Source organism: Papaver somniferum, chromosome 1 (assembly GCF_003573695.1).
Source record: "Papaver somniferum cultivar HN1 chromosome 1, ASM357369v1, whole genome shotgun sequence".
Classification (NCBI taxonomy): domain Eukaryota; kingdom Viridiplantae; phylum Streptophyta; class Magnoliopsida; order Ranunculales; family Papaveraceae; genus Papaver; species Papaver somniferum.
In genome coordinates this window covers 22,434,956-22,507,044 of record NC_039358.1, presented here as the reverse complement: position 1 = coordinate 22,507,044, position 72,089 = coordinate 22,434,956, and the positions used below count along the sequence as shown (strand labels likewise).

Sequence of the window (72,089 nt, the reverse complement as noted above, 5' to 3'; positions counted from 1 at the left end):
AAAATGAACTCGTATAACAATTCATTTTATAGCTAAAAAATAATGCAAAAATTAAAAGCTCTGAAACATAGACAATGGTACTCGTTGGAAAGCTATCGTCGAGGGCTATCCGAATATATAAAATTTATCATTTTTGGACATATGGTTCAAAAGATATTTAAGTTTTAAGTTTTTATTTATTTATTTTTATTAAGAGAGAGAAAAAGGAGAAAAAATAGTATTTTTGCCACTATTAAAGAAACTGTGACATCATTGATGACGTCGTCCGCGTGGGTATTTTTCACCCTAGGACCAAACAATAATTTTTTGGAACAAATAACAATTTATATTTTTAAAAAGACCAAACAGAAAGTTGACTGGGTCAACTGGACCAAACTAACTCTAATATATTATTCTTAGGACCAATTGGTATTTCCTACATATAATACAGGTCGGGTCACATTTCAACATTTTTGATAGTAGAAATTGACGTTTGGCCCCAAAGTTATTGGGCTTTCGACTTACTAGTCCTACTATCTCAAGCCTAGTACTAGGGGATCCAAATTTACCAAATTTTGTACGGGTCAATCCTTTCATGGACGATTCAGTCCAAAACTAACTTTTTCCATGGGCAAAAATACCCTTCAGCTAAATTTCATATCACTTCTTCGTAATTCAGTTTCCATGTTATCATTTTCATTTCATGGAAACAGCTCTCTTGAGCGAAGAAAAAAATCATAAAACTGAATCTCGTCGTTTCAATGAAGTTTCAATCTTCAAACCTTATTATGATAATCGAACAAATACCAGATTCGTCTTTGAAAAACCTAAATTGTCGTTATCAGTTTCTTTTCTTGAAGATTAACTCAAAATTAGTAAATTTTAGCAAATCAATATGAAGATTTCATCATTTGGAAGCGATTTGAAAGATGTGAATACATTCTTATCATTTAATTTGAGTTAATCTCCCTCCCTCCCATATAAAAACAGAGAGAGAAACTCTTTATACAGATTTGAAGATTTGAGAAATAATTTTTGTTTTGGTTGATGGAAATTGGAGGTCATATAGAGATTGCCGAGCATGGATCAGATCTGCTCATAGGGCCATTTCTTATCTATGAGGTATTGGACTCCTTCAATTCAAAGATGTAAGTAGTAGGAATAATAACCTAATTTTTATATCATATCTCACTTTAATTTGATTTTTGGTTTGGATTTTTGTGCATCGGAATCGAAATCTGTTATGGTTTTCGTTGATTTGTATTAGCTGGTTAAAATTTTTGTAATTCATTTGGTGTTGTTTAATTGTGAATGTGTCTGTAGTAGCTTAGAAATTTATGGTATATTTGCTTATAAGAAACCATGAAAAATTTGTGTAAAATATTACTTTCCCATTCTTGTTTTTATTTTTCTTTTAGGTTCTGAAGTTGTGATGCTCACAAATCACATTTTTTATGTAACTTTTCTGAGTAGTTTTAATTACGTCATGCATTGAAATTGTGAAATCTGGTAGGAGACTAAAATGATACTACTGAATAATGAGAATGAGTCATCACTTATCAATGGAATTCTGGTTTTGCTTACAGATAACCTAGCCCGGAGATCTGACACACATACAAGCACATTTCCCTTATGATTTCACCCAATAAGAGATGGTTGTGGCGCAAGCACGAGCCCGTTGATAATCATTCTGAGATTTCTATTTCAATTTTTACTCATGTCATTGGTGGACTAATCTTTTCAAGGATTTTTTCATTAAAACCATAATATGGTTGTATTTATAACCCATCTCAGGTTCTTCTTATGCAGACAACTTGTATTTGTCGTGTCTAAGCAAACACAAATGGAGGAAGGAAGTCAAATGAATTAATTAACGCTTCCTTTGGTATGTCTATTACTTTGTCCCAGTAAAGACTTGTTTCACCTGAAGATCAGGTTCTCGTCTAATTAAAATAGAGACCCTCTTTCATTTATGTGTACCTATATATTTAATACAACCACAACTTAAATGATTGATGATGACTTACAATTAAGCATGTAACTGTTAATTCCGGTTCAAAATTTTCATGTATGTGCTCACTACGCATTTATGTACCAGCTATACGCCGTGTACATAGAAGTGCACTTTTTTTTGTCCTTGTTATAAGAGGTGTATATGCTTGTACACCACTTATATGACTTCTTGTACATTCCACATGGACTATTTTTAGTTTTACATATGAGAAACTTGGCCTTCCTCGTGATGAAATGGGTATCGTAACGATCTTATGACTTTTTGCAGATATATTACCTCATGTTATTGTATACTTGCATTATTTAATTGGGATAAATAAAGGTAGATTCATTTATTCATTTCTATTTTCTTTTTTTTTTCTTCTAGAAATGGCCGAGAACAAAGGTCATGACTACTCATCTGGATGGTGGGAATTCTTTTTTGGGTTCCACAATGCGAAGCTGAGACGCAAAACGAAATATTTAAAAGGTATTACTTAAGAATTTCCACCCTTCTATTTGTTTTTTTTATTTTGCATCCTGGTTATTCTATTTGTTTGTTGATAAGTACATAATTATATAAAAGCAATCCAGATTCCTGCACCTTTAGTATTATCGCGTTCCTATTTTAGTCAAACTAGAAGCTCTCAATGTGTGCTGCGATGTATACATAGTTGTACACATGTTGAAGATTAATGTGTACATAATTATACACCTGTTTATTGGGTGCGATTTCAAGGTGTTGATCGGCAATTCAGGAATAAGCTTTGGTTAATGTTTAATCCTTCTACTGGTAATTATTACTCGTATACTTTTGTTTTGATTTCCAAATCTCAATTCGGAATGCAAATTTGATAATGGTAGACTGGAATTTATATCAACAGGTGAAACACTATCGTTGGATTGCAATTCAAGATTTGTTATGAAGTCAGTACCATCTTGGCTTTTTTTCTTTTTAATCATTCACTTTGTTTTAGCTCTGGATAACTGAACTCGAGAACTTTTTATACGTATATGGTGCAAAGAAATATTTTTCCACTAAACACTCTACTTGCAACTCCCGTTGAGAAGTTTCATGTGAAATTACTTAGATTAACTGCTTGTTTAGGATATGCCCAATTTTGTGTTTTTATTTCTTTCTTTTTGTTATAGACTTTTTATGTGTAGATGATTCAAGTTGTATATGTGTATAAACTTCTGCATTTTGTTCCGTCTCATGAATATACGACATGTTTTGTGTATGCGGCTGTTAGATTTTCTAGATTTTGTACATGTGTACATGGTGTACACTACTGTCCTGTCTCATTTATATATGGCATGTTTTATGGGTATGGATGCTGGATTTTCATGATTTTTGTAGATGTGTACATGATGGTACACCACCATGTGTACATATTTGTACACCTGTAATATAAGTGTACATTGTCATACATATGTGACAGAAATTACATGTGTACATAGTATCCCATTTTAGGACTCTTAATCAAGTTTTAGTGAACAATCTTTTTTTCGTTTTTTGGATGTCGAATCAGTGATGCTATGGTTCACTGGATGTTGGTTACGATAGAAATGTTAGGGTTTTCTGAATGCTCCAATACTATCAATTGTATTAATACTTCTCCAGCAAGCAGCAATTCAAGCATCTTTCCACTATAACAACGTAGAGATTGTAAAATCAAAGCCAAGTGCAGCAGTAAGTTAAACTAAAATCTAAAGTTGTTGAGGAACTAGATCTGATTCACATAATATAAACACATGCTTGCTAATGTATCAATCCAGCCAAATAATCATATCTATTGTAGCTTTACAAATGTTGCTTCTATTTGACCACAAGAACTTCCATCAACGGATGCAACCCAAATTGGCAACAACCTCTCGAATCTCGGTCAGATATACAACAGAAAAGGTCATTCAACAAAAGTATTGATAAGCATATATTCTTAAAAGTACGTAATAATTAACCGGTGTATTTTCTTGTACACCAGTTATATGGGTGCATATAAAAAAGTGCACCCTTTTTTTGTGTGCTTGTTACAGGTGTATATGCTTGTACACCTTGCTTTTGCTCTTAGAGCTTCAATGGAGGAATAGAGGGCAGGAAAGGACGCTGCTGCAAGGGCTACAGAAGAAAAAGGAGGTGGACAGGCTTCAAGTTCACATGATACAACTATGACTGAAAACGCTGGCATTATGTCTGATGGAACTAATATAGGCGATTTGATGACATGTCTCATGCTTGTTACTGGTTGTCCTGGGGTTGAATCTATGGTTAGAAACACGATGCAGTTTATGATTGTACATGAATTAGAAGATGTGGTTTTCTGCAGTGAAGGAAAGATGTGTTTGGTTTGATTAGAGTTTATGCCTGCTCGAGTCTGAAAGAAGATGGTGTTACTGAAATTTCAAGGGTGTTAGAATTGTTGATTTCATAAATATGAGATGGAGATAGTGTTGTTACTTTATGTGATTTATAGTCTGCAGTGAGTTAGCTGATAACGAAATGAATAAGCGTTGTGTATTGTTGCTGGCTGAGCAATTACAGGGTATGGATGAGCTGCAGCTGGCTATGAAGTAATTGCAGGTGATGCTATGGGAAATTTGGAAGAATGAGTTTGCTTTTATATTGCAGTACAAAGAACGGTGCAGCTGAGTAACTGGTGCTATTGAGATGGTAGAACTCTGAAGTGGTGATCTGGTGAATAAATATGAAATGCCAATGGAATTGCAAAGATAAAATCTGAAATGTGTGATGTTGGTGGTACTGAGGAGCAAGAATTTATGTTGATGTTGGATGGGTAGTGTTGTTGTAGAGAAGTGCAGCTAAGATTGGAAAGCTACAGAAACAGATAAAAAATTGAGTTGAATGGTTGGGGTGTTGTAGTTGTTTGCAGCAGCAGGGTTAAGATTGGTTGAGTGTTGCAGCTGGTGTTGGTAATGAGTTTGGGTTGTAAACAGGTTGTATTTTTGTAGATGTGTACATGTTTGTACACCAATGTAAACTAAGTTTTTTTCAAAAAATGAGAATTATATAGTCATATGGGTACTCTTTTTGTAGCTCTCGGAAAGAGCTTTCAGAATGTATAAAATTTGCTAATTTTGGACAAACGGTTCGAAAGATAAATTGATTTTAATTTTTTTTATATACATTATTTAAAACTACTGACATCATCATGAGTAGAGCTGTCAATTTCTAACCCGGCCCGCGGGTTGGACCTAGCTTGGCTTGTTTTAACCCGGATCGGCTTGGCTTGTTGTCTAAACAAGCCGGGTTAGGGTTGTCATATCTAGCCCTAGTAAAAACAAGCCGGGTTAGGGTCAACCCGCGGGTTACCCGTCAAGCCGTCAATTTCATGTGAGTTACTAAATTTAGGAATTTTAAGTTACTAATTTAAGAATTTTAGGGTGTTGTGCTAGAAATCAAAGTTCATATTTCCTTAAATGATTTAATACAATCCAAATTTCATTTGATTTAGGATTACGGAGTAGTGATCCCTCTGCCCACTAAATTTTTTATACATTTAAGTGATTTTAGTTTCAACCACCCCATTTAACAAGCCAACCCGCAACCCGTTAGAGCCAACCCGTCTAGGGCTAGGGTTGGGGTTTTTGGCTTGTACATGAATAGTACTAGGGCTATGGCTGACCCTAACCCGTCCATGGCTTGTCAAGCTAGGGCCGGGTTGACCCTAACTTGTCCGTTTGACAGCTCTAATCATGAGTCACTTTGGACTAAACTGCAAATATTTGGACTAAATTGTAAACCAGGAAGGTTATTTGTGTACTTTCCATAAAAAAACTAATTTATACCTAGTTAAATGGGTTAGGACTAACTTATGTATTTGGTTGGGATTTTGGACTAAACCGTATTTTTCCCTTTTTGGTAAGGTCGGCCGGTGTCACTTTCCATTACACAAGTTTTAGTCGGGCACGTCTGAGGAGTCGTAGTGTTCAGCTCCTACCGTCAAGTTTCGCTACATACGTCAGGCATTTTTATCTCTGACCCCTATTGTAATCCAATTTTCTGTCTAAGTTGCTTTCATACTCGATTTGTACTTTTTTTCTTCTTTTGTTTTCGAATAGAATTTCCGCAGCATCCATAATTACAGTACAAAATGTGAAATCACAATAGAATTGAATGCCATATAAGGTATATAATATAGGCGGGGTTTTAAAACCCATCCTAAAGTGTAGGTGGTGACCGGTGTTTGAAACACCTTCTTGCTCTAGAAAGAGTTTTAAATCCCACCAAGCATATATATATAATATATTTTTTTTCTCCCGATAATTTAATCTTCTTTCAACAAAAATATAAAATTAAGTGGTGTTTCGAACAATGCACTATATTTCAAACGACATATGTCAAATTTGGTAATTGCTAAACTCGAGTGACGTATGTAATTGCAAACTCGAGTGATAAATATCATACGCAGTAAATATATGTGGTATATATATCTTTTGGGTTTAGCGTACATAGTAAATATCATATTTTATCATATTCATTATCGTACGGTAAAATTAGGCTAAGGCCCAACCCATGGATAACCTATAATATGAGGTCCCTAGTTAAAAGAGTTTTAAAACCAGGCCCTGAATTAAAAATAAATTTAATGAAAGCTGAAATGACTAAATTAGCCTCAGGTATATAAGAGACGTCACCTACCTTTCTCTCGTTGAGACACCATTATTTCATTTCCAAGAGAGAGAAAACAAATCTAGCTCACCTGAAACAGAAACCAGATCTAGAAAAACACCGAAAAAAATTAAGAAATCTTCCTGAAATCTGTTGCAAAACAAAGATCGAGATCAAAAACTATTCATCATCTGCTGAATCGGTAAACCCTAAATCACAGAAACAGATCGAAACAGTTTCTGATTCAAAACCTAAATCGTCGTTGTTACTGATTCCTGTTGATGAAATAGTCCGATGATGAAACAATAGGTATGTTTTAATTTGAATCTGTTAGTTTTGATTCCTGTTGTTACTGATTAATTTGTATGTCAAAAATTACTGAACTAGGGTTTGAAAAAAATTGTAATGAGATTACAACGAACATAACTCATTCTAACTGATGATTTTACAGATCGGAGAAGAAGAACAATTGTTTGTGCATAAAATTGAATAGAAGCAAAGGTAAGTCATTGATGTGTTTTAACTGATTACTTTATTGTAATTTGATTTCATGGATTTCATTTCTGATATGTTACTGTTTCAAAACCCTAGAAACTCTAAGTTGAATTGCAATCAACTAACTTGATTTTATTACTACATCAACCGCAGATTCAGAATCAATTTTGTTTTTGAACTAAAAATGGTGAGAGGAAAATTGAATCCCCCTGAAGAAGATCCTACCATAACATGTACTAAGATGTGAAAAACTATACAACAAATTGATTGTCATGGTCTCATGTTTATTTCTCATGTAATACTTGTGAATATGTAACTATACAAACAAGGACCTGTGTAACTATAAGTTACACAATCAGTCAGTGGTGAGATTTTGAGTGTGTAACTTATAGTTACACATACCAAATGAGCATGTGTAGCTATAAGATGCACATTAAAGTCTCACCACCGACCTAAATTCTTGACTGTGAAACCACTGATCTGGATTAATGGTAGATAAGCGCAAAAATAAAATGTTTAACTATACAAATAGGGACTGTGTAACTATAAGTTACACCACACATAAAAATCTCACCACTGACTTGCCTTAGGTTGTGTTTAGATTGTGTAACTGGTAGTTACATATCAAAAAATTGGTTGTGTAAACTGAAGTTACATCTTCATATGCATGTGTAAGTTAGAGTTACACCTTGTAAATGTTGTTAGAGATTATGTCACACAAAACATTATAGCATGATTCAGTCAGTTTGTGTACCTGGAAGATACACATTCTTTTGTACCATGCTTTTGTACCATGTTTTTGATGAGTACACAACTTACTGATTCTTGTTTTTTGTTGTGTGATGTGTACAGGAAAGTTAAGACACTCATTTAATGCAATTCAGGATTTGGTGAAAGAAATAAAACCAATAGGAATGTCTAAGAGAGCTGAAAGGTATCTTAGGAAAGCGCCTTACGGTGATCTTGTTATGATGTATTACGATGAATACGATGTTCCTAATCCAAAGAACATGAAGCAAATAACTACTAACAAACATGGGGTTGTGAAGCTTTTAAACTGCTTTGATAGAGATGGCGAAGTACCGTGTTCATTTAGATTTAGTGAAAACCTTATAGAGTCTACACCGGCAAAGTTTGCTGGTATAACTGGAATGAAATGGACTGGAATCAGAAAAGCTCAGAAGTTGATAAAATGGTTTGATCATAATGAAGTGGATGACAACGTATTATACAACAAGTACTTCTCTGATATCAAACAAACAACACATTCAATAGCAGTGAGCAAAAAGAAGATTATGGAGACAATAAAAGAAGTTATGAATAAGAAAAATAAAAGAACGCCACTTGATTATGAGCATGTAGTTTGTTTGATAGGGTTTTATTTGTGTTGTGTGCTCTTTTTTGGCGACAAAAATGCTAGCGCAGTGAATGTTAAGTATCTTTCCATTGTCGAAACTTATTAAACTGTTCTCAAGGTCTCCTGTCCAGATTTGGTCCACAAGCATTTGTTTGATGAAATACTAAAAAATTCAAACTGTACTTCAAACATAAAGGCTTATGTGCCATACTTACTGGTAAAGATTATATTTTTACTTGATTGTACTTCAAGTAGTTTTACTGCTGAGTTGTAGATATTTTTTGCTGATTGACTAATAAAATTGATTGATTGTTTATATGTTGCAGATATTGTTTGCTGAACACACACCAGTAGGAATAATCCAAAAAGTTGAAAACAGAGAACAAAAGCTCCCAAGGCTTGGAAGGTGGGACATGCAAGTAATATCATATTACATAGCTGGTACAAACATGACAGATTTTACCGTAAGCGTTTGCCATTACTTGGTTTATATCTTGTTTACTACTATATTCAAAAGAGCTTGTATAACTGATATTTACACATGTAAAATACCAGCAATGAATTATGTTATACTGTGTATATGGTGATTATATTTTTTGATTGTGTTGTAGTAATGAGGTTCAAACTCTCGGACTTGTGAAGATTAAATTTAAAGATTTAATAAAATTATATACAAAAATATTAACAAAGTGGGCGAGAGGTATGAGAAAATAACCAAGACACTGATTTCACTATTACACATGAATTAATGATGGTAAATAATTCAAAACTCTAATTATCTTCTAAGTCCTTTATATCTTAACTCACTAATAATCAAGCAAATTCTCAAACATCAATTGTATCCCTTAAGCATAGATTATCTAAACAAAGCATAACCTATCTAATTGAATCACAACTGATTAGAAAAATTACGCAAACAATTTAAAACTCTGCAAAAACAGCGATTGAGTGAATTATAATTAAATATTAGAGAAAATAAAATAGTTACCAATTATTCATGAGTAAATAGCTTCCTCACTGCCTTGGTTGTGGGAGAATTAGCCGCTCATCATGTTGGAAACACGCTCAAAAATCATTATTATTGCTCAAAGGGTGTTTACAAATGATGAAAATGGATAAATAATTCAAAACCGGGTTTGTAACAATTATATTTGTTACAAACCAGAGAACTACGACCCACAATATGTGTCACTGATACTGTTGCTCTAAGACCCACGACTCTGTGTCGCAAACGCTGGAAAATAAGTCTGCCTCTGATGTACGACCCACGACTGTGAGTCGTTGACACTGTTAAAAAACGACTGTCTTTGCAGGTCCGTTCTTCGTGTTCTTCATGTTCATCAGCAGCAGCAGCAGCAGCAGCAGAAACCGAGTTTGGGAAAACTCGAATTTCTTCTTCTCTGGCTCTCCTCAGCCCCCCAGACTCTCGACACCCCTTCTATATGATCCCATCCACCTATTTATACTCCTTAGACTCATTTAATCACGCCATGATTCTCAATATTCTTCATTGAACTCGGGTAGTAAAGAAAATATTTTGGGAATATTTTCTTCCCTGATTTAGCTTCTCACGCGTTTCTACAGCTTCAAAATCTCCTCATTTATCTTTTTCAAGGTCCAAAGTGTTGCTAGAGTCATCATACATGAGCAGAACACGTTTAAATTCTCAAAAACTCATGTAATCCCGTGAACTGTCCCTCTCATGCACGTGCTGCCCTGAATTCTTCTCACGGATTTTTCAGCCAAATTTGATAGACCAAAACACTTGTAATAGCTTTGTAAATGTCCCAGGAACAATCCCACAAAATTTCAGTCATTTAGTCTCCCTATAACACCTCCAAATCCTTGATTGAAATCTGACAGTTGAGAATAAAATTTTCCCGCCAAAACGAATTTTTGAAATGTTGAAGATGGTGTCCCCTAACCAAACTGGGGGTGCGAATAGCAGGTGCCCAACTGAGGTGCCCCTTATCCAAATTGAGGATGCCGTTAGTACTTTTCTTCGGGAGTCCAAATAGCACTTTTTGAGCAACTTTTTCCACACAAGTGTATTTCTCCAAAAACACCTACAAACACACAAAGCATCAAAATTAGTACAAAAATCGAGCACTAACAATAGAGACATTGAGTACAATTTAGACACAAAAATGTGTCTATCAAATACCCCCAAACTTATCATTTGCTAGTCCTCGAGCAAAACTAATAAAAAATAAAACCGAGTTAATCTCGGGAGGGTTTATCAGAGGTGTACCCACAAAACCATTACTTCTAATTGGTCACAATTATCCAAAGAGCTATGAGGACATACATATTCTCAACCTATCTCCAAGTAACTAGAATGCCAGAGAAATTAAAGGTGTCAGCTCTAAAGCAGACTGAAGAAAAGGGGAGACACATCCGCAACACTGCTAGATAAAGAGATATCCTCTACACAGCTAGATAAACATTGTGAGATGCGTCCGCTGCTTTACAGCTGGATAAGATTAGGAGAGAGATAAAGATGAGAGGGACATCTGCTACACAGCTGGACTAATTACGTGTGATGAGTTAAACCAGTGCTAGAAAGATCTTGTGCCAGATTGAAAGCGGACTAACAAAGCCACCAAATGTATCTTTTTTTTTCGACTCTCTCATAGTGCTCAGTAGAAACAACGTCTTCTTCGGTCTTCAACTGTTGATGATAAACTATCGAACCTCATAGAACCTTGACAATTAACTCTTCTCTTCGATTTCTTGCTTGACTTATAAATTTCTACTTCCCTTTGGCCTTATTGAACAAAACGTAACGATGATTTTTTTTAATTTTTCGTTTTCTTCAATTTTTTTTTTTGTTCGAAACAAAAATTACAAGACAACAATTTACATGGCCATGAGAGAAGGACTTTCAAAACTTGGATCTTCCCAACTTGTGATGTCTTGGTATCATGGATTCTAACAACTTATATCATTTTCTCTTATAACTTCAACTTTGATTTTTGAATTATTCTTTTCTATTGTTGCTGCTAAACCAAAAACGTCTTCAAATTTCTTCATAGATTTTGATGTCGCTCTGCTTGTTGATGATGATAAGTTTCTACTGAGAGAGAGTCATAATCCAGTAACTAAGACTACATTGTGAGGTTGCTTTGTCTTTCTGGCATTTCCTGACCTACTTGCCTTTTCATCATGTATGGTTAGGTCCATCACGGTTACCCTCTAAAAGGAACAAGTTCTCTCCTGAATTTCAAGGATCTCAATGTCTTTTTCTCTAATGTCTCAAAAGGTTGTTATCCCTAGCATTCCAATTTCTATCTTTTCGGTGAGAAACAATATGTAAACTTAGATAACCGGATACCATGTGACGCTAGAATTTTCAAAAGTGCAACTAAAAAGTTCTTCCCCACCCCCAAACTTAAATCTAACATTGTCCTCGATGTTCTAAAGATAAAATTAAAAGCATGAACAAGGAGAAACTGTTACCACTTGAAGAAAAAGAGTTAAGGAAAGATATTACCATGTTGCATGAGCATGGGTTACCTCCCAAGAAGTGCTAAGTTTAAAGTCTTCAGCCAGACTTAGGAAAGGATTAGTCAACTCGAACCGTATAACAGTAGCCGGAATAACTGTGGGTCTTCAAAACCAAATAGAGCTGACCAAAGGAAACTGCAGTAAACCAAGAAAATGAACAAGACTAGCATGCCCTTATCTAGTTTCCTGATTAAGACAACTACATCTAATTGTGGTTCAGGTTCAGGTTCTATAAAAGGGTCTAAATATATTTCTTTAGGATGCAACTCCTCAAAAGTGAGATCCGAATTATTAGGTCCTAGAGTATGTAAAAACTCAAATAAAAATTTAGAAGCACATAATAATAACCTAAATAATTGAGGATCCTCTAAGTCAATCAGGTTTGACTTACAAAATTGACCACAGTGAGGGTAGTAGTCATTCTTAAGAAAATGTGTTGATTCTAATTTTCTAAAGCATTTAGGTTTAGTCTCACAACTAAATATTCGACACATTTGAAATATAAACGTTCCCACATTTGGAAGAAAACTATTTGGTGGGAAAACAAAGTCAATAAGGGTATCATAGCCTGGGCAAACCACATCAACCAGAGGATGGGTTTCTAATGACTGAACTTCTTTCTGGACATTATTAGGTTCGGGAAAACGTGTATGTAGATAATCTTGTACGATGGTTGAGGCACAAATGTCAAGCCCTACACGAGGGAACTTTCTAAGAGTTAAAGGTAAAGCACAGGGAGAATGATAATCACCCCCAAACTTAGAGTTTTGTGTGTCTCTAGGTAGACTAACTACAATTTTCCTAATTTCTAGATCATCGGAATCCTGAAAATGGTCAATTGCTTCTGTTAAGTTATACTCAGGTGATGCATCCTCACTCATATTTAAAAGCTCTACGAGTTCATCTTCTTCGTCTAAGACTATTGTTTCTAAATCGCTAGACTCTAAAACATTATTCTCAGAATAAACTCGTTCCTCTAAATCATTATCGGCTTTGTAAACAGGAAATACTACATCGTCTAAAACGAAGGTATCTCTAGTCAAATCCCCGTCCTTTTGAATAGGTGAATAATTATTAAAATTATTTGGATTTGGATTTGAAATAGAAATAATATTATCATTGTAAAGCTCAATTGGAGTAACCATTTCCTGATCACTATTCCTACATAAGTATGATTCTCCATCAACACTATCCTCATCATAATAACATGAAAAAGATCGAACCTCATCAAAACAAGTAATGCTACCAATTCTAACATTGTTATCTTGATTATGTAAATAACTATCTTCATTCTCAAGGGTATTACACGATATTGGCAATTCAAGTAATTTCGAGCAATTGTTTCGTTCGTCTCAGCTATCCGCTTGAGGTGGTCTTCTAAAGAAGATTCACTCATTATTGTAGTTCTTTCGTCTATAATTATACTATTCATCTCAGCTAACTTACGCTTCGACTCAGCTAACTTCCTGAGGGACTCTTCTAAAGGAGGAATAGGAACAGAGGGATCATAAAAAGGACTACTTTTCAATAGTTTGATTGTATCCTTTAGAGACGAAGAACTAGTACTATAATATTCTTGCTCGTAATATTGATGCATGTGTGGATAGTAATTGGGCTTACCAGGGTATGACCCATATCCTTTCAAAGGATGGCGTTCCCAACCACTATTCCCAACATGGTCATAAAAAGGATGATGTCCATATTCAAATTCAGGTCGTAATCATTGTATTGGCTTCTATCATACCAGTTCGACATTCTTAATTGCAAGGGAATTCTACAAAATCACAAACAAGGCTGACTCAACCAAATCAAACCTATAAAATCTATCAAACAACAAGCATGATGGCTCCACTTAGATTGTTTCTAGACCAGCTTCTAATCTTTCGAAAAGGAATTCGTTACAATCTGAGCGAACCTCTCTGGAATCAATCCGAGTTTAAGTAAGTTGAATTGAGACGAGGGAAGCTGCGAGGAGCTTTGATACCCAAGGTCTCACCGGTATTATAAGGCGGCGCAGTCACGCATTCAACTCGTAGAAACCATCATGAACTTCAAAGTATGCTCAAAAGAGTAACCAATATTTTTCGAACGACTTTCCTATTAAGCTCGCTACCCTATAGGTCTCGTTCTAGTCAAAATTTTAAGCTTAGGTTCGCGTTTGGTTTCGTTTTCCTAAGGCGGGAAAGAAGGAAACGGTGATGAAATCCGAGTCCTTATCTTAATTTGGCCAGGCCTTGCCCTTTACTAGGAAATTAAAACAACCATATTCAAATCCTCAGCATATATTCACCTTAAGGCATACAATAAACCCGCTGACAGGGGATTCGCGGGTGTTTCGAAAGCTTACCTCCCGTACCAGACGGGCGCAGAACCGCTGAAGTTGACTCGGGACACAACTCCTATGTCATGTGCGAACCCGAGGGGCCGAGACGATATTGTAATCGTCGTCCTTCCCTACAAACAGTTTTATATTTAATGTACCCTTCCTTAGGATTTTTAAAAAAAAATTGTCCAAGTCCAAAGTCCAAATAAAGTGCAAAAGAAAAGAAATAAAAAATAATAATTACAAAAAATGGAAGGTCTCTAAAAAAAATAAAATAAATTTTCTCCTTTTTTTTAATTTTTCTTTCACTCTTTTTTTTTTTGCTTTGTCTTTTTCCTTCTCTTTTGGCTTTAAGCTTTGATTCCAAGTCTTTAGTATCCAACTTCAAACCTGTAATACAAAGACACACCCAAAGAAACGTAAAAAGAACAAATGAAATAAAAAAAACCTAAAAATTCTACCTAAGCACAAATCCGCATCGGCGGCGCCAAAATGATTATATTTTTTGATTGTGTTGTAGTAATGAGGTTCAAACTCTCTGACTTGTGAAGATTAAATTTAAAGATTTAATAAAATTATATACAAAAATATTAACAAAGTGGGCGAGAGGTATGAGAAAATAACCAAGACACTGATTCCACTATCACACATGAATTAATGATGGTAAATAATCCAAAACTCTAATTATCTTTTAAGTCCTTTATATCTTAACTCACTAATAATCAAGCAAATTCTCAAACATCAATTGTATCCCTTAAGCATAGATTATCTAAACAAAGCATAAAATATCTAATTGAATCACAACTGATTAGGAAAATTACGCAAACAATTTAAAACTCTGCAAAAGCAGTGATTGAGTGAATTATAATTAAATATTAGAGAAAATAAAATAGTTACCAATTATTCATGCGTAAATAGCTTCCTCATTGCCTTGGTTGTGGGAGAATTAGCCGCTCATCATGTTGGAAACACGCTCAAAAATCATTATTATTGCTCAAAGGGTGTTTACAAATGATGAAAATGGAGAAATAATTCAAAACCGGGTTTGTAACAATTATATTTGTTACAAACCAGAGAACTACGACCCACAATATGTTTCACTGATACTGTTGCTCTAAGACCCACGACTTTGTGTCGCAAACGCTGGAAAATAAGTCTGCCTCTGATGTACGACCCACGGATGTGAGTCGTTGGCACTGTTAAAAAACGACTGTCTTTGCAGGTCCGTTCTTCGTGTTCTTCATGTTCATCAGCAGCAGCAGCATCAGCAGAAACCGAGTTTGGGAAAACTCGAATTTCTTCTTCTATGGATCTCCTCAGCCCCCCAGACTCTCGACACCCCTTCTATATGATCCCATCCACCTATTTATACTCCTTAGACTCATTTAATCACGCCATGATTCTCAATATTCTTCATTGAACTCGGGTAGTAAAGAAAATATTTTGGGAATACTTTCTTCCCTGATTTAGCTTCTCACGCGTTTCTACAGCTGCAAAATCTCCTCATTTATCTTTTTCAAGGTCCAAAGTGTTGCTAGAGTCATCATACATGAGCAGAACACGTTTAAATTCTCAAAAACTCATGTAATCCCGTGAACTGTCCCTCTCATGCACGTGCTGCCCTGATTTCTTCTCACGGATTTTTCAGCCAAATTTGATAGACCAAAACACTTGTAATAGCTTTGTATATGTCCCAGGAACAATCCCACAAATTTTCAGCCATTTAGTCTCCCTATAACACCTCCAAATCCTTGATTGAAATCTGACAGTTGAGAATAAAATTTTCCCGCCAAAACGAATTTTTGAAATGTTGAAGATGGTGTCCCCCTAACCAAACTGGGGGTGCGAATAGCAGGTGCCCAACTGAGGTGCCCCTTATCCAAATTGAGGATGTCGTTAGTACTTTTCTTCGGGAGTCCAAATAGCACTTTTTGAGCAACTTTTTCCACACAAGTGTATTTCTCCAAAAACACCTACAAACACACAAAGCATCAAAATTAGTACAAAAATCGAGCACTAACAATAGAGACATTGAGTACAATTTAGACACAAAAATGTGTCTATCATATGGCATGTGTAACTTCAACTTACACTTATAAATGTGCTTGTGTAACTTCAAGTTATACATGCAGATACCAGTGAACTCTACTAAATTTTGTACATTTAGATTGTGTAACTTTAAGTTACACATGCATTTTTGTATCTCTTGTTAACCTCTCCATATGTTAATTGCAGCCAACTGCTAGCTTTGTGGAAGAGTTTTCCCTAGCATTATTTGCCTGATAGTACTCCATGTTAATCCCATAGTTGGTATGGAAATCAGCAGCAATTTGCTTGGGCTTCTTGTGAGGATTTTTGCGAACTTCTTCCTCAATCAAACTAGACGAGAAGCTAGTGGAGTAAGTTTGGTTCAAGTTGCGCCCACCAGCACCACAAATGTGCTCAGGGTTATAAGACCTGACCTGGAGAGGTTCATACAAAATATAAACAATTCAACCAAAACACAATATGGTGCAAAAAACATCATGTGTAAACCAAAGTTACACATACTGTAACAAAACATAACATATACTAAGCATTAGATGACATAACACGGAAAACCTACCTGAAACATTTCGTTCCTTTCATCGATAGAAGCTGCATGGAATTTCCAGCATGCACACTTAGTCGTGAACCTAAAACGCTCATTGTGAGTTAAAATCATTTGGAAACCAGTGCGAAGACGATATTTGGTGAAAGCAACCCTGACTTGCGTAACTCCTTCAACAAACACATGACCAATCTCACCAAGAACCTTGGGCCAACCATCCGATAACAAAGGTTTCGCAGGCTTGCTTTTATCTTCCAAATACATTGCAAAAGCAAGATTGTTTCTGGACGAAGACGTACTACTAGACCCATTAGAAATAGAAGAATCTGCCCTAGAGCTGGAGGAAGAGGCCACACGAGGAACATTTTGCAAAAAAATATCAACATCGGTCTTCTGTTTACTATTTGTGGATATAAGAGCTTGCAACGAAAAATCACAGTCAAGCGGAAAATCTTTCCCACTTTCTCGGAAGAAGAAAGTAATACCAAGTGGAGTAAACTGCTTCCATTCCCTGCAAACTTGTTCCTTAAACTCTTCAAGTTTGATATCAGTATTAACACGCAGGGTAATAAAATCTGAAAAGCAGCGAACAACAACAATGCAACTAACAGGATCCATGACAACCTGAAAAATATCAAACACACAATAACAATATCAAAATTTTAAAACGAACGCAATTCACTCGGGGACGTTGCCCACTCGTGAGAAGTATATTCTATGCGGCAAGCTAAATATGAGTAAAAGATACAGATGATACAACTATTTACACATAAACATGTTACAGGACATATATATGTAACTTCAACTTACACATGCTTAAAATACAATAGGATATATATGTGTAAACTAAAATTACACATGCTACAACTAAAAAACATCTGCTTCTTCCTCACACATGCTTAAAATACAAACAGGATATATATGTGTAAACTAAAATTACACATGCTGCAACTAAAAAACATCTGCACCTTCCTTACACATGCTTAAAAATACAACAGGATATATATGTGGAACCTAAAGTTACACATACTGTAACAAAAAAACGACATGTCTAACAAATCAAATTGAAGTTGTTCTACTGAAACAAAATTGTTTCTTCATACTCCTCCCAGTATCAACAAAAATTAACAGATCGGACATGCAAGAAGAACAAATAATTCAAAAATAATTTTAAAAACAGATCTGAAATCAAAAACAAAATAAAATTCTTACCTAGATTGATTGTTTTCTTACTTCTGAAACAATGTTCTTACTATTCCTCTTCTCAGTATCAACCAAACCTGTGTAAGCATCAACAAAAACATACTCAGTATCAAAACCAAATAAAAAAAGTGAAAAAACTAGATTGCAATTGTAACAATCAAAATCAATTAAATTGAAAACTAGATCGAAATCACAATTCGTACCTACGTTGATTTCTCTATTCCAAACTGTCTTCTTCTTCTTCTCAGACTCAATAAAATCGAAACAAAACAAAAATCCAAAAATCAGTAGAAGATAGAAATCAAACAATCAATCAGAAAAAGTAATGAATCAAACCTATTCGATACAAACAGTAGATAAAATTGATACAAACCTATTTGTTGTTCTTCAATGCATCGTCTCAAACTCGTCAGATCTGAAATCCACTGAATAACATCAATAAATTGAGAAAAAACAACAATGAATCCTTGTTCTTTGTCTCCTCTTCAACACATCAACAGACTAACGAACTCTTGTTCTTCAATGCAACAATTTCGTGTGAAGAAAAAACCTAATTCTATTTCTGAAGAAAAAATCAACGAGAGCAGAGAGAATAGAGAGCTGAAAACTAATTTTTGATTTTCTGTTACCGTATAAAACAGCTTTAAATACTGGAGGGTAATTATGGTATTTTTACTTTTATTAAAAATCCTGATGACGTCAGCAATCCGGGAAAATTCAAAACCAGCCCCCCCAAAAAAAAGTTATGGGCCTAGAAATATCAAAAATGGAAAGTGTGGAGTTGATAGTGGAGGATCCACTTTGTGGGGATTGTATATGTTGAACCCATATAGTAGGGGGTTCTAGTATTTTTCACTTATCGTACCCAACATTGCAATAATACATTTTAACTCCATGATTGTAGATGCCCTAATTAGCTCTCAAGGAAGAGATGAAAAAAAGATCATCTTCAATGAAAGAAAGTAAAAAGTAATATAAACCCCTGAAGAAGATAGCCAATGGGCGGTACATAATTTGAACATGGATCCTATTTCTTTTTTCTTTTTCTTTTTGAAGCATAAATTTATTAAAGAAGCTAGTTGGTGATTATACGTGGGTATCTAGTACTCCTAGCGTCGTGTGAAACAATCCGACTAATAAAAAGTGTGATCGCCTGGTCCCATAGTTTTGTTGCAAGATTCCCTGATTGGCACATGTCCGATGCGTGGTTATCTAGGCCTTCCCCGCCTGGTTTCCTTCCCTATAACTGTGTTGGATGGCGCTGTGTGGAATCTGGTTCATTGAGTATTTTATTTCATTTATCATTCCTAGAATAGATACTGAGGCGGTGTTATAGGATAGATAATAAAGCGAATTAGATTTTCAAAATCCGTCTCGAAGAGGACTATGGCCATTGTCTCTCTTTTGCGGTTCTTGTAGACAGCTGCAGTGACCAGGTTCCCGATGTTAAGGTAGTAGTAATTCCTTGTGGTTGCGCCAAAGTAATGATGATTCTTGCTTCTGAGCTCTGCAAATGAAACATGCACATATGATGCCTGGGTGTCCTCTTTAGATCACATTATGCTCTTTCGAGCAATATTTCTATGTACATCCATGCCATTTTCTCTGGGCTAACCGGTGCTGGCCCATATATCTGTAAGGCGAGTATTCACCATTAATTTAGAGAATTTTGCTGAGAAAAACTATAAACTGAAGTAGTGGTATATTTTGGTGAAAATAAAATATTTTCTAGGAATTCAATTGGTGAATATAGAATTATAATTAATTAATGAGTCACTTTATCTTGCATTTCAGATGATCCATATCTCATACCATGATCATCCTGCACATGTTGTGCCCGCCAACGTTCATGTGAAGGTCGTGCATGCCAGTGCGTAGTGGCACTTTCACAGTGTTGGTTATCATTCGTTCGCGGTCTTTGATCTAGCGAGGCCTTTTGTAATTTATTTTCATTCTCCAACTTTTGCAGTCTTCCGCGCAGAATTGGATCTACAGCTGTTGCTCGGGTCCTATCCACTTGTAAAAACGCGAGGTTAAACGAAATCCTTTATTGACTAGGGGGTTTGGACGAGAGTTTACCATATTCGTTTGATGTTTATCTAACTATCTAGTAGATATGTACCATTTGTAAGTTCGAATATGTACCCGGTCTTCTCAGTAATTGATTCCCCTTTTTCTAGGGACCTGTAACTTCCAGGTTATACCTGGTCTCCTTTTGTATAAAAGCTAGTAGTTTAGGTTAATAACTCTTCATGGGCTTAGACTTCAACCCATCACCCAATTAAGTATTTTACTTATGGTAAATGGGCTGAAGAGCTATTAAGCCCACTTCATGTATATGGTCCAAACAGTTAGTGCAATGCCTGAAATATTTGTACCCATTTGGGGTGAGCAACATATGGATGGATGCGCATTAGGTATCACCCGCATCCTATCCATCACAATGGAGGATTTGATATTTTCATCCACGTCCAATCCATTACCCGTCGGATGTGACAGCCGCGGGTGAGCGGATGAGATGATTAGATGCGGATAGATCTGCGGATTTAAAAATTATAAACGAAGACCGATAAATGTTGAACATGAGTAATATAACTTAGTTTTAAAACTTAAATTACTAAAATATAAGTAATTAACATAACAAGAGTAACACAGTGTCTCTCTAACAACCTAAATTATAATATTTATTAATATGAAGACCTCCAATCAATACAAAATTGATACTTTTGGAATATCACTGAGGATCTTCAATGCTTCTCGATAGCAAACTATAAATATTATCTACCAATTTTCTATAAATAAACTTCATATATGTGTAATATTAACATTATCCTTCGAATCGGGTGTGTGATGTTCCACCCGCGTCCAACCCGTGAAAATTATCGGTTATAAAAATTCACCTGTGTCAATCTGTTAAAAAACATATTGGGTATCCACCGGCCAAAATGTGGATTGATTTGGATAAAATCCACGGGTTCGGGTGTTTTTGCTCACCCCGACTCGCATCCAAACAATATCAACAACATTTATTTTCATGAGGAAGGATCCATTGACAGGCTCTAATTTCATAAGATCTAACAATGGGAAACAACCGTCGGATAATGCAAAACTAATGGTTGTGATTTAATCAAATTGATTGGTTAATACAGAGCAACCCGATATCCTCCTAAATTTATATTATTTTTTAAATCAAGTTGTGTTTTTCTCTCTCTGAAACGAACTTGTTTTTCTCTCATCAAACTCAAATCTTTTATCAGATTTTCTCTCTTCAATATGTTCAAAGAAGCTGAAACATGAAGAACACATGACCAAAAGTTTAAGGATTGTTTTTTGGATTTGCTCTTCTAGATCATCAATAACTTTATTAGTTAGAAAAAGATTTATGTATCTCTTCTCACACATTTTTTTACTTAATTTCTTCTACGGTTAGGCCTTGTTTCAAATATATGGAAGACGACTTTGAAGATGAATATATAGATATATATCAATTTTTTGGTTTAATCATGTGATTTGTATTGGACTACCTGGGATTTCTTGTTTTGGGTGTAATACAGATGGATGATATGTAATTAATTACACATATTCCGGTTTTTTGAATCCGTCTTTTATTTTGTTGCTAGAGCTTCATAAAAAAATTGCAGAGGATGTAATTAATGGATGTAGATTTGTTAACTTATTTATGTAAATGATTATTTTGATCAAACCCCGTATTTTGATAATCACTTAATTGACGACAACTTGGTTATGAAATACTTGGGATGAACAAAGTTTTATAATTTTTCCATGGATATTTGTTTAGATGATTCCAAGTTTAGATAGTAAACCAATCAAAGATATTGATTCGGAATAGAACAAATTTACGAAATTTATTTGGTTAACCCTAACTTAAGTCTATATATAAAAACTAATTGTCTTACTTTATCTTTAATCTTTAGGAGTAAAAATGAAACAATGGAGATTTATGATACAATAGAATTTCGTTAGATTAATCCGCAATAAATTAATAACTTCACTAAGATAATATTTTTTGTCAGTCCCGATTTTGGCCAGTGTGCTAAACTAATAAGATAATAAAATTTTAAGTTTCCAATAGGCCCAACTAATATATAAATTAATAATCAATGTGACAACAATATATTATGGAGCTTATTAAAATAGGCGTCTAGGGTTATTTGTGAAAACGCGGGGGTACCTAGTACACCACCAACTTTTTCGTTCAGGAACCAGTATACACAATCCTTGTACAATCTATATGTTCGAATAGAAATTGTATTTAAGATTGCAGCAAGGTAAACCTAGTATATACGCGAATTTTTTACAAAACAAATTCCAACAAGAACAAGTCTTGTAATTTATATTTCAAGATACGAATTCACCAAGACGAGATTGGTAGGTTCTTACAGTTATCTTAATACAAGATAGGTTTAGATACGCACAACCAGTGATATTTCAATTATAAAGATAAAATAATATAATGCGGAAAAGAAATAACACAGACACCAGAAGTTTTGTTAACGAGGAAACCGCAACTGTAGAAAAACCCTGGGGCATAGTACAGATTGAACACACACTGATTATAAGCCGTTACACCAATTAGATACTACTTATTCGGACTAGATATAACACCTACTTCAGTTGTATTTAAGCACCTGTGAACTCCTAGCAGAACATCGATTCTCTTTAAGAATTCTTTTCGTAAATCTTCTAGCAGAACACCAATTCTCTTTAGAAAATACTCTTAAAAATATTCTAGCAGAACGTTAATTCTCTTTATAAGATATTCTCCAACAATTAGGTTACGAAACGTGAACATTAATTGAGTCTTCTTCACAAGATCACAACTAAGGATATCTTGCTCTATTAATTCTATGGTTTATAACAAACACCTAGGGAACATGAACTAAAACTATCAAATAAGATAGATTGCCCGTGCTTTACGATCCCCAAGTAAAGTCTTATGAAGCCTTACACTTGTTCGTGAAGAACAAAGTTATGGAAAATAACTTTATGTGACCAAACACAATTTTCAAGAGATAGATTGTATTGTCACATGAAAACTCTATTTATAGTGAATGACCAAGTCTAGGTTGCTTGGGAACCAAGCTACCTTGTCTAGGAGACAAAAATCCAAGTATATGGCCAAAATAGGGTTTTCGTCACTAGAGGGTACGCATGCCGTTGCAAAAATCCGTGTACCACCCTATTCACGAATCAACCTTTGCTACACAAATAAGTGTTGCTCTAATGAATCACTCGTAACTTCTTCATTATAACTCGGAATTGAGTGATTCTTGGGTCGTTGAATTCGTATGATCATCCACCACAACATTACTACCTTTTCAGGGATGAAGGTCATACTCATTAAAGTCATGAGCTCAAACTCCTCTAGTATATACATAAATATATATTTACCGTCATATGAATTATTCCACAGAGTGACCACTTGTTTCGAGAGATAGAGAGGTATAGTAAACAAGAGAATCAAGTATTTTGATTACTAATTAAACTTTAACGAATTTCTTCATGGATGTCTTCTTGTAGTCTTCAATCTCCATTCTTCAACTATAGCTTCGATTATATACTCCACTTCTTAGGCCTAATCTCGTCTGAAACTAACTTTAGTATACTAAATCAAGAATGTTTTTTGGCAACTAAATTTGACAACTAACTTGACATTCCAACACTAGTGGGTTCGACCGAGCAATGCTCTAACAATTTTTTTTTTGTTCACATTTATACTATATTGGACTTCATCTTTAATTTTTTTGCAGTCCCTTGAGAAGTTCCAAAATGATTTTATTGTGTTTTCCTTTTCTTATTTTAATCAGATAGTATGCCATAAAATAATTAAAAAATAATTTGAGTTGAAAATAAAATCTCTAGATAGATATTTGATACTACACACTTATTTTATAAATTCAAAGTCAAAATTTGGTATGTTTCGATATAATAATAACTTATTAATTTATCGATAAATTAATACTTCGGTAAATTGGTAGAATTTAGCAGTCCCAAGACTATTAATTTATCGAAGTTTTATTCCAAGAGAGGAAGGCGAAAAAAGAGCATAAAACGATAACGACAACACACAAAAATCTGTTTTATATTTTGCCGGGTCACAGGTATTGAAAGTATCCATCAAATTCTTTTTATGATCTTAAAAATCTAGACCGTCTATATGTTATCATCCGACAGCTATAATAACTGGGTCGATCTTGTCAAAAAGAGGGGCTACCGATGGATCCCTCCTCTATTTTAATAGCTAGAACGAGTGGGTTTGTCATTTGATCAGAAGAATTAAGAGCATCTCCAATGCTAGGGGTGGAGGCCATAAAAAAGCATGCCACCTAAATTTAAGACTTTTTCCACCAAAATGCCATCTTCAATGCAAGGGTTAAGGTCTTTCGGAAATATGGTCATATAGGGGTGGAAGAAAAAGTCTAAATAAAACCTTCTCCATAACCTTGGGTCTAAGTCCACATCCTCGATTTGTTTCTATGTTAATTTAAAAGTTGTTAGATAACTTTGAGGATTGGAGCTGATTTCGGTGTTGAAATTTAAATGTTATTAATTTTATTTATTTTGTCCGTATGTGAATGACCTCTATAAAAAATGTGTTATTACTGATTTCTCTTTCTTCTTTCTTTTCTTTTCCCTTCTAAGAAAAAAACCTTCGAGTCTTTTCATCTTTCTTGCTCAAATTTGGTCCTTTTGGACCAGATCCGAGCAAGGATTTCTTTTTCTTTTCTAGTTTTAGGTAATAGTTTATTTAATAAGATGTTTGTACATTATTTTTTGTGTCTTTTGACATGTTTCTTCGTCGTTTTGGGGTGATTTTTCTTCGTCGTTGTGGGGCGAGTTCTTCGATCTTTGATGCCTGGTTAGTGGCTTGCTACTCTTGATTCAAAAACATCAACGATTTGATCTACAAGTTTATGGGAAAAATACTCCTTCCTTCCAAGAGCATCTCTTTTCAAAGAAGAATACAATCAAATAAAATGGTCGGAATTATTTCCGAAATATACCATCATCTCTCCTCTGCGGTTTATTGCTCTTCCTCTTCGCGATCTACTTGTAGTTGATATCCTTATTTGTATTAGGGTTTTGATTATCTTGATATTTTTTTTATGTATTTTGATGTTTTTGTTAATCTTGTAAGCAAACATGTAATCACTATTTTGATTTAAATGAATTGAAACTTGCTGATTGACCAAAAATAAAAAAAAATGTGTTATTTAGACCTCCACCCCTAGCATTGGAGGTGCTCTAATACCTCTCACACACGATTCACACATGTACAATACATGTGTGAATCGTGTATAACCCCAAAGGTGTCACTATCCATGCACAAAAATTCCAACAAAACAAATTATTCACAAAAACCCCATTTAACATAATCTCTCTATATTACTCTTTTAGTAGTTTAAATCACCCCGACAAAAATAAAAATCAACCCCACCTTTCAATTTTATTATATTATCACCACCAACAACACTAGCAGCACCACCACCACCACTGCGCCACCACCGTCGACCACCGCCGCCGCCGCCACCGCCACCAAGAACCTTCGCCACCGCCAACCACCACCACCACTGACCACCACCGCCGCCACCACCACCAACCACCTTCGCCACCGCCACCGTCAACCAACCACCACCACCGACCACCGCCTCCAACCACCACCACCGCCACTGACCACCACCACAGACCACCGCCGTTGAGCAACACCAATATTATCACTGGCTACCACCACCACCAACCTGCCGCCACCGCCACAAAAAATGAGTTTCATTGATCAATATTCAGCAAAATGGGAACAAAATAATGAAACCAAACAGGAAAAATGATGAAACCAAAATTGGTTTCACCAAAATTAGATACATCATAAAACAAAGGAGAAGGAAGAAAAAAGAAAAAAATGAAACACAATAAGATGAAACCTGCCACCACCGTCAACTGCACCACCCCCATCGCCGCCACAACCACCATCACCACAACTACCATTACCTCCTCAACTAAAACTAGTTTCAACGAAAAAAATATCCACTTGTGTGTCACCATCAAAAACTGGTTTCATAGAGAACAATATTCAACAAAAATGAAAAAATACGATGAAACCTAATTCATTTTTCCACATAGTCATTTCACCAACACAACTTCAATGATGAAACCAAACACACCGACTTCCAAGTCAGTTCGAATAAAATAGGAAAAAAATCAGGTGAAACCAAATTTTGGTTTCATCATAAAAGAAAAGGAGAATGAAGAAAGAAGAAAAAATGAAACACAATAAGATGATACCTACCACCACCGTCAACTGCACCACCTCCATCGCTGCCAAAACCACCACTACCATTACCTCCTCACTAAAACTAGTTTCAACAAAAAACAATCCAGCTGTATCTCACCATCAAAGATTGGTTTCATAGAGATCAATATGCAACAAAATGAAAAACAATACGATGAAACATTTTCCCACATATAGTCATTCACCAACATAACTTCAATGATGAAACCAAACAAGCCATCTTCCAAGTCAGGCCGAATAAACTAGACAAAAATCAGGTGAAACCAAAATTTGGTTTCGTCATAAACTTAATTTTCATCATTAAAATATTTGGTTTTATGGTAGAAAATAAGCAAGTTTATGATGAAACCAAATTTGGTTTCATCATAAACTTACTGTTTTTCACCAACCAAAACTGTCAGAATTTGATGAAACCAATTTTGGTTTCAACATAAATCTGTCATTTCCCCAACACAAATATTGATTTCGACGATAAAGATGAATCATCATTTGCTGGTGATGATACATCAGAAGGTGGTGGTGTTGGTGGTTGTAGAGGATTGAATGAGGTCGGATCTGCAAGTACTGTGTTGATTGTAGAGGATAAAAGGAGGATGAGGTGTTGGTGGCGGATTTGAAGGTATTGGTGGTTTTAGATGATAGAAGGAGGAGGCTGAAGTAGTGATGATGGTGTTAATGGAGGAGACAGAGGTGTTATTGGTGGCGGATCTGGACATAACAAGTGGTTTGGTGGTGGCGAAGCTACTGTTGGTGATAAATCTGAACAAAAAACTAGAAGAAAAGAGAAGGAGGTGTTCGTGGATGAAATAGAGGCGTTGTTGGTGACGGATCTGGACATAGAGGCTGGTTTGGTGGTGGCGGAGCTACTGTTGGTGATAGATCTGAAAATAAAACAATAGAAAATAGACGAAGGTGTTCGTGGAGGAGAACGAAGGTGTTCGTGTAGGAGACGGAAGTGTTCGTGGAGGTGACAGAGGTGTTGCTGCTGGTGTTCGTGGAGATTTGTTGTTGCTGCTGGTGGTAATGGTGGTGGGGAGAAGGAGACGGAAAAAAGAAGAAAAAAGAAAGGAGAGAAGAAGAAGAAAAGCTAAAAAGGGTATGTTTGACTTTTTTTTTTAAGTAACAAAAACTAAACTTGCTCATTATTATTTGAAGTGGGGTTTTTGTGCCACTTTTTAATGAAACTGTTTTAATTTATTAAAAATAATATGACTGAATTTTTTGTACTACAAAATTGGTCACCTAGGTATTTTGTCACTAATTTTGTAAGAAGGCTGTTATTGGGGCGTCACACTCCTTTAGAGGGGCGTCACCTAATAAGACAAAAACGGGTCATCTATAAGTAATATCAAAAACCCCTTATCTTATATAATTTTGTGATGACCAAACAACCCTTATTTGGCTAATTTTAATTTAGTTTAATTAATTACGCCTAGGTTGGACATATAGCAAACCTAGGCGTAAAATTGGAGTTACGCTTGGAAATCAACTAAACCTAGGCGTAAAATTGGAATTACGCCTGGAAATCAACTAAACCTAGGCGTAAAATTGGAAATACGCCTGGATATCAACTAAAGCTAGGCGTAAATTGGAATTACACCTGGAAATCAACTAAACCTAGACGTGAACGACATGCAAATCAAAGTTTACGCTTGAATTGAACTAAACCTAGGCGTAAGTTCTTCAAAAACTAAATTACGATTGAAAAATCTAGTACCGTACCCAGACATAACACTAGCAGAAAGTAAATAAAATCCTAATTTTACTTTGATTTCATTCGATTTAAGCACAAAAAGATGGGTTTGTTCGATTATTACCTTACATACACCATGGATTGTTGTTGAGGAGTTTGAAAAATTCATTATTCAATTGATTGAATCGGTGGAATGAGTTGAGGATGAAGTTGAGGTTGATTGAGATGTTGATTACCATCACTAGGATCAGTTTGCTTCTTCCTCATCTGTTTTTATTAGTTTTAATTGAAGGGTCATTTTGGACAAATTGCTATTGAATCAAAAGTATCCCTTAACCAGATTTTTGGTCACCAGATATCCAAGTGACACCCATTTAAAAGAGTGTGACGCCCCAATAACAGCCTTCTTTTGTAAATGAATTGAAATTTGTTGATCGACCAAAAAAAAAAAATGTGTTATTTAGACCTCCACCCCTAGCATTGGAGCCTTGGAGGTGCTCTAATACCTCTCACACACGATTCACACATGTACAATACATTGCACGTGACGCCCTATAATAATAACCTCACCGGCCTTACCGACCCCCTACAACAAAGAAATTTCAGTCGAACAAAATCAAACCCAAGGGTTTCTGGTGTTTCTTGAAGAGTTTTCCAGATTCGTGCTTTGTCTTCCAGAGCAACAAAAAGATCGAGTAATCCTACAAAACATATAGAGATATTGTTAGTGTGTTGTGTAAGTAAGAAAAAGTAATGGCGTTAGTCGATTCGATTGCAGGTCTTAGTTTAGAAGAGGAAATTAGGGCATCATTGATTGTGGGTGAAGGAGAAATCGAAGAAGGTGAAATTACTGGAGATGAATCTGATCATTCCACCTCTCCAAATACAATAATTCCTCATCAGCCTCATGTTTTAGAACATTCTTGGACTTTCTGGTTTGATAGTCCTGCTGCTAAACAAAAGCAATCTACTTGGGGTAGCTCCATTCGACCTGTTCATACCTTTGGTACTGTCGAGGAGTTTTGGAGGTATTTCCTTTCTTTCAACTTCTTTACATCAATTTTTTGTTCGAAAGTCGGTTTCAGTTCAAGATAATCACTATCTTGTTTTTTTTTGGAATTAGGGTTCTTTAGTTTCCAACTCATTCGTGTGAATTTTCTTTGTTTCGTATTTTAGTTTCTTGAGGTTCATCCATGACTCCATGGTTTGGCATAAGACGCATCAAAATTAGGGTTTCTCGTGAACATGGTTATCTTCTTCTTCTTTTTTCCGCTAGAATATGATACCCTTAGAATTTTGCATCAATGGAGTAGGGTTTCTGCTGTTTGATGTTGTATCAAGTTGTTGTAGGGTAATTTAGACACTTCTACTGGAAAGGTTATTCCTTTAACACATTCAAGAGAGTAATACTTTGATTGGAAAAGTTACTGAACAATATCAGTAGTATTAGCTTTAAATTACTGAAGAATTTGCTTTCATGTTATACGATACTTTTTTCCACCATAGCATTATACTATTGTCGAAGTTGGTCACACCTTTTCTTGTTTGGTCTTATAACTATGTTCCATAGAGACTAGGTGGTATATCACGATGCAACTTTGACTACATTTTATCTGTTTGGTCCCTTCATTATGATGTCCTTCAAGGGAGGGCCTTGAATTTTTACCTATAATGTATAAGATGGGATTCTATCTGCATTGGGTAATTAACAATTACTAGGTTTCTAGAAGTACTACAGAAACAAGTTCATCTCATGCAAGAGATTGGCCTGGCCGTTGATAGCTGTGTTATGAATCCGTAGCGTAGGATACCTTCCTAATTGTGCAATTGTTTAGTTGTGGTCAGATAGATTAGGAACTAAACATGACACCTTTTATGTGCAATTAGCAACTACATATCACTAGTTGGCTGAACTTAGAAAGATATATTTCCAGTTTTCCACATAACGTTGAGCAGCTATGCTGACAAGAACAAGTTATAATCAATGGCCAACAACAGATGGTGAATCTTGTGTGCTTATAGGAAATTTACATTATCTTCGAGTTTTTATAAATGTGCAAGTTGCTCGTAAGATCTAAGACTCTTTTCCGCTAATTCAGTTTTTCCTGCTAACAGTCTTTTTCTTTTTTCAATTTAATTTTATTTAATTTTAATGATTGTTCTTGTGAATTCAGCCTATACAATAATATACATAAACCAAGCAAGTTAGCTGTTGGAGCAGATTTTCATTGCTTCAAGCACAAAATTGAACCAAAGTGGGAAGACCCTATATGTGCAAATGGAGGGAAGTGGACCATAAGTTTTCCTAGAGGGAAATCTGATACATCCTGGTTGTACACGGTATGCCAAAGATCCCAGTTGAATTATCGCTTCATTTTCTTGCAGTCTGATAAAATGTCGTCTAATTTTCCTGTATCCCTCCTCTGACAGTTGTTGGCTATGATTGGGGAGCAGTTTGATAATGGTGATGAAATATGTGGAGCTGTTATTAATGTCAGGGGTAAGCAGGAGAAAATATCTATATGGACCAAAAATGCTACAAATGAAACTGCACAAGTAAGTACTATCGTCTACATAAGCGTAGTGTTCGCTTGCTGCGTGATTGAACGTGAAATCATCCAGCATTTTTTCCCTAGCCTGAAAATTGTGCTTAGGTCCAACATCTTACCAGCAATATATCACTTCTTATTATTTTAATATCGATTCCCTGTCTATATCCTCCAATAATACTGGATACACATTTATTGTGTCTGAATCTTGGTTATGTTTCCTTGATGGATCAAGTATTTATTTGACGCTTGGCTAAAAAATTATGGTACCAGCTATACAGAAAATCATATGTTAGACGTTTGATTCCATTGTGTATCTGGGTTTTAAAAGTAGCTTATGAACAATTAATGGGTACTCAAATGGTAGATGATAAAATCCGCTTGAAGGCTAGAAAATTGAGTTTGTTGATTCAGGATATTGTCCACGACTGAATATGTCCAACAGTATTTAATAAAAATTTAACGTGTCCAAATCTTGGTTATGCTTCCTAGTTGTAAAGGTAGGCTTCCTAGATTTTCATTCAGCTTTGAGCTAGATATTAATTTATATGTTAGATGATTGATTCCATTTGCATGGCTTAATATATCCCGCACCTAGTGTTAGATATATCTTAGCTTATCCAAATCTTGGTTATACTTCCTAGTTGTTGTGGTCTAGTTAGTACGTTCTTCAAATTTCATCAAACATCTTACATGAGTCGTGTTTGCAGGTGAGCATTGGGAAACAGTGGAAGGAGTTTCTTGATTACAATGAGAGCATAGGATTCATCTTCCATGTAAGGACGAGTTTCTTAAATTTCCTTGTTTGAAACTTACTCATAGGATATCATCATACATAGTTTTTCCTTTGATAATTGCAGGACGATGCTAAAAAGGCAGAGAGGTTCGCCAAGAGCAAATATACAGTTTGAGCAGAGTTCCTTCGTCACCCTTCTGTTCAAGGTTAGAATTTACAACCCAAGACAAGACCACAAATGTCTTTTTTAATTGCTTGAAGGTGAACCAAACAGAACCGAGTATGGATGAGGAATTTAGAAGGACTTGCTTAACTTATCGTTATCATTTTGTTTGTTGCTTCTTGCAGCTAATACTCAAGTGGATGATGGTGTAATACGCTGATTTTAGCAGCGGTTTTTGTTGGAAATGTCATTTTTTCTTATGGTAGTCTCATCTCTGCTGTTTTGGTTGATCTGATCTACTTTCTGGTGGAAAAGGATTTTTGCTGTATATCCCAGTTATGTCTGAAATATGGGATTATGAATGTTCTTGACATAGAATCAAAACAAAACAAGTTCTGTTACATTTTGAATAGATATAAGTAACACCTTTTAGTTGGGATTTTTCTTCTGAAGTAAAGGGTAATGTCAAGTCTTCAACTTTTTTAGTTTACAATAGCTTCGTACACGTGTTTTGTTGTGCTTGCATGTGCGTGTCAAATTCGATATTTTGTGGCACTCGGTATGTTTTATTATTTTGATTTTTCGTTGTAAATTTGGGATTGTTTTTTAGTGATATGTAACTGTTTAAGTAATTCCATCAAGGATAATTGGGTAGTTTACTTTGAACAGTTTCTTACTCTTTTTGAAGGCTAACTTGGAAATTAAACCCTCAAATTTCAATGTTGCCACTGCAGACCAGTTGTTAGGACTTAGGACGCATGGCTTGCGTCATCATGCCCTAGAATTATTAGGCTACAGGGTGTCTGTTCAACGGCGAAGGTTTTTGCGCAATCCTTGACGAAAAGAGAATTTTGTTAAGGTGCACTGTTTTACTGTCACCTAGCGAGAGAGAAATCCGCGAGTAATGATTAGTGCAGTTACTTCATAGACTGGACATACTGATAAGAGAGCCACAGGTGTCAAATAACATTCTAAAGGATTTTTGGTGTCAGAGCATCTCTAATGCAAGAAGGAGTCGAGGTCTTTGAAAAAAAAAAAAAAAAAACATTGCACATAAGATTTAAGATTTTTTTCACGAAATTTTTATCTTCAATGCATAAAAAAAGATGACACTGCTAAGTCGGCGTAAAGGAAAAAATTCAGGAGGATTTTTTCATTGACCTTGGATTTTATGTTCGCACCATCAATAGTTTCTATATTTAAACAAATAATAAAACCTCCACATAGGATGATCTTGACCCCAAGTATTTGAGATGTTCTAATAGAGGATTGGGCAAGTTGGAATGCTGTCACGGCTACAGTCAAAGGCGATTTTTGGACGATTTTAGGGTTTACTGCTCTTTCTTCTCCGACATCTCCTCTGGTAAGATGCAGGTTTCTTCTCAAATTCCTCCACCTCTAGAGGCTCCCTCCAATCCTCTAGAGGTTTCTCTATTGGGGGATGGTAATGGATTGTTGTCTCATGGTACTAATCTAGCTACTGATCCTGTTATTCCTCCGGGCTTCGAAGCTTTTCCTTCTTCTGGATCTCATACTTCTCAAGCTTCATGGTCATCTTTGTTTGATAAGAAGAAGTTACCAGATCTCTCGGCTGAAATGGAATACTATTCGTATCCTGTGATTGATGGGAAGAAGACAATGGATGTTCCATATGAAGTTTTCAATGAGGATATTCGTCAATGTGAAGATAAAGTAATTGGAGCTTTTGTTGGGAGAAGACCTCCCTTTAATTGGGTTCTAAATGTTGTTCATAGAGCTTGGAAGCCTAAAGGTAACCTCCAAATGACTATTTATGGTGAGAGCATGTTCATATTTGATTTTCAATCTGCTGATGATAGGACTAGAGCCTTAGAAGTGGGTTCTATGTTTATTTCCAATAGATTATTCATTGTTAAACCTTGGTCTAGAACAGTTGAACAAGAAATAGCAGAATTAAAATTTGTTCCAGTTTGGATGAATTTTAGGAATGTACCATTATTCATGTGGAATAACAAGGGATTGAGTATGATTGCTAGATTTTTAGGAAAGCCTCTCATGATGGATACTCAAACCTTAAATAAAACAAGAATGAGTTATGCAAAGATTTGTGTTGAGGTAAATGTTGATTGTGATTTTCCTGATTCCTTCACCTTCACTTTGGGAGGGAAGGATAAAGTTGAAATAAAGATGGATTACTCTTGGAAACCTCCAAAGTGCAGTGAGTGTGCTGTATTTGGTCATGTTTTAGCTCACTGCTCCAAAAAATTTCAATCCAATCAGAAGGTAGTACAAAAGTGGATTCCAAAGAAACTGCCAACAAGTGCTCCACAAAATTCCTGTATGGATGAGGAAGGATGGATTACAAAAACAAAAAAAAAAAAGAGGTAAACATTCTGATACAAGTGGTCAACAAACTGCTGCAAATGAAGTTGAGATAATTGATATGGAAAGTTCTCCTCTTTCGAATTCAGTCAATATGGAGTTAGAACAAGATGTACCTACTGTTCTAAAGGAGGTTACTCAGGAAAGAGCTAGTAGAGTAAATGTGGTTCTTCAGTCCAACCCATTTTTTATATTGGATAAAGGAATGGATATTCCACATGAACTCTTAAGTCAAAATAAAGAAAATATACAAGGCTTGCAGCAGACCCCTCAACACAATTCTTCTGGTATGGATCCTTCTAGTTCTGGTTCTAGAGCTCATTTTTAGAGAAAATAAGTCCTTTCTCCTCCAACAATTAATTTATTTCCAAAGGTTGCAGACTTAAAGAAGTCTGCTAGAGTTATTTTTTCTCATCCCAAATTAAAATGATGTTCACCATAGGAGGGTGGAACATCAGAGGGCTTAATGACCCTTTGAAACAGTTAGAAGTTAAGAAGTTAATTAAGAATAATAATCTTTCTTTGTTGGTCTAGTTGAGACTCATGTTCAAATTTCTAATAAATTGAGAATAAGGAATAATATCCAGTCTTCTTGGTGTTGGTTAGATAATGATTCAAATAGTAGTGTTGGTAGAATCTGGGTGGGATAGGATCCAAAGTCTATTCAAGTTCAATTACTTCATGTTTCTGCTCAAGCCTTATTTTTAGATGTTACTTCTGCTTCTATGATGAATTTTGTGGTCATTATAGTCTATGGAGATAACTATTATTTAAACAGGAATGCATTATGGGATATGATAAATCTATTTGCGGAGTTTAATAATAGAGCTTGGATTCTTCTGGGGTATTTCAATTATATCCTTGCCCCTAATGATAAAATTGGAGGTGATCATATTTTGCTTTTTAATTATGCTGGCTTTACTCAATGCTGTCAAGATTCTCATCTTATGGACCTTCCTTTTTCTGGTTGCTTTTACACCTGGACAAATTGTCATGTTGATGGTACAATAATAAGATCCAAGCTGGACAGAGTCATGGTGAATTTGGAGTGGATTCATTTATTTCAATGTTCAAAAGCTGACTTTCTCTTACCAGGTATTTCTGATCACTCCCCTGCCATTGTGTCTATTTTTGAATCAAGAAAGCATGGCCCTCCTTCTTTTGGATTCTACAATTTCCTTTCTGAATAAGTTGATTATTTGCAAGTTATTAAAAGGGCTTGGAGTATTCCTATTAGAAGCAATCCTATGATTAAATTTGTTAATAAATTGAAGAATGTTAAGGTTGATATTATTAAATGGAAAAAAGAAAGGTTTAGAGCAATGTCTGAGCAGGTTTCTCAAGCTAAAGAGAAAATGGATTCAGTTCAATTGCTCTTACAATCTCATCCTCTTAATCAGGACCTTGCTAGAAGGGAGAAAGAATATGTTGTTGAGTATGTTAAACTGGCTAAATATGAGGAGTCCGCTGCTAAGCAACAATCTAGAATTAAATGGTTGGATTTAGGAGATTCCAATACTTTTTTTTTTCATAACTCTATAAAAGAGAGAAGGTCTAGGAATAACTTTTTATTTCTTTATAATAATGAGAATGTCAAGCTTACTGAAGACAAGGAAATTGCTGATGAATGCATTGCTTTTTATTCAAATCTTTTTGGAAGTCATTTGGATAATGCTGCTAATGATGATTTCTTAGATTTAAGGTTTGAAGCTTGTGTTAATCAGGATGATGTAGCTGATCTCATTAAGCATGTTACTAGAGAGGAAATTGTTACAACTTTACATTCAATTGGTTCTAACAAAGCACAAGCCCAGATGGGTTTTCAAGCCATTTCTTTAAGAGTAGTTGGTCTGTTGTGGGTGATGATCTGGTTGCAGCTGTGCAAATTTTTTTCTCTAAATCAAAACTCTTGAAGGAAGTGAACTGCACTTTTATTACCCTGATTGCCAAAGTTAAAAACCCTTCAGTTGCATCAGACTATAGGCCTATATCTTGTTGTAATGTCATCTATAAATGTATTACAAAGATTTTATCTCTTAGAATGAAGAGGATTTTGGGTGGTCTCATTAACCAGAACCAATCTGCTTTTATTTCAGGAAGATCAATAACAAGATAATATTATGGTTGCCCATGAGCTAGTAAGGAAATATCATAGATCAAATGGCTCTGCTAGATGTGATTTAAAGATTGATTTAAAAAAGGCTTATGATAAAGTTAAATGGAGTGCTATTTTTTATTTTCTAAAGCAATTGGGTTTCTCTGATCAGTTTATTAATTGGATTTCTCTCTGTACTTCAGCAAAATTCTCTATATTGGTGAATGGATCCCTTTATGGATTTTTTGGAGCTAAGATGGGACTTAGACAGGGTTGCCCTATTTCTCCCTATTTGTTTGTTTTAGCTATGGAAATGTTAAGTGCCACTCTTCTTAGACAGGTGAAATTGCAGAATTTTGGTTTTCATCCCAGGTGTAAACTCACTAATCTCACACACCTTTGTTTTGCTGATGATGTGATGATCTTTTTCAAAGGTACTACTTCTGCTGCTTCTAGCCTTAAGGTTGCCTTGGATGATTTTAGTTCTTGCACTGGTCTTGAAATGAATAATTTAAAAACTTCTCTTTTTCATTCTTCTATGGATGCTAATACCCTGCAACAAGTTTTACTCATTCTAGACTGCTCTGTTGGAGAACTTCCAGTTAGGTATCTTGGCATTCCTTTATTGTCTACTAGAATTTCTTATAGGGATTGCTTACCTCTTCTTGAGAGAGTGGATGATAGAATGAAGTCTTGGAAATCTATTTTTCTTACTTATCCAGGCAGAGTTCTGCTTATTAAATTTGTTTTGAGTGGTATGCTTTATTTCTGATTTCCCTGCTTCATACTTCCTAAAAGAGTAATAAAGGAACTCAATACTAAATTTAAGAGATTTTTGTGGGCTGGTACTAATCTCAAAAAGAGTCATAATCCTATTGGTTGGTCTCACATTTGCCATTCTTATGAGGAAGGAGGGTTAAGTGTTAGAAACCTTGAGTTTACTAATGTGGCAGCTAACCTCAGACATATCTGGGACCTAATTTCTGGCAAGGAGAATATATGGACTACTTGGGTGAAAAGCAATCTTATTAAAAATCAGGATTTCTGGACCATGGCTGTGCCTCAGGATTGTTCTTGGTGCTGGAGAAGAATTCTTGAGCATAGGGAGATGGCTAAACAACACATTGGTGTTTTGCTAGGGGATAGAACCAATACTAGATTTTTATATGAAAATTGGCATCCTAAAGGAAAGCTGGTGGATTGGTTGATTCAACTACTCCAGAGACTATTGATGCTTCACATAGTACCAATGTGGCTGATTTCATTAATGCTGAGGGTTGGGATTTTCCTGTCTTCATGGAAGAAAATGTTCAAGAAGTGGTGGCTCAAATTTCAATGGCAGATTTCAACATTACTGAGAAAGATCAGATTTTTTGGAAATCCAGCATTACATGTCAGTTTTCCATGAAATACACTTATCTTGCTATTTCTGATCATATTCCTTCTCCTTACCGGAAGAATTTAGTTTGGTTTCGGAAACACATTCCTAGGCATTCTTTCATCTCTTGGATTGCCTTCCATAAAAGATTAAAAACCAGAAGTAAACTCTTAAAATATGGAGTAATTTCTGATGCTTCTTGTGTCTTGTGTGGAAGAGAAGAAGAAACTGAGGACCATCTTTTTCATAATTGTATGTTTTTTCTGGCATTTGGAGTGGTTTAATTCTGAAGCTTGGTTTTGTAAGAGTCATAGATCACACTTGGGATGAGGAAATTAGATGGTGCTCTCAAAACTTTTCAGGACAGGATAGTGTGTCTATTATCAAGAAACTTGCTCTGAATAGTTTCATCTATCACATTTGGAGAGAACGAAATAATAGAATCTTCAAAACTCTTCAGAATTCTCAAGAACAAGTAAGTTTACTTATTGTTCAAGAGGTAAGGCTTAAAATGTTTGTTGTTCTGTGTAAGGAGGAGGATCATATAAATACTAGATGGTTTATGAGTAGATGGAGAGTTGATTGCCTGTTTTCCCAACCCGAAGTAATTGATTGCACTTGGCTTGCCCCTGATACAGATGAAGTCATGATAAATATTGATGGATCTAAGTCTGATGAAGCTGGTGGTTTTTGAGCAATTATTAGAGATCATAATGCAGAGGTTTAATGTGCTTATAGTGGTGATGGACCTCCTATTTCTGTGCTAGCTCATGAATTGCAAGGAGTGGAATTGGGGTACAAAATGGCTATCCAGGCATCAGAGTTGAAAGTCCACATTGCCACTGAATCTATGGCAGTTTATAATCTGTTAACCAATCCTGAGCCACCTTGGAATGTGCTTCAGATTTGGAGAAGAATTAAGGAGTTACGCAAGAAGTTTACTTCATGGAGAATTACTCATTGTTATAGAGAGACTAATAAAGATGTTGATTTATAGCAGGGTGTTATCCGGGTGGAACATGGGTGGAGCTTCGACATGATGATTTCTCTCCTGATTTCAGAGAAATCCTAGCAGCTGACAAGGCTCAACAAGTTTATCATAGAAGAAGAAGAAGAAGATAAATGTTTTTTGTTTTTCTTTTGGTTTAGTTTCTTTCTGTTTTCTTTTGGTTTGGGTCTCCTTAACCCAGTGGGCTGTGTCAAAAAAAAAAAAGTTGGGATGATGTCAATATTGTAAACTCTGCTGATGCTTTATATGAAGTGATGGATTGCAGTTTCCACTGTAGCTTTGATAAATTATAGTTTACGTTGTAGTTATTAGATAGTGAATGGTTCGGATGGAAGAGGCTCCCAAGTCCTAACAATGATGTACCCTTAACTAAGGAAATATGTGTAAGTCATTTGCCAAAAATTTCCAGAACCAGAACCTAACGAGAGTCGTGCTGATAGATGAAAGTGAGGAAGAGTAAATACGTTAATATATTTGAGATAGGTATTGGTAATTATGAAGTTAGTGAAGGACAAAATCTGTTATGTGCAACGATAAGTTTTTTTCGAGGGTAACGATTAAACCTCCAGAGATTACATTTTGAGTATAACCAAACTCTAGAGGGAAACTTTCAAACTTTCATATTCATTAATCACTCCATAATTTCACTCGTAGAATTAGAATTCTTAAATAAGATTCACATCTCACAAAGTGACTACCAACCATACAACCCTTTAATAAATTTTAACACCATAAAGGACTAAGACAAGGAGACCCATTGTGAACTTTCTTACTTACTAATTGTTGAACAAGGCTGAACAACTTAATATGCTCTCTATTCAGCATCTACTCAGACATCAATGTGTCTCATCTACAATTTGCAGATGATATACTAATCTTTTTGGATAGAAAAGAAAAAGTGGTTGGAAACTTAGTATTTGTGCTACAAATGTACGAGGCAATTATATGATTAAAGGTCAATTTAGATAAGGGCACTGTAGTCTGCATTGTGGCAGAACATAAGTACATGGACAGAGATACCAGTTTATAATTAATTCTTACATTGTTATATTGAGTCACTTCTCATCAGATACTTGGACATGCCACTGGGAAGTACTCCTACTCAAACATCCATATGTGAAGGGATTATAGAGAAATTCAAAAAAAACTAGCAAAATGGAAAAAAAAAGGTTTTTTTTATCAAAACTAGCAAAATGGAAAAGAAGGTTTTTATCTAGAGCAACCAAAGTTAAATTTTATAAACAATGCGTTAATCAACTTACCAACATATCTCATGTCTTTCTTACAAATGCCAAGATCAGTGGAGAAAAGACTAACCAGAATCATGAGAGAATTCTAGTGGCGAATAACGACCGAGAAGAAAAAAATCATATTGGGTGACGTGCGAGAGATTAAGTAAATTTGAATAATTAAAGGAGAGAAATTGGAATAGGAAATCTGAAATAAATCAACATATCCCTACTGGAAAAATGGAGCTGGTTATATTACAATGAAAAGAAACAATGTGGAGAAAGATTATTCAACTCAAAACCAAATCATACAAAGAAGATCTTTGGGCAACAAAATATAAACTCCCATATGGAAGAGGCATCTGGAGAGGCATTCAAAATGAGAAGGTGTTGTTGCATATGATGTCTTCAACTAACATTACAACTGAAACAAAGGTTAGATTCTGAAAAGACAAATGGAAGAAGAGGTACCATTCTACCAATCATATCAGAATGCCTATAAAGCTGTAAATAAAAAGGAAGCTAATATTGTTGACCTCATACAACAAAAAATATGGACAAATTAACTTAAGCATTAACCTTCATAGGTGGAAATAAGAGAACTAACACACTTGTTTAACCTATTAGGAGACCCATCATCATTTAACAGTGGAATATATACAATCTCATGTGAAAATATCACAACACACACTGTCAAAGAAGGATATGCATGCCTCATGAAACATAATTCCGATGCTATCAAAAATGGCTTCATCTATGGACGAAAGAAGAAAATTCGTAGAAAGCTATGCTTATTTACTTGGTTTTTTAGTGAATCATGCAATACCAATTTTGGACAATCTGGTCAAGATGTGTGTGAGACTGATAACATAGGATATAACCTCTGCAACATAAATGAGGAAATAGTGGATCACATCTTTCTCCATTACAACTTCTCAAGATCAATTTGGGATTTCTTCACTTCAAGGATGCAACGATCTTGGATACATAGAACATCTGTGAAAAAGAAACTGGAATAATGGCCAATAAGTCAAGAGGGTGATAGCAAAAAGAAAACACAGAGAGAAAGAGACCATCATCAATGAAGTTAAAAGACTCATCTTTCAATGGGGTTTCTTATTTGATTGGTTCAGAGGTGTGTAATAGCCATTTTTCTAGCTACACAATAACATATATCTGGGCCGCAAGACCAAATCATGGAAATCAAGATGTAAAATCTATACTAAGAAAATATAAATAAATAGATGAAAAATTAGAAGTTAATGTGGTTCGGTATTATTACTTACGTCCACTTTAAATCTAAAGAATTTATTAATGTTGGAGAACTTGTTACAAGAAAAGATACAAACACTCTTAAAATCTCAGTAAACCCTAGCTCAACCTTTACTCTCTAAAAACTTGCTTGGTTTCTTCTGAGAGGTACTCAGTATTTATAGACAAAATGTCTATACAACAAACTTTAATACTACATGAAACATCCTACTAGACGTATGTGCCTTATTACGTGGTATCATTATCTAAATTACATCCCTCCTCAAGAGTGTACATATGCTGCTACTCTGGTATTTTTTCTTGATATCGGTGTCTGTCTTGCTCGGGTTTGTGTCATGGCTTCGAATGTTGATATCGTGCAGGGTGGCTCGCCTGATCCTCAAGGCTCACTTATCGGTTTATCTTTACTCTCCACTTGCCTCTGACAAACCTAACTATGTATGTTTGGATTTTACATTTACTGCTCTGTATCTTAGTTCAAACTTATCCGTTGATGCAGTCGTGATACTTTCCACGTGGTCTTCTCTGATGAGAGTGGTAAATATCTCAAAATTGGGGTGCTAACTTTTAGACTATTATTTTGTGTTTCTTGTTGCCATATTCTCGTTACGTCCGTGCTTTGGGGTTACTCCACGTAGTATTCAAATATTTTACCAACCCAAGGTGTGTTATTCGGAAATTTGATCATAAATTGAGAGGATGTTATGGATTACAATATTAGGTTTTGGGCTCGATTAGTTGTACCTGTTAATCAGGCTTTTCTTGTTACGGATACATTATATTATATTTTATCTTATTTTAATATCATTTAATTAACGAATGTGTTTAGTTTTTTATTAATAGTTTATCTATATTTTCATTGTGGGTAAAGTCTCTACAAATCAGAACCACATATTAACAGAGACTAGGCATCAACCCGGCCTACGGTTATGGCTCAACCTTTCTCCGGTAACCGTATTTTAAGGTTAATCAATACAATTTTTTTTATCGTGAATAAGATAACAGCCCAAGTATTTTAATCCAATTTAAACTCTAATTCACTTTCAAAATTGGTCACCATTCTTCATACAAACAACGACAGAAACATCAACTTCTAACCCTTATTTTCTCGCTCAACAACACCGTCGAATACAATGTAAACGTGTTGGAAACTTAAATCCAAATGAAACTTAGCTTTAAATCTATCATCGGATTGAAAATATTCTTTAACCCGCTCCGTTCATCATAATCTTGAATGACAACCGTTCATTTTCTTCCTTGTATTTCCGGATTCTCATTTTCTAATACCTATATATATATACTTCAATATGAGAACAATCATTGTCTTCTAGTCCCATCTAAATTCTAGAGCACTGCTGAATCTATGTCATTGATAATCTCCGACCAATGACATCAAGTTCTTATTCACTCTTACTTCTCAGAAAAAATTCACAAGTCCAAAACCTTAATAAATCACACCTCACTATTTGATTTTGTTCTATTGTAGATGATGATGATTGATTCACTCTGATAGAATTCAATACTAATATAGTTGTAATCTCCATCTTGCTCGAGTTCAAAATTAAATTATATAATATATATTCAGAAAGGCGGGGAAAAGAAACGTGATTAGGTTTAGTGGCCAGTAAATGGTCGTCTTTGATCTGCATCGGGACATAATAATAAAATGATAAAATCTCAGTCGCATACGTAATACAAATAAGAAACGATTCTGGTCATCCTTCTTGCTTAGATAAATATGTCCATATATTGGACGGTCTTAGCGTCCTTTTTCCCATTTTTTTCAATAATATATAGATTATCTTAGTTTAAATATCCATATCAGTAGAGGTTGTATAATCATTTAGTTATTTCTTATTTGATATATATGTATGAACATCTATATTGAAAATGAGAGGGTACCTATTACACCACCAACCTTTTTGTTCGTGAACCTTTATGGACAATTTCTTGTTCAAATCAATAAGTATATATCACAGAAAGGTTCTTTTACCTGATTGTAAAACAAATTCCTTGAATGGACTCAAAAATCAATATCCAAGAACAACCTAGTATGTAACCAAACTATACGTGGACCAAATTCCGACAAGAACAAGTCTTGTAATCTATATTTCAAGACAGAAATTCTCAAGAACAAGTTTTGTAGGTTTAATATAGTTGAATTAATAACTGTCTAAGTTGATTAACGTACTACTTATTATATTTATATAATTGAGATAAACAATATAATACGTAAAAAAAATAAATCAAGACGCCAGAAATTTTGTTAACGAGGAAACTACAATCTTGTATAAAAATCCCGGGACCTAGCATAGTTTGAACACATTACAATATCAATATATTACAAATATTAGCCTACTATCAGTATTCATACTGGAATGCAGTTGAGACCGAATCGACCCTCGGATCACTTCAATTTCAGTCGCGCTCCTTATGACTCTGGGTCCAACGTGATCATACTCACTTGATAATTCCCCTAGCTGACGTCTTTTACATCCCTAGGAGTTGCTTCAGCCGAAGTGAAGACTTTTATAAATTCTTCCTCTAGCAGATATCCTATTGATTTCCTTTAGAAATATATTCAATCAAGGTAATGGTTGCTTATGAGGGATCGTCAAGGTAAAGAAGATACGAAGCAAACCTTAACAATTAGGATAACTTACTATCTTCAATAGGTTATAGATATGCCTAATCGATTCTACCTCACAAGATCAATTAAACAAATATGAAATTTAATGAATTATAAATTCTAAGACGAAGACTACTTTGTAATTTCTATCAACCTTATTTCCTGATGGACAATTCTTGAATGACCGTATACCAGAAGAGACGAAACTTGAAATAGACAAGGATTACGATGATCAAGATAAGGTTCATGATATCAAGAACTATCAGGTAAAAGATAGTCAAGAATCCTTAGTGAAGACTTCTAAAGTCGTAACCTAATATAGTTTCACAAGGAAACCTAAGTCTTCACTCTGGCCACAACTAGGACACAGGGGTGCGAGGATTGAGGTTCTAGTTTGCAGAGAGTACTCTATTTATAATGATGCACAAGTCTAGGTAGCTTACAATCAAAGCCGAGTTCATAAACTAGTTTCCACCCTTACGAATTTCTTAGAAATTTAGTACGCTCAACATCTCAATATAGATTGATCATACTTTCTTAGAAATTTAGTACGCTCAACATCTCAATATAGATTGATCATCTAAGAATATGAGAAGTTTTCCTTGAGTTACAAGGAAGAATGTGCCCACGTGTTTATCTTACTAAGCTTTGTGCACCAAATGATTATTCCAAGAACAACGTTAAGTTGTTCATGAACAATCATGGAGTTTAATAACTCTTAAAGACTAAAAAAAATCGTGAAAACTATTCAAAATACTTTGTAAGAAAATTGCCGTCTCGGGGTTTTGGAACTTCTCATATCTATTAGTTCACGAACTGCCGATATCAGTTTGTGTAATTAATTACTAAAAGTATTTAGGGAACCTCTTAAAATAAACCAATTGGCGTACTAACCAAATCAGTTCGTATACTTGAGGATTTAAAAATATCCAGGAACATCTCAAAATCAACCAGTTCGCTAATTGACCAAATCAGTTCGTGTATGTGAGTTAATAAGAGATTTCATTTATTAAGGATACTACTAATAAGTTCAAAGTTCGTGTACTGACCTAATCAGTTCTTGAACATAAAATATATTATTACTTGTCGTCTTCTATGAACATCTTACGCCAATTACGATATATTAAACAATAAATTGTCCTCAACCTATGATGCAATAAGTTCTTTTAGAACTTCCAGTTCTTGAAATATAATTCGAGATTTATCAAGTATTAGCTTGAACTCGAAATTTCATCTTTGCAATTTTCATTATAGTAATGTCATATGATATTGTTTAATAGATAGAATGGTTGATAATATGGGTAAATGTGATAGCTAGTCTTCATATATCTATATTGATGATGTCCTCCTAGATGTTTCCGTTGTTCTTCAAAGTCGATTGCTGAGGTACTCAACTCGTAGAAGAGATTCAGTCCACATTAATTCGGCCATAATAAGTGTTAAGCGACGATACTTAGCTTCAGTGACACAATAACCACCTGAAGGTATTCCTTCCGGTGAAAAACATCAAACTAAATCTCGACTATCCACACACCAAGGGCAACCACCTCGAGCAGAATTTCGAAGGCTGAAATTATCGAGAGAGGAGGGATTCGAACCCGAACCACTAACTTAAGGTACCATAAAAATTTATTGTTGGTAAACAGACCCTTTCTTTGTCGTCGACTCCTCTTCTTCCTGCGGTTCCAAACCCCTAGTAGATTTTACAGTTCAGAGTTTGTGTAGAAAACATAAAAAGCTCTAGAATGGTTATGCGGAAACCTTAAACAAATAGAGATAAATTTTCAGGGGGTTAGTCCTCGAGTGATTTCTGGGGAGTTGAGTGTATTTTAAATCTCAGGAATTTTGAGAGATTTTGAAAGAGTGTAGGGAGTTTGAGAGAGTTTGGTGTTTTTGAGTTCAGGGAGTTTGGGGGAGTGTAGGGAGTTTGAGAGAGTTTATTAGAGGGAGTTTGGGAGAGTTTGAGAGAGTTCACTCGTAACTCATTCTCTTTTAAGAAACAATAAACCCTCATTTGCAAATAACATTGATCTTTAATCAAAAGAAAAAAAAAATGAAAATGATCATATCTCTATATCAATAGTATGTTATTTTGTGCAACGAGATAATTTTTTTCCCTTCAATTTAACGGTCTCCATACAATTCTATCTCCCTTTATTCACGAACATTTTTCCACATTTTCTTGTTGAAGTCTTTACTAACTGTCCACCGAGAGCGACCAAATGTGTCACGTATTGTGATGGAATTAAAATTTGGTTCAAAATCTTTTCTCCGAGTTATAGCATTTATTGAATCTTATTTATTTCTAAAATTAGGGTTCTTATTTGGGGTGGTTAAGGGAGTAGTTGGTTATAGGTGGTGATGGTAGTGGTGAGAAAATAGTTTTGACGGTGGTTGCAGAAGTGGTAATGTAATTCAACTCAGGGAAGCGCTAATTGTGAAGACTTCTACATTTTTTTTGCTGGTGCATCTTACGGGATATGTAGATCTAAACAAATCTATATATCCACACGTTTTCATGGACTCTAGATCACTATCCTAATATTTTCCTAGAAATGTTTCACCGTATCATAATGGCCATCATCTGACAATCATTTCATCATGTTGGGAACAACATTTTTGTTGGTGAGATTTGAGAAATCCGTATGATTTGAAAAGAAAGATTTTGAACCAAATTTGGTTGTGAGACCAAAATACACTAAAATCTCTACTCTTTTGAGAGATTTTTTGTGAGACAAAATACACTAAAAACTCCTTCGAACTCCCCAAAGCAACCAACTCCCTAGTATTGTAGGGTTTTATGACTAACAGGGAGTTCGAGAGCTTTTTTTAAACTCTCCAGCGACTAACAGGTGTTTTCTAGGGAGTTTAGGAGACTCCTCTAAACTCCCCCACGATTAACGGGGATTTGGAGAGACTCCCTCAAACTCCCTCAGGACTAACAGGAGAAAACCCAAATACATTAAAATCTCTCGAACTCTCCCACGACTAACCCCTGAAATTTGATTCCATGGATAATTTGCGTAATTGGCATGGTTATTAACTTATTATGAACCACCACACAATGGTTTACCACTTAGGTCACGTAATGAGATAGTTCATACAGAGCCTTATGTTGAGGTGATGGTTAATAATAATTCTAATCTTGGGGTACAAAATTCACACATATCAATGGATTGCTGGCTTAATCAGAGGGGTAAACTTTTACATGATGAAAACCCTTTGGCTGAATCTCCAGGAACTCCTGATTTATTGATTTTACAGCACCCTGAAGAAGAAAGAATGGTTCAAATGGAAGTGGCTCCTGCCAGTAAGCCTGTTGTTGATTGTAAGCGGAGAAAGACCCCAAATGGTCCTACTAAAATAAACAACTCCCAACCCGGACAATGTTCTTCGACTGTGGATTCTTCTGCTGCTGTTGTTGACTACTTGCACCAGATTTTAGCTAATCAGGAGGTTTTGGAGTCTAAGATAGACAAGGTAAACAACAGATTATCTTTTATTGAGGAAGTGCAGAGGCATACTGCAATTAGAGGCAAAACACTTAGTGAAGCTCAATACCAACAGATGCGTGCTGAGTATAATCTTGTTGAAGATGAAGATAGTACTTCAAAAATCTTGCAATCTTAATTGTCTTTTTTTCTGCTTCAAAGTCGTAGAACAATCTTGCAACACTATTTTTTGTTTAGCATTTGTGTGCATCATGTTCTGAACCTTAGAATTTATCCTTCAACAGTTTGTTGGCTGCATACTGTTCGGAATTACGAATTTTATATACTGTGTTTGCTACTGCATTTGATTATCGGTTATCTGTTATATGATTTCTTTAGTTACCAATTTCTGTCAAGCTTCTTCCAATTATGTGTGCTGTTTGTTTGGGTAATTAGGCGGTTAATGGGGATACTTGTTAGATGTTTCTCGATTGGTTAATACGTATGCAGCTCTCATATGTATTCTTATATGTTTGCAAGGAACAGTTTTCAACCTAGAACTATTTCCCAAATGGTTTTAAAACATTTCTAGTGATTGGATCTGCACTCCTTTTCTGTTGAAGGGAAGATTGATGGCATCTCTTCTCTTGTACTCGGTTATAATGGTAATGAATTTGGTTTGCTTAGCATGAATCCTGTACATTTTTTCAGATAGATGGTTATTCCTAATGCTATATCTGTCAGTTATAAAGTTTCTTCTAATTTAATGATGGGTGTTGTTTAGCGTAATATGGTGGTTTATGAGGATGTTCTGTTGGCATAATTTCCTCTTGATACTAAGATTTGACCCAAAGATTGTTGATAATGCTTCTGCTGCTTAACGCAGTCTGAGTAGCTATTCTATTCTTAATTTGTTCCCCTTGTTTCATTCAGCTTTGATTACTCTTTCTACTTTCTATTTTTCCCTTCTAGTAACTCAGTATTCTCTCTTGTTTCTACTCCATTTCTGAAATTTTGGATTTTGCTTTTCGTTTCCAAGTTTTTCTCTTCTCATCTCTTTGCACATTTCCTTGCTTATTCTTCTTGTTTTTCCTTTCTTTGTTTCAAAATGAAAATCTTGCACTGGAATAGGCATAGCTGCAGCTCTAACAAATGTTTACATTTGCTCAGTCCATGTAAACAGTATTAGCTTCAAGTTTTATTGTCATCTGAAGCTGTAGTGTCTGATTATGTTGTGTCCACTTACACTCATCGTCTTCCATTCGATTAGGGTGATATATTTGACAGTGAATCCGGTGGTACGCAATTGGATTCTTTACGGATGCTAAATTAGGAACACTGGATTTTATTACTGATGTTTCCCCTATTGTGAAGGAATGTATTATTACTTTCATCTATGGATCTTTGAGTACTAAGATTAGGAGTGTAAAGATGTAGACTGCAGATGTAAGAGTATATTGCTGTCTTAGAAACTCTACTTGGGTGTGTCTGGATCAATTTGGTCAAGATCAATATTTTGCTACAGCTCATAGTTTTAGTGGTGTGTGGTTTTCCTTCCCTCTTTTTTTGCTTTCGCTTATTGTAAGAAGTATGAGATTAGAAGGTCTTGTAATCTCATTGCCCAGTAATATATTTGGTTTGTTCAGCAAAAGACACCGAAAAGATATTGATGATCTCATGGAATTCAGATCCCTTTTTGTTTGTGTGCTAGAACTTCTCAACAGTGTACCCACTGCCGATGAGCAATAAAAGCTGGAATTTTTTTTTATGTTTAGGGCATCTAAGAAGGTTTCAGAGAAACCAGCGTAGAAGGCCACAAGTCTGCAATCTTTCCAAATGATTTGTGGACTCACCAGGAAAGCTTGGTAACGACAAATTTGTCGCTCTCAGGTAGGTGTGCGATACAGATACTGTTAGGTACTACTAGCCTCTTTCATTGCATTTGCTCTGTTAACTTCATTTGCTACTCCATTAATGACTTCTGACTGTAATTTTATGTTCTTATGTTACAATTGATTTGCCATCTTATTATTTGCATTTGTCAAAGTTGATATGTTAGTAGTCTAGAGCCATTTTAAATCAAAGTATCAAACACAGATAAAAGAAATAGACTAAATTTATTACTTTTTTTCGTATTTGGATTAGCGATCACGTGCAGCACAACTATTAACCATCTTAATCAGGGAAAACGGTGGAGGAAGATGATTGAATTACATATGAACCTTTAATACAAGATGAGGAAGTAATACTTCCGAAACATTTACAATGATTCATTGAACTGCATCTCTGAAAACATCTGGGAAACTGGAGCTGTTAAGCTCCCAATGACTGGTTCCCTTTCGGTGTTTTCACCACAGCAGCAACCAACAAGAATAATCGTCCAACCATTGCGCCAACTCAGTAACAAAAATTGCTAGGTTTCCTGATGGAGGTGAACCTGGTTCTCGCATTTTTTTCATTACAGTTTACCAAGTGGGGACTCATTGGAATGCTCATCCACAAGCCAGAGTCCGAAATCACGGAAACGCTGTATTTTCCTCTCAAAGCCAACAATATAATTGTTATGGATGATAGCATGTTTTCCTTTGGTGTCTTCTACCCAAGTCTTGTTCTTGAAATATAATCCTCCTGATGGAAATGCTGCCTGGGGGAGCAGATACAGATCCACCTGCGACAAAAACATAAATATTTATATACAACGTTGTGTTGAACACACCCTGGTCAAACGTTGTGAAGAATCCAAAGTAAAGAATGAAAGACGAGCTACCTGTCCAGCAGTTTTATTCAAGGCCCAATTGAACCCAGGTTGGTCATTTGCCTTTGCTTTCTTGGACCATGGCTGATCTTGAAGTTCTTCGATCCATTTCTTCGTAACTAATTTGGCTCCAGGGGTTGGCCTGAGGAAAATCATGCAGCTGCAAATGTACGTACGCCCCTTCTTGCCAGGGGGTGGCAGAGCATTAGAGTGATCTAGCGGTTTGATCTATTCATTCAAAAATGAGAAATATGTCAACTAATCTGTAACAATGTAAGAGTTCTGCAGCAGCAAAAGTGTTATTGATAACTGAAGTTTCATGACAAGAGATAAGTTCGTGTTCATACTGCAGTCATGTCATCAGTGAAGTATACATCATGTTCCCCTTTAAGATATGTAAAGGGGTCTGCCAACCAGACCATATCAACGTCGTTGTACATGATATTATATCCAAGCTCCAAAATATGCAAAAGATGCCGAGGTCTGCGTGACGTAAAATTGAAGAATCCCTGTCAAATTGGAAAATTTCATGAAAATAAGCGAAATGGCACATCAACATGTGCCCATGACAAAAGAGTAAAATAAACGAATGACACGAAAATATCACAATTCTAGGGACAAGAACTCAGCATGTTTTATCTAGATTAGAACAAAGCTTCAAATAGAGTAAGTGGAATTCAAAATCACACCTATGAGATGAAACTAATCCCCAGCATATTCAATTATGTTTCCAGCTATTAGATAATAAGCTGCCTACAACTAAAATAAAGAGATAGCAGAAACCCAATGTCAGGGACATTCTGAAAGATAAACTCAGCTTGTATATGCTTAATATTGAGGTTCTCAAGTAACAAATTTGCAGAATGAATTGAAATTAAAGGAGACGATACTCCACACTTCTTCATTTCTTTCCTTTTCTTTTCTAGAAATAGTTCTTTGGGTCACCTAAACTTTGTCTATTATACTCTATGTTTTCAACATTTTCTGTCTTCCTCTTGCAGAATATACAACAAGCGTAACATACATTCATTACAATGTACATATATCCCAACACAAACAAACAAGGCAGGTCAAAATGATTTACAATCAAGTTAACTGGGCTCGCTAAACATTCAGATTCCAAATTAATTACCAATGAGTGAATGGAAAACCATATTTATTGGTTACCTACAGTGACTGTGATTTGAGTCATATGACATCTAGTCTACTGTCTTAAGTACCACTAACAAGCAAATAACCAATTCAAACATAGTAACTAAACTTCACTATCTAATGACCCAACAAAGCAAAATTTACTTAAAACCTCACATCTCAAAACCAAATTCACAACTCAAACAACATATGAGAGACCCAAATTTCTGAAACTAAGCCTGAACCAGTTAACTTCTGTTTCCAATTATCATACAATAGGCTGCCTACAACAAATATGAAGAGATGGCAGAAACCTAGTATCAGCGACAATCTAAACAACTAAAGCCTAAGCATATAGATGCTTACTATTAAGGCCAAACATCGTATTCGCACATCATATTGCAGTTTGAAACAGAATTTGAGAGTGAACGAGCCAATAAACAACAATTCTCCATTTCTTTTCTTTTCTAGCGATGGTTGTTTAGATCACCTATACTTGGTCTCTACTGCTCTATATATTTTCAGACATTTTCTGTTTGTCCTCTAACAGAATACAGAACAAGCATAACATACATTCAACACGAAGTACATAAATCCTACCACAAACAAACAAGGGAAGATCATTATAATTCCCACGAAGTCACCAGGTTCGCTAAATGTTCAAATTCTGAACGAGCACATATGAGTAAATGGAAAACCATACTTATTAGTTCCCTTCAGTTACTGTGATTTGAGTCATATGACATCTGGTGTCTAGTTTCTCTATGTTTCCAATTTCTCCACCATACAAGCTCAACCCCACAACTCTCAATACCATTGACAAACAAACAACCAATCCAAACACATCAACTAAACTTCACTATCTAATATAATGACCCAAGAAAGCAAAACTTGCTTAAAACCTGCATCTCAAAACCAAATTCACAAATCACAACTCAAACAACATACCTGAGACTCACATTAATGAAACTAAGCCTGAGCTGATTCAATTCTGTCTCCAATCATCATGCAATAAGCTGCCTACAACTATGAAGAGACAGCAGAAACCCAATATCAAGGACAATATCAACACTTGTTCATTTCTTTTCTTTTCTAGCGATTTGAGTTTCAGTCACCTACATGGCTACACTTGGTCTCTACTGCTCTATGTTGTTCAACTTTTTTCCTTTTTACATAAATCCTAACACAAACCAACAAGACAGATCATTGTAATTCATAAATGAAGTCACCAGGTTCAGCTAAACATTAAAATTCTAAACTGACTATACTAATTGGTTTCTTCCAGTTACTGTGATTTGAGTCACATGACATCTAGTGTCTAGTTCCGATTTCTCCACAACTCTCAATGCAATTAACAAACAACATCACAATTCAGATTCAGCAACCAAACTTGACTATCAAATAACCACAAAAAATCAAAATTCGCTAAAAACCCACATCTCAAAACCAAATTTACAACTGAAAAAACATACCTGAGACCCAAATTTATGAGCAGATTGATTCTCAGGAGCAGGAGGAATAAGAACAGCATGACCAGGCCATCTCTGATTAACTAAAAACAATGTCTTATAATCTTCAGCAATCACCAACACCTTCTCTTGATGCTTAAACCTACTTATACTAATCAACCAATTACTCAAAAATGGCAAATAAGGTGAACTCACTGCACAAACAATCACAGTCCCAGTTCCACTTCCATTTCTACCCCCACCAACAAAATTCACAGCTTCAGATAGTGTATAATCTTTCCACTTAGATACAGAACCCCCTCTTGAAAAAAGACCACCGGGCATTAGAGTAGCATTCATCCATGGATTGAAGAATACACCAAAAATGAGTATCAATGTGAGGAGTATGAATAAACCAGTTGGGGTGAAGAATGATGTGATAGATCTGGGTTGGGCATTTGATGATGATTTTGGTGATACTGGAGCTTCATTTGTTTGTCGAGTTTGTTGCTGTCTTTTGTATAAAAATGATGAAGAAGCCATTGTTGTTGCAGAGTAAGAAGAATTGAAGTGTGATTTAAGAACTAATTAGGGCTTATGTAATCCAGGATTTGGTTTCCATGAAGTTGAATTGGGAAATTGTATAAGAAATTAGGGTTGAGAGAGATCGAGATCTGATGAGGGAAGGAGGGAATCGAATGACATAGAGAAAAAGAAGTGTGATGAGCTTTGTGTGCTCCAGTGGAGAAGGAAACCGAGGAAGAAAGAATTTGTGAAGTTTGGGCGGGCCGAGTGATGATGGACCTGGATGGAAAATCTTAAATCCGCTATTTGGATGCTCTATTTAATGTACTACTAAGATCAGGAGTGTACAGATGTAAGAGTACATTGCAGCCTACTTGGGTGTGTCAAGATCAATTTTGGTCAAGATTAATATTTTTCATAACGCTGCTGATAGACTTGCTTATTTAGCTACAGCTCATAGTTCTTTTTTGCTTTAAGAAGGGAATCTTTCCAATCCAATTATGTCAAGGGAATCTAAGAAGGTTCCGGAGAAATAAGCATACAAGTTTACGAGCCTGCAATCTTTCCAATCCAATTGATTTGTGGAATCACCAGGAAAGCTTGGCAACAAGTAACAAAAAATTTGTCACTATCAGGTAGGTGTGCAATGCCGATACTGTTAGGTACTAACCACCACAGACTGGTTTACAACTTAGTGATTGGGTCTGCATTCCTTTTCTGTTGAGATAATTGGCATCTCTTCTCTTGTACTCAGTTATGATGGTAATGAATTTGGTTTACTTAGCATGAATCCCGTACATATCCAGATAGATGGTTATTCCTAATGCTATCATGTCAGTTGTAAAGCTTCTTCTAATTGTTTAGCGTAATGTGGTGGTTCTATTAGCATAATTTCCTCTTGATACTGAGATTTGACCCAAAGATTGTTGATAACTTAGATACTCCAAATGCTTCTGCTGCTTAGCAGAGTCTAATTAGCTATTCTATTCTTAATTCATTTCCCTTGTTTCATTCAGCTTTTGATTACTCGGTCTACTTTCTCTTTGCACATTTCCTTGCTTTTTTTATTTTTCTGAACATGAAAATCCTGCGGGAGTAGGCATAGTTGCAGCTCTAACAAATGGTTGCATTTGCTCAGTCCATATAAACAGTATCCTTTTGTTGTCATCTGAAGCTGTAGTGTCCGGTTATGTTGCGTCTACTTACACTTATCGTCTTCCATTCGATTAATGGTGATACATTTATGCTGATAGTGAATCTGGTGGTATGCAATTAATGACTTCTGACTGTAATTTTATGTTCTTATGTTACAATTGATTTGCCATCTCATTATTTGCATTTGTCAAAGTTGATGTTTTATTTCGTAGTCTGGAGCCATTTTAAAACATAGATCAGAAAAATAGATTTAATTTATTCAATTACAGAGAATTCACTGGAAACACCAGTGAGTAAATTGACAAGTAGAACTGAATAGAATGCCAAGTCAAACCTAACATTTGCAAACTAAAACCAAATTCCCTAACATAAAAACGGGAAACAAAAAACCTTATATCTATGCGGCATGGGATTCAAATCTCGGCTTCAATCTTACTTCTTATCGGCATCTCTGGCTACAATTTTGTACTTCCCCGTTTGTTGTTGCTACAAAGCAAACAAAAAACAAGATCCAATAAAATTAGAGACCAGATGAAAGGAAAAAAAAAAACATTTAAAATAGGCAAAGAATCAGTCACTACCTTTTCCCAGAGCTCGGTATGGGATTTGCAGAAACCAGCAACAATACCGCCTTTTCTTGAATTCCTTCCTTCTTTGAATTCAATGGAGAGTTCTTGTTTCAAACCACAAGTAATATGAAATGCTAAATCACAGTTAGGTTCAGAACATTGAATGACACAACCATTTTTGGATTTGCAAACATAACAAACCTCTTTAAATCTTTTACCAGGAACCCTAGAACAATCAATATCTTGTCTACCTTCTGGATCTCTAAAAAAAACCTCTGGAACCAATAGAGCACAAGTTATATGAGCCCATCGATTATCGGTGGTGGGTTTCAATGCTCCTCCTTTTACAGGGCAAAGACAACAATCAAGATTTGATTTTTCTTTCTTCTCATCATCAATCGAAGCTTGACAAGTGCAACAAAACCAATCTCCTTCAGGGATGCCTTCAATCAGTGGATTCCCATAACATGTTGAATGAACCATTAGATCGCATCCATCACAAAGAACAATTGGATCTGATGGATCTCCATCTGTACTTTTACAAACATCACAAACAATCCCATCATCTTCTTCTTCCACCTCAAGATCCTCTTCTCTTTCGATTTCATCTTCTTCTTCCATAGTAGCACCATTATTGACATCTTGTTCTTCAGATTTGGATTCAGAAAAAGAGATTTTTTTGTGGACTTTTTCTGGGGATTGTTTGTATTCGAGATTTAGATCGAAAAGTTGAATGGGTTTTTCAGGACTAATAGGTTGAATAGCCCAAACCCTTTTTTTAGCTGGTAAACAAACTGAAGATGTTTGATGTTGAAGAGGTATTTTAGGTGATGAGTTTAGATCTAAACATTTCATTCTCTTTTTTGCAGGTAACAACTTTGAAGAAGATTTCAGATTTTCTTCTCCTTTTTCATCTTGTTTACTTTTTAGCTTGAATCTCTTCAATGGATGAACCTCATAGAATTTTTTACTCTTCATCTCTCTTTCTCTCTCTTAAGATTTTGACTGCTGAAGGTCTGAGATAGGTTTAGAGATTCGGTTTTAATGAAGTTTTGAAAAAATTGAAATTTTTTGAAATTAAAAATGTCAAATATTTGGTGGGAAACATATACCCGGGAATGAAATTCTTTTGATATTTGAATTTGGCGGGGTTCTAAAATTTTAATTAGGTTTTCTTTCTTAATTCTGTTAAATATTGTTATTCAGATCTCTATATTAGTGTGCTGCATTTTTGGATTTGGCGGTAAACTTTCAAAACTCAATTTTTGGGGTTTGATTTTTTTTCAGTATTTGGCGGGTAATGAAATATTTTTGGATCTGGCTGCTTAATTGGGCTGTATCTTTGCTACACACCTACAATACTAACTTGATGTTTTTATCCACTTACATGCTGCCATCGTTAGGACTACATGCTTGCCCGGTTCAACTGAGCCATTACATTTGACACGAGCGATTTAAAAGACTCAGTGATTGGTGAAACTCAACTCGACTCCCTAAGGTGAAGGAGGAGGGGTCCTCTCAAGTGAGAGGAGGACTAGGGTTTGGTCAGGAAAAAAGAGAATAATGGTGGTGTCATTGATTGGTTCAATACCTAGCTATTGTTACAGTCATTATCTGAACCCTAACCAACTTTTATTTACTCACACTTCCCAGTTCCCAATCTCCATTCAAAATAATAACACTCCTAGTACTAGTAGTTGTAGAAGAAGAAGAAAACCCATTTCTTTGTATTTTCACACTAAAGATAACTCAGGTCACTATAAAATCCCTAATTCCCCAAACCAAAACACACTCCTTTATTATTTAACAAAAACCATATTTTTATTCAAGAATAACAAGGAGGGAGGGAATCAGACCCCAGAAGAAGAAGGAGAAGGAGGAGACAAAGGGTTCAAGGAACAAGAGAATTGTGAAAAATTGGGGTTTGTGAAGATGTGGTGGACTAATTTGAAGGCAATACTAGGGCAAAGATTGAATATTGAAGGAATTATATCATTTGTGAATGTTGTGACAAAAGATAGAAATCTTGGTATTCCACACATAACTGTGGAGGATATAAGATGGATTGATTGGGGAGAAATGAAAAAAAGAGGTTTTAAAGGTGTTGTGTTTGATAAGGATAACACTTTAACACTTCCTTATTCACTTTCATTGTGGTCGCCTCTTGAAACTTCGTTGGATCACTGCAGATCTGTTTTTGGTGATAATGTTGTTGTTTTCAGTAATTCTGCTGGTAATTTTGTTTCTTTTACTTATTTACTTTTTTTTTTTTTTTATCAGTTATCATATTTAATGTAAATCTGAGGATTAATTTTGTTTAATTAGGGTTGCGACAATTTGATGCTGATGGTACCAAAGCTAGAGCTGTTGAGGAATCTATCGGAGTTCATGTTTTAAGGCATTGTAAGTCTCATTAAAAAAGTTTTGATCAAAATTCAAGTTAACATCTCATGTGTTCTTATATAGGCGAATTGCGTTTGTTACGAATTCATATGTATTTTGGATATAACCTGGAACACTTGCAAAAGGGAAAAATATGTTTCATTTCATAACAAACTTGATTAAGATTTTATAGCAGTGCGGAATTCTTCGTCATTTCAATTATCACTATCATGTTTAATTTTCGAGGTTGCTTGAATCGCATTTCTTCCATGCTGTTTAGTAACTTAGGGCATTCAAATGCCATTTCATCTTATTTTGCTATTTTCTGTATCAGCTGTTAAGAAACCTGCTGGTGACGCCAAAGAAATTGAAAAATACTTTGGTTGCGGGACTTCTCAACTTCTCATGGTAAACCATTTTTGTATCTATAAACACCTGTAAGATATGTTTGTTGTAACCATCGTGTCTTTTACTCATAAGAATATGTTTATGTTCCTCAGGTTGGTGATCGGCACTTTACAGATGTTGTTTACGGGAACAGAAACGGATTTCTTACTATTTTAACGAAGCCCCTTAGTCTTGTTGACGAACCTTTCATTGTTAAACAGGTTCGTCGTTTGCACTCTATTGCAAGTTCCACTTCTTGATCGTACTTTTTTAAATTGGTTTGGAAATCGACATTGATAAACTTACAGTTTTAATTCCTGAACTTGTGTTTTGCGAGTGATATCTTATATTTGTATATAAAATGTTTTTAGGTCAGGAAACTTGAAGGTTATCTTGTGAACTATTGGTATCAAAAAGGGTTGAAGCCAAGCAATCATAATTTACTTCAAGAAGCACTTCTATGTATGAAGCGACCGCCACCTTTGTGAGAACACATTGGGATATTATACACTTATGCAAATTGGTTGTTCTGTTTCTCAAATGAAAAACAGAAAGTTAGCATGGCAAAGATACCGAAGAGAATACTCGCAGAGAAGGATATGTAAGTTGTAGAGTTCGATTTTTTATTTTATTTTTATTACATCAAATTTGAAATTTCTAAGAAAGATAACTTTTAATGGAAACAATTTTTGTAACATACATTTTAGATTAATTTTCAGTTGTGTCATCAATAAATCAAATATTGAACCTTGCAATTGCAACTGCCTCTGTTAATCCATCATAACCTTGCAAGTCCCACATCCCACTGCTAGAAGGTGCTTCAACTTCTTTGCAGAAGTTGCACTTAGCACTGTATACAAGCCCCAACTTCTTCGCAGAAGTTGCACTTAGCACTGTATACAATCCCCAAATATACGCAGATGTAAAGCTCAATGAAGACCCTGGACCTCAAGGTAAAGGTCTTTGGGAAAACGAATATAAGTACGCAATGGATGCCATCTGGAATTTTCAATTCAAATTGTTGAAAGACAGGCATGCTGAAGCACTGGACTGGGGTGCTAATTTACTCCATCTACATGTTAGTATCTTTTAAACTGCCGCAGTTTCTACTCATGCTAATAGGGTAAGGAAGTTCCACCAAATTTTGCTTTACTGTCGAAAATGCCATTGCCAAAGCTGACAACCTACTCGAAATTAGGTTGCTGAACTGCTCCCAATCCTAGAGGTTGCTGAACTGCTCCCAATCCTAGATGTCGGTGCTATCTTTGCAAAGTAGAACCTGAGACACTACGTCTCCTTCCGCGGTGTAGGTAATATGTACAATTATGATTCATTTCTTCTTAGCTTTATTATACACTCGGGATGTACTTTGATAAACTCGAGTTTGGTCAGGACTCGGGAGAATCACCAAGGGTATGCAGATTTGGCCAGCCAAATTAAGAATTAACATTTTGATTAGGCTTGGAAAGTTAAAAGGTAGCTGTGATATGTGAGGTGTCAAAAAGATAGGAGGGGCTCATACTCTAGGTATGCCCCCCTCTCCCATAGTAGCCAGACAGGCCAGCCAATTCGCCAATTGCTGGACAATTGGGCAAAAAAGAAACAGCAATGCAGTAATAAATGAGATCAAGTGTCCTTAGTTTCGAGAATTAATACCCCTTGGAGAAGTGATTAAATGAGATTAATGGTCCTTCATTTCCACATCAAGTTGGATCTTGATACAATTAGGTCTTTCCTACTAATTCAAATAGGAAGAGTAAAAACAAGCATAGCTGATCCTAGCTGCTTTTCAGAAAGTTGCAGATAGTTCTAATTCTATCTACCAGGCCTCAAACTCTTATGTTTGAGAGCGTGCTGCAAGCTTTCCAGCAGAAACCAACCAAACCATCCACCTTGGGTACCCAAAGAAGTACAAAACTGAAACAGCAGATTTATGCAGAGTTTCTGTAGTTGTTTCGTTGATAGTGTATCTCTTGTTAGAACACTCCTACTCTTAATCTTGTTTCATATCGGCCAATGCATCTGCTGTAGTAGGAGTAGTGCATCTCCAAATTCCAGCCAAAACACTACCAAAAATCGAATGGCAGACACTTGAAACTGCGCATGGTACTGCAGTCAACGGATTTCCAAAATGTTGACCTGCAAGAACTACTCCCAGCACCGAATTCTGAAACCACGGGGAAGCATTGAATAAATTTAACATGTGCATTTTGGCGAGATTATTATTATTATGAACCCTCCATACTTTTAGATAAATTCGAGTGGTAGTCCGGTATGAACGGAGTGGCCATTCTGAATCAAACGAGTGATAAAGTTCTTACTACTAACCTTTGACACTATTGTCAAATAGTCATATCACTTGTCTTTTGAATCACTAAAAGCCATTACTAATAGAGAGGTAAAACTTAAATGTTAAACAATTCAGAGGGTTTTATGCTTCAAAAAAAATTCAGAGGGTTGATACTAATTTGCATAAATGATAGGAGGATATATATAAAACTGGGGAGATCATAACTCTGGTATATATCCACCATGAAACAAATGAAATACGGAAAACGTTCGTGTCGCCAGGACTCAGGTGGGAAAACACAATGCCAGAGATAAAATGTATAGATTACCTGCATTCCGACTTCGATAGAGATGGTACGAGCAGATGAGACGTCAACCTTACACAGCCTTGCAAGTACATAACCAAAGAAAAATCCGCATGCATGAAGGAGACAGGCAGCAAGTACAACTTGTCGGCCTGATGACAGAATTGCAGAAGCATTCTGGGCTATTGCGTTACCACATAAAACAGCTACAGTTGCCACAGCGATCGGTGGCATTACAGGGGAAACCGTCTTAACGAAACTTTGGCAGTACTGATTTAACAGAGCACCAAGCAATACAGGGAGAAGAACTACCTATATGTTGTAGAACCAAATTCATAGTTAATGTAAGCAATCCAGGAAAAGCGGGAGCATCTTAGTTTTCGTTTTTCTAGTTCTTTTCAATTTGTTTACTGAAATGTACTGTTTCAAGATGCTGAGTTTTGTTTTGCTTAATATGTTGTATTGGATCAACTAACTGAAAATTTTGCGCCAGAAATGAGACTTTAAATCTTGGAAACAGAAACCAACAACCCTCACCTGCAAAGTTGACATTAGTAGTCCAGCTGCATCCACTGCAACATATTGTCCAGCAAGTTTAGCTGTCAGCAAGGGGGTCATTACCTACAGTAAGAAACAATACAAAAACCTAAAGCACTTGATGACAAAAAAACTGATAATTAAATATTTAAAAGTAAAGATGAGATAGAAATGTTGGCGGTTTCTATACCACTGCGGAGATGGTGCTTGCTGCTGTCATTAGGACCGAAAGAGCCACATTTCCTCTGAAAGCCCATTATAGCTGTTAGATTTTGCATGTATCTAACTAATATCCTTCAAGAAATTTGGAAGATTCGATTTCTCATAGTTTACGTACCTAGCTATGTATGTAACAATATTACTTGCAGTTCCTGCGTGAACACATATAATCAATGGAAATAAAACAGAAATTAAACAGGGACAGAACTGAGCCACGGTATTTATTTACTGAGAACCAAATATACCCACACAAAACATACCTCCAGGACAGCAGCCAACCAAAATCAACCCAGCTGCATAATATGATGGCAGGTTTAAGAGCTTGCTTACAAGGAACGCAGACAATGGCATTATCTGCAACAAGTCACACAATTTACTTTCTCCCTCTTTGAAGCAAATTTAGGCCGGGCAATATGCAATCAGATATATAAATCCAACTTAATTGTTGTTATGGTAGTCCAGGATCATATTTTCAATTGTATACAATTGTATACACTTCTTTATTCGTGGGCAACCAGACAAATACCATCATTGTCCTAAAGAGCCCAAAGTGTTGCACTGTGTGTAAAGCTCTCCAAGCAGACATTCGGTCCTCGAAAATAAACTCACATTCAACCATCTGGCAGCTATATTGGCATTATGAGTCCAATAACTCATGACATGAGGTATCATACTAAGGAGGTCAAGCTGGTTTCGAGGTTGCTAACAATGCAAAAGCTGAACATTTTCCAAATGGTGGTGGAGATTAGGTATGCCTCTACTAACCCCATTATCAGCAAGAATAAAATTTGAATCACAAACTCCTCCCACATTTGATGGCAAAACCTCACATCTCTTAAAATGAGCTATAGTTCCCTAGCTTGTTCATCTTCCATCTTCAAGGCTTGTAACATTTTCTTGAATCCAGGAATGACCCAGAAGAAATTTTGAGGAAGAAGATATATTTAGATGTTTTTTTTGGAATTGCATACTAATTCGTAGCTCTTTAACTAGGTGGAACACGAGATGAAAACTAGATCAATGTCAAAGGGAAAATCCAGCTTATAACTAGATTAAGTTTTGCATACTCTAACTTAATCTATCAAAACAATTTCAATAATACCTGGTTAGAACAACAACATAATACAACAAATCCATGAGACCTTCATTTAGAGTACGGCACTGTTTCAAAAACCAAAGACCTACAACATCCCTATACAATGTCTTCATCGTGAAAGTAGATCCTAAGAAATTTGTAGAGGGAAACAAAATGAAGATAAAAATGTGCGATACTGTACAGAGAGATACACACCGAGTACTGAAGAAAGAATCCACAGAGAACTTCCTTGGGCATTGAAAGAGCTCCACGAAGATCATCAAAAGTGAGGGTCATCCCCATACCAAGCATAGTTAAGGGCAAACCAATTTGCGTGATTTTGGGAGTAACCCAATTGAAGGAAGTTGGTTTGAGAAGACCGAGAAGACAACCTAATGCAACCCATACCGGGAATGCTGTAGATAAAACTTCAGCCAACAATTCAACCCAACCCCGAAAGCTTCGACCATGATCTCCATCTGCGGTTGCTGTAATTGATGAATCTGATGATTTGGGAGGACAAAAAGACAATGAATTTGGGTTTGTTGGGGGGTACTTGGTTGAAGAAGACGAGAAAAGGAAGGGATATTTAGTAGGAAGTAGCAATTTGGAATCTGTTGATTTGAGAATCGAACAAGAAGTAGAAGTAGAAGCAATTTTAGAGCATGAAATGATTGTTTGATTAGTATTAGTTGTTCGATTAGATTTGGGATTAGGTTGAAGTATTCTAGTGATGCCACTCACTCTACTGCCAATACCGTACACACTGCTGCTCTGCATCTTTCTCCCTCTCACAAATCTCTCTACCTCCTACGCTTATGGTTGAACCGTGTTGTTATAGTTTGACCGAAGGTCCATTATTTATTTGTCCCTATTTATAGAAGCCAACAAATATATCCTTCCCCAAAATAAATATTGTTAGAATATATATACCGAGATGAATATAGAGGTTTCCAAGTTAAAGATAAAGTGACCAAAACTCAAGTCATACGTCAAAAGTCAAAATGAAGTAGTCGAGACTCAAGCTACTAGAAGATCGACGGAGATCAAGCAGTACAGAAGATTGACAGAGATTGAGCTAAGCTTACATGAATAGAAGATCTTGTGTAATATAGCTTATTTTCTATATAGGAAAGTATTTCTATATTCTAGTTAATTAGAATATGTTATAGTTAATTAAGATATATTCTCAAGAATAAGATAATATCTTGATTAATTAATTATTTACATATTCACTCTATAAATAAAGAGTGTCATTGTAAATGTAAATCATCCCAGCATAATCAGTCTGGAGATCAATATTATTCACCCCATGGGTTTGTTTATGGACGTAGGTCGAGTTGACCGAACCACGTTAAAATCTCTGTCTCATTCTCTTTGATCTATGATCCCTCGATACTCATAATTTATTAAATATTTCCCTATCAATTTCAGAAATTAAAAATCGGATTTATTAGATTACTAAAATGTCCCTCTATATATTCCACGTTATAATAGATCCGACACATTAAAATCTCATTTTCATTTTCAGTTTCTCTGGTTCCCCGTCTTCTCTCACTCACTCCGCCGCAGTCACTCACGATCTGCCATCAATTCACTAGCCGTTGCAGAGAAATCGATAGACTAGCCGTTGAAACTGAAATCAACTTCGTTTATTTCTCTCTGATAATCAACAGACCACGATCTACAAAGGAAACTGAAAAAGAAACTGAAAATCAACCGTATAAATTAGGTTTCATCAGAAAACATAACCGATTTCACTTTCGTTTCATCGTCAACGTTTCATCATCAATGTTCCATCATCAGAAAACCTATTTGAACGATGTGAAGATTTCAAAATTGAACAGGTAAAACCGTAATTTTCTGATGTCAGATTTAATTGATGCATGTATGTTTTGGTCTTGATTTTGTTAATGTAATGATTATAAGTTAGTATTTGGCAGATTATTACACTGCGATTTACTAATTAGGTTTGATTTTGGTCTTGTTTAGTTAGTTTTGAGTTTTGGTTAGTGTTCTTGGAAGGAAATGATTTCTCGTCAAATCTGAGTATTTTGTATGTGACTAAAACAAGCATAATTTGAAGATTTTGAATGTTTGCTATTTATGTTGATATTTGTCTTCAAATTTTTGGTATTATTTTGCTCAGATGCAAATTTGTTCAACTGGTAAGTGTTTGAAAAATGTGGTTCTGGATGTTTGGTTGATTTAGCTATTTTTTTTCAATTTAAGGGATCAACAACAGTTATTGATCCAAAAAAAAATTGGATCAACAGTGGAAGTTGATCCAATATAGGGGATAAACAACAGCAGTTGATCCAAATAAAAATTGGATTAACAGCACAAGTTGATCCATGGTATACAAATTTGTTTTACTGTTGATGTGTTTCTGAAGGATTTTTAGATTCTTTTTGTATCAACAGCAGTAGTTGATCCAAATAAAAGGGATCAACAATAGAAGTTGATCCAATTTAGGGGATAAACAACTGCAGTTGATCCAAATAAAAATAGGATAAACAATAGTAGTTGATCCATTGTATGCAATTTGTTATACTGTTCTACTATGAAAATATGAATGCTAACTATAATAATTGTTGAACTCAGGTTGAGAAGACATAATGCATAGAAGATCGCCAAGGATATTAAAGAACAATCAAAATGAGAAGGGCGCGCAAGAGATTAGGCAAGCTAAAGAACCAAAACAAAATGTGAAGACCAAGAAGAAAATTGAAGAAGAGCCAACCAGAAAGAGGAAGAACAAGAATACAAATGAAGAACGAAATGTGAAACAAAAGAAGAAAGCTGAGGAAGAACCAGAACAATCGGAATCAAAATCCGAAGAAGAAGAAGCACAAGAAAAATCAGATGATCAAGATTCTGAAGAAGAGGAAGATAAATCTGAAGAAAAGAGAAAAGAGCAAGCCGAAGAAAGTCGTCAAAGGTAAAAACATAGATTGTAATATTTGTGCTGATATTTGTGTTGATATAACATAGATTATACCCTATATATAACAATGTTGTTTAAAATATCGAAAATAATATGTAAATGATTGAGCTTCATGTATGCAGGCGAGTCAAGGACGAAAGAAGAAGAATCGGAATCAGAATCCGAAGAAGAAGAAGAAGGGCAAGAAGAAGAAGATTATCAAGAGTCGGAAGAAGAGATTGTGAAAGTAGCAGAAAAGGGAAAACCGAAGAAAGTCGTAAAAGGTAAAAAATTAGATTGTAATATTTTTTACAACAACGGGCCGAAAGCAAAATGATATAACAAAATGATATGTGTGATGGTATATATATCTAACTATGTTTTTTGAAATATTGAAAACACAATGATTGATCTTCATGTATGTAGGCGGTTCAAGGCCGGGAGAAAAACCACAACAAAAGCTGAAAACCAAGAAGGTAGAATCAGAAGAATCGGAATCAGAATCCGATGAAGAAGAGCAACAAAATTCAGATGAAGAGAATCAAGAGGAGAGCAAACCAGAGCCACGACTCAAAGGTAAAAACATTGACTCTTTAATGAAATAATATGTGTAATGATGTTATTTTTCAATGATGTTGTAGTAAGATGATTCGTTCACTCAAATTCGTTGAGAATTTGTTTTAAGACTTAATAAAGAAAATAAGGAAAAATATATATACAAAATTTGTCACAGGATGAAGAGAGACCGGGACTCGAGATTTCACTACTTTTCATATTGTTGTGGTTCAGTCATTACTTCTAGACAATATAGCTCAACCAAAAGAAGTTGTGACTCTAGTTCTTTGCCAAAAATAGATTTCGTAAAATATTATTTGTAAGTTAAAAGCATGACGCATCTGAAGTGATTAAAACTAAGCATGCGGCATCTAACAAAATAACAAGTAATTAATAGAAATCATAAAGCAATTAAATCTATGCAAAAAGTCAATAAAAGAATTAATTCATTTACCACAATCATGAAAAGTTGCTTCCTCCGTTGTCCCGGTGGTGGGGTTTAGCTTCTCATAGTGAAAACACACTCAAAGGAATTTTTCATTGCTCAAAAAGGTGCTTACAAGGATGAAAAGGGAGGAACAACAATTAAAACCGGGTTTGTAACAATTATATTTGTTACAAACCAGAACGACCCACAGTACGTGTCACTGATATTGTTGCTCTAAGACCCATGTTTCTCTGTCGCAAAATCTGTAGCAAATAAGTCTGCCTTGCTTGTGTGGCATTCACTGCAACATAAACGACTGCTCGGCATGGGTCTTATGTTCTTCGTCTTCTAGGGTTTCTGCAGCAGCAGAAACAACTCTGCAACTCGATCAAACTCCTATATTTTCTTCCCCTAACTCTCCATCACCAACTCTGACCCCCAAGAACCCTTTAAATACATAACAGTCCCATAAAATCTCGGCCATAACTCGAGAATCACCTTCAGTACTCAAGAATAATATTCAGCCACATTTCGGGTATTATTTCCTTATTTCTCTCTTTCACACGTCAACTGGTAGCTGAAATTCTCCCAAAGCGACGCCAGCACGTTCTCAACAGAGTTTAAACACACTGAAAACACAATCCGACGTCCCAGAAATAAACAGAGAACTCGGGTAAGAACATAAAACCCCGAGATACTCTCATGGCTGATTGTGTGTATCCAAATCATGAAAACTAGCTTCCGTGTTTTATCGTGAAATCTTCCTTATTTACGTGACAGGATCAACTAACTTCACTGTTTGGATTTACCGGACAAATACCAATTCATATCCAATAAGAAATCCACAAAAATCTCGTCCACGTCAATCCAGGGACACTCGCCGTCACTGCCATGAAAGTAAATCCCGAGCATCCACGTTTTGCAAGACCCAGACCTTCCAAACAAGCCCAAACGAAAATAAACCTCAAAGAAATCCGAGAAGAACTCCATGCAAATCAACAGAGAACCCGTAGATTTCTCTCCTCGAATTCCGGGTTATCCAGCCCAAGTTTCTTGACTTAATCAAATATACCATGCATGTTACTCCATTCAAGTACGAACCAACGAATTTCTCCGATCGAATCTCCTCAAAAGTTGCCCAGAAATTGAACCCTAAAACTTGTTCGCTGCAACTTTCTTTCCCGCCAAAATTCCATTTCAAACCGTGAAGAAGAAGGGTGTCCCCCTAATCCAGCGCTGGACTCCCTTTAGCAGTGAGGTGCTCCTTAGCAAGTTGGTTACCCCTTATCCAAACTGAGAGTCCAAATAGTAGATATACTTCGGGTGCTTTTATCACTTTTCGAGCCGAATTTCCCAAAAATATTTATTTCCAAAAAATACCTACAAACACACAAAACACCATAATAAGGACGAAAACAAGTACTAACAATACGAAACATTGAGGACAAATTAGACACATAAATGCGTCTATCAAATACCCCCAAACTTATTATTTGCCAGTCCTCGAGAAAAACTAAAAAAATAAATAAAACCGAGTTAATCTCGGGAGGGTTTACCAGAGGTGTACCCACAAAACCATTAACTCCAGACCCTAGTTATCTACGTAGAACCTTGGAAGGCACTAAAGAATCTCCTTGGTTGGCATACCTATTGACTACAGGAGGAAGTACCCTGATGCGAAATTCCAATTGATGTACACGAGTTTGCACTCAAGCATACTAAAATTCATATAAAGTGACAGAGCTCTACTCAGATAGTTTCTGTACATCATAACCGGAGTCAACCAATCACATGGAAAGATTAAGAAGATGGATAAAGAGAAAATATAGATGGTTTAAAGTGAACAGTGTTTCCCATATCTGTCTGAAGGCCTCTGCCAGGATGAACCTATCCTAATGGACCGAGATACCGGTCAGACTAATATCAACACAACTGGCATATACAAGGGGACCAGCGGTCGATAAACCTAACTCTAGGTCAACACAACTGGCATATACAAGGGCACCAGTGGTCGACTTCATTGAATTTATTCCTGTTGGTCTGATGGTCTGGTCTTAATTTTTTTTTTTTTTTTTGGTATCTCAATCACCCTATTTCACCCTAGCAAAGGTAACAACTTGAATCGTGTGCCCCACCAAATCACTTAAAAAAAATAAAAACAGAAGGATTAGGATTCAACGAGATATGGCGAAACTACCATGTTTTTTTTTTTTTTTTAATTCTAACACCTGAATAGACTCTTTAGATGTTTCCATCTAATCAGATTGGTTCCTCAACTCCTACAACCAAAATGCTTCCATCCACTTAGACTGGTTAGTACCATCCTTAATAAACATAAATTTCTAAGCTCTGGAGTTTTTTTTTTTACTGCAACTAAAAAGTTTCTCCCATACCCCCAAACTTAAATCTAACATTGTCCTCAATGTTCTAAAGATAAATTAAAAGCATGAACAAGGAGAAACTGTTATCACTTGAAGCAAAAGAGTTAAGGAAAGATATTACCATGTTGCATGAGAATGGGTTACCTCCCAAGAAGTGCTAAGTTTAAAGTCTTCAGCCAGACATTGGAAGAATTAGTCACCTCGTAGAATCATATAGCAGTAGCCGGAATAATTGTGGGTCATCTGGATCAAAAAGTATTACCCACAAGAAGAGGAAAGTGCAACAGACCAAGAAGATACCGAACATACCCTCGCGTAAGACAACTACATCTAGTTGTGGTTCAGGTTCAGGCTCTATAAAAGGATTTAAATAAAAAGCTTTCATTGGTTGGATTTCCTCAAAGCTAAGGTCCGATTCAGGCATTAGAGTCTGGAAAAACTCAACTAAGAACTTAGAAGCACATAACAACAACCTGAATAATTGGGGATCCTCGAAGTCAATTAGATTTGACTCACACAGCTGACCACAATTAAAGAGGTGGTCTTCCTTAAGAAAATGTGTCGACCCTAATATCCTAAAGTAATTAGGTTTAGTCTCAAAACTTAATAACCGACACATCTTAAAATCAAAAGTTCCCACAATTGGAAGAAAAGTTTTTGGTGGGAAAACAAAGTCAATCTTGGTATCATAGCCTGGGTTAACCACATCAACCAGAGGATGGGTTTCTAACAACTGAGCTTCTTTCTGGACATCATTAGGTTCGGGAAAACGTGTATGAAGATAATCTTGTAAGATGGTTGAGGCACAAATGTCAAGTCCTACAGGAGGGTACTTTCTAAGAGTTAAAGCACACGGAGAATGATAATCACCCCCAAACTTAGAGTTTTCTGTGTCTCTAGAAAGACTAGTCACAACTTCCCTAATTTCTAGGTCATCAGATTCCTGAAAATGGTCAATTGATTCTTCTAAGTCTGGTTCATCCTCACTCATCTCTACGAGTTTATGGTCTTCTAAGATTAGAGTTTCTAAATCGCTAGACTCTAAAACAATATTCTCAGGGTAAACTCTTTCCTCTAAACCATCATCACAATCATATAAAGGATTATCAGAGAAAGTTTCATATAAAGGCTCATTAACTAAGGTTTTAATCATAGTTACCTCCTCCGATTCACTGATAGGCACATCAAATAATGGATTATCCAACATATTGCAGGCTAAAGGATCATGAACTACACCGTCTAAAACGGTGGTATCTCTAGTAAAATCCTCATCCTTTTGAATAAGTGAATAATTATTAAAATTATTTGGATTTGTACTAGAAACAACACTATCATTATAAAGCTCAATCGGAGTAACAAATTCCTGATCACTATGCCTACATATTTCATGTTCTTCATCAATACTATCCTCATCATAATCATCACTATAATAACATGAAAATGATCGAACCTTACCAAAACAAGTAGTGTTTCCAATTCTAACATCGTCATCTTGATTATGTGAATAAAAGCTATCCTTATTTTTGAGGGTGGTATTGGGAAAACTACACTGGAAATTAAGACTATCCTGAGCAAGTTTTTAAACAATCCTATTTGTATTCTCATTAAATTGCTTGAGGGTCTCTTCTAGAGATATCTTAGTTGACCGCTCTACGGACTCTTCTGGGAGAAGAATATTATAAGTCTCTTTCATAAATAACTTTCGTGTTGACTCATTGAAACTCTTGAGAGACTCTTCTAGAGAAATAGAAGGATTGTTTTGCTCGTATGACCTGTGGGTATGTGGATAGTAATTGGGCTCACAATGGTATGGACCATAACCTTCAAAAGTTTTGCGTTCCCAATCACTATTCACACTATGGTCATAAAAAGGATAATGTCCAAGCTGCTCAGTCGGATACTCATTGTATTGGCTATTATAATACCAGTTCGAATCCTAACTGCAAGGGAATTCTAAACAAACACAAAGAAGGCTGACTCGACCACAACAAGCCTATTTTATCTAGCAAACAAAAAGCATGATGGCTCCACTTAGATTGTTTCTAGACCATCTTCTAATCCTTCGAAAGGGAATTCGTTACAATTTGAGCAAACCCCTCTGGAATCAATCCGATTCAAAGTAAGTTGAATAGAGGCGAGGGAAGATGCGTAGAGCTTTGATACCCAAGGCCTCATCGTATTACAAGGCGGCGCAGTTACGCATTAAACTCACAGAAACCATCATGAACTTCGAAGTATGCTTAAAAGAATAACCAATATTTTTCGAATGACTTTCCTATTAAGCTTGTTACCCTATCGGTCTCGTTCTAGTCCAAATTTTAAGGCTTAGGTTCGCGTAGGTTACGTGTTCCTAAGGCGGGCAAGAAGGAAACGGTGATGAAATCCGAGTCCTTATCTTGATTTGGCCAGGCCTTGCCCTTTACTAGAAAATTAAATCCGATTTCAGGTCCTCAACATATAAGCATACAAAATCATCCAGTAAACCCGTTGACAGGGAATTCGCGGGTGTTTAGAATTCTTACCTCCCGTTCCAGACGGGGGATGAACCGTTGAAGTCGACTCGGGCCACGACTCCTATGTCATGTACGAACCCAAAGGGCCGAGACGATATCGTAATCGTCGTCCTTTTCTGCACACAATTTATATTTAAAACTACCCTTCCGTAGGGTTTAAAAAAATAAAGTCCCAAAGTTCAATGTCCGAAAATAAAAAAAATGTCCAAAAATAAAAGATTACAAAAATAAAAACCTTAATTACAGTTTCTAAAAAAACAAAACTAAAATAAAATAGAATATCTATATACAAAATTTTTCTTATTCACTCCTTTTGGATTCCTCCTTCCTCTTTTTTTTTGGCTTCGCTTTTGTTTTCAGCACTTTCTCCCCTTTTCTTTAGCTCAGTTCCAAATCTGAAAGCAAACAAGAAATACCAAAAGGCATAAAAAGGAACAAATAAAAAAAGAAAAACTAAAAACAAATTTATAAACAAATCCGCGTCGACGACGCCAAAAATTGATGTTATTTTACAATGATGTTGTAGTAATATGATTCGTTCACTCAAATTTGTTGAGAATTTGTTTTAAGACTTAATAAATAAAATAAGGAAAAATATATATACAAAATTTGTCACAGGATGAAGAGAGACCGGGACTCGGGATTTCACTACTTTTCATATTGTTGTGGTTCAGTCATTACTTCTAGACAATATAGCTCAACCAAAAGAAGTTGTGACTCTAGTTCTTTGCCAAAAATAGATTTCGTAAAATATTATTTGTAAGTTAAAATCATGACGCATCTGAAGTAATTAAAACTAAGCATGCGGCATCTAACAAAATAACAAGTAATTAATAGAAATCATAAAGCAATTAAATCTATGCAAAAAGTCAATAAAAGAATTAATTCATTTACCACAATCATGAAAAGTTGCTTCCTCCGTTGTCCCGGTGGTGGGGTTTAGCTTCTCATAGTGAAAACACACTCAAAGGAATTTTTCATTGCTCAAAAAGGTGCTTACAAGGATGAAAAGGGAGGAACAACAATTAAAACCGGGTTTGTAACAATTATATTTGTTACAAACCAGAACGACCCACAGTATGTGTCACTGATATTGTTGCTCTAAGACCCACGTTTCTTTGTCGCAAACTCTGTAGCAAATAAGTCTGCCTTGCTTGTGTCGCATTCACTGTAACATAAACGACTGCTCGGCGTGGGTCTTATGTTCTTCGTCTTCTAGGGTTTCTGCAGCAGCAGAAACAACTTTGCAACTCGATCAAACTCTCTATTTTCTTCCCCTAACTCTCCATCACCAACTCTGACCCCCAAGAACCCTTTAAATACATAACAGTCCCATAAAATCTCGGCCATAACTCGAGAATCACCTTCATTACTCAAGAATAATATTCAGCCACATTTCGGGTATTATTTCCTTATTTCTCTCTTTCACACGTCAACTGGTAGCTGAAATTCTCCCAAAGCGACGCCAGCACGTTCTCAACAGAGTTTAAACACGCTGAAAACACAATCCGACGTCCCAGAAATAAACAGAGAACTCGGGTAAGAAAATAAAACCCCGAGATACTCTCATGGATGATTGTG

At 35.7% G+C, this 72,089-nt stretch overlaps 5 protein-coding genes across 5 annotated transcripts; 2 read left to right on the top strand and 3 right to left on the bottom strand.

Annotated features, from left to right (window-relative positions):
* The first annotated feature begins 28,678 nt into the window (after positions 1-28,678).
* On the top strand, positions 28,679-32,166 carry LOC113281176 (eukaryotic translation initiation factor 4E-1-like). The gene is made up of 6 exons (XM_026529841.1): positions 28,679-29,105; positions 30,252-30,417; positions 30,508-30,633; positions 31,337-31,402; positions 31,487-31,568; positions 31,711-32,166. Exons 1-5 carry the CDS (start codon positions 28,831-28,833, stop codon positions 31,535-31,537), a joined length of 684 nt encoding a protein of 227 aa, XP_026385626.1. The 5' UTR covers positions 28,679-28,830; the 3' UTR covers positions 31,538-31,568; positions 31,711-32,166.
* A 16,918-nt stretch (positions 32,167-49,084) lies between these two features.
* On the bottom strand, positions 49,085-53,091 carry LOC113281168 (UDP-D-xylose:L-fucose alpha-1,3-D-xylosyltransferase MGP4-like). The gene is made up of 4 exons (XM_026529834.1): positions 52,288-53,091; positions 50,032-50,193; positions 49,697-49,912; positions 49,085-49,597 (listed from the first exon to the last, which is right to left on the bottom strand). Exons 1-4 carry the CDS (start codon positions 52,804-52,806, stop codon positions 49,388-49,390), a joined length of 1,107 nt encoding a protein of 368 aa, XP_026385619.1. The 5' UTR covers positions 52,807-53,091; the 3' UTR covers positions 49,085-49,387.
* A 1,157-nt stretch (positions 53,092-54,248) lies between these two features.
* Positions 54,249-55,511, bottom strand: LOC113326600 (protein Jade-1-like). Its single transcript, XM_026574300.1, has 2 exons — positions 54,525-55,511; positions 54,249-54,429 (listed from the first exon to the last, which is right to left on the bottom strand). The coding sequence occupies exons 1-2, from the start codon at positions 55,488-55,490 to the stop codon at positions 54,376-54,378; spliced, it is 1,020 nt and encodes a 339-aa protein (XP_026430085.1). The 5' UTR covers positions 55,491-55,511; the 3' UTR covers positions 54,249-54,375.
* Positions 55,512-56,047: 536 nt separating this feature from the next.
* Positions 56,048-58,021, top strand: LOC113281160. The gene is made up of 5 exons (XM_026529822.1): positions 56,048-56,745; positions 56,838-56,915; positions 57,229-57,302; positions 57,395-57,502; positions 57,653-58,021. The coding sequence occupies exons 1-5, from the start codon at positions 56,076-56,078 to the stop codon at positions 57,767-57,769; spliced, it is 1,047 nt and encodes a 348-aa protein (XP_026385607.1). The 5' UTR covers positions 56,048-56,075; the 3' UTR covers positions 57,770-58,021.
* Positions 58,022-58,921: 900 nt separating this feature from the next.
* Positions 58,922-62,532, bottom strand: LOC113281150 (probable sodium/metabolite cotransporter BASS1, chloroplastic). The gene is made up of 7 exons (XM_026529811.1): positions 61,923-62,532; positions 60,892-60,985; positions 60,750-60,783; positions 60,603-60,657; positions 60,413-60,496; positions 59,900-60,187; positions 58,922-59,448 (listed from the first exon to the last, which is right to left on the bottom strand). Exons 1-7 carry the CDS (start codon positions 62,484-62,486, stop codon positions 59,275-59,277), a joined length of 1,293 nt encoding a protein of 430 aa, XP_026385596.1. The 5' UTR covers positions 62,487-62,532; the 3' UTR covers positions 58,922-59,274.
* Between the last annotated feature and the right edge of the window lie 9,557 nt (positions 62,533-72,089).

Excerpts from the sequence above, each read along its gene's own strand:
- LOC113281176 (XM_026529841.1), top strand. The coding sequence starts at position 28,831 with ATGGCGTTAGTCGATTCGATTGCAGGTCTTAGTTTAGAAGAGGAAATT. Across the intron at positions 29,106-30,251 it reads ACTGTCGAGGAGTTTTGGAG|CCTATACAATAATATACATA; the intron begins GTATTTCCTTTC and ends TTGTGAATTCAG. Across the intron at positions 31,403-31,486 it reads GCATAGGATTCATCTTCCAT|GACGATGCTAAAAAGGCAGA; the intron begins GTAAGGACGAGT and ends TGATAATTGCAG.
- LOC113281168 (XM_026529834.1), bottom strand. The coding sequence starts at position 52,806 with ATGGCTTCTTCATCATTTTTATACAAAAGACAGCAACAAACTCGACAA. Across the intron at positions 49,913-50,031 it reads TCACTGATGACATGACTGCA|ATCAAACCGCTAGATCACTC; the intron begins GTATGAACACGA and ends TTGAATGAATAG. Across the intron at positions 49,598-49,696 it reads TGAATAAAACTGCTGGACAG|GTGGATCTGTATCTGCTCCC; the intron begins GTAGCTCGTCTT and ends TTTTTGTCGCAG.
- LOC113326600 (XM_026574300.1), bottom strand. The coding sequence starts at position 55,490 with ATGAAGAGTAAAAAATTCTATGAGGTTCATCCATTGAAGAGATTCAAG. Across the intron at positions 54,430-54,524 it reads ATACCGAGCTCTGGGAAAAG|CAACAACAAACGGGGAAGTA; the intron begins GTAGTGACTGAT and ends TTTGCTTTGTAG.
- LOC113281160 (XM_026529822.1), top strand. The coding sequence starts at position 56,076 with ATGGTGGTGTCATTGATTGGTTCAATACCTAGCTATTGTTACAGTCAT. Across the intron at positions 56,916-57,228 it reads AGTTCATGTTTTAAGGCATT|CTGTTAAGAAACCTGCTGGT; the intron begins GTAAGTCTCATT and ends TTTCTGTATCAG. Across the intron at positions 57,503-57,652 it reads AACCTTTCATTGTTAAACAG|GTCAGGAAACTTGAAGGTTA; the intron begins GTTCGTCGTTTG and ends AAATGTTTTTAG.
- LOC113281150 (XM_026529811.1), bottom strand. The coding sequence starts at position 62,486 with ATGCAGAGCAGCAGTGTGTACGGTATTGGCAGTAGAGTGAGTGGCATC. Across the intron at positions 60,188-60,412 it reads TACTAATGTCAACTTTGCAG|GTAGTTCTTCTCCCTGTATT; the intron begins GTGAGGGTTGTT and ends TACAACATATAG. Across the intron at positions 59,449-59,899 it reads CTATCGAAGTCGGAATGCAG|AATTCGGTGCTGGGAGTAGT; the intron begins GTAATCTATACA and ends CCGTGGTTTCAG.